This window comes from Papilio machaon, chromosome 8 (assembly GCF_912999745.1).
Source record: "Papilio machaon chromosome 8, ilPapMach1.1, whole genome shotgun sequence".
NCBI lineage: Eukaryota > Metazoa > Arthropoda > Insecta > Lepidoptera > Papilionidae > Papilio > Papilio machaon.
In genome coordinates this window covers 7,586,429-7,658,517 of record NC_059993.1, presented here as the reverse complement: position 1 = coordinate 7,658,517, position 72,089 = coordinate 7,586,429, and the positions used below count along the sequence as shown (strand labels likewise).

General features: G+C 32.7%; 3 protein-coding genes across 3 annotated transcripts in view; 1 reads left to right on the top strand and 2 right to left on the bottom strand.

The window, feature by feature from the left end:
* The window catches only part of LOC106720196 (sodium- and chloride-dependent glycine transporter 1), an 11,843-nt gene extending 4,632 nt beyond the window's left edge, over window positions 1–7,211 (bottom strand). The window contains exons 1-7 of the mRNA XM_045678927.1: window positions 7,037–7,211; window positions 5,433–5,598; window positions 4,566–4,844; window positions 3,560–3,776; window positions 2,277–2,391; window positions 1,745–1,924; window positions 602–791 (exon numbers count right to left, since the gene is read on the bottom strand). Of these exons, the coding sequence (XP_045534883.1) occupies window positions 602–791; window positions 1,745–1,924; window positions 2,277–2,391; window positions 3,560–3,776; window positions 4,566–4,844; window positions 5,433–5,598; window positions 7,037–7,066 (1,177 nt within the window). The 5' untranslated portion in view covers window positions 7,067–7,211. The remainder of the gene's footprint in view (window positions 1–601; window positions 792–1,744; window positions 1,925–2,276; window positions 2,392–3,559; window positions 3,777–4,565; window positions 4,845–5,432; window positions 5,599–7,036) is intronic.
* A 15,637-nt stretch (window positions 7,212–22,848) lies between these two features.
* On the bottom strand, window positions 22,849–51,190 carry LOC106720091 (acid sphingomyelinase-like phosphodiesterase 3a). The gene is made up of 10 exons (XM_014514673.2): window positions 51,061–51,190; window positions 35,035–35,163; window positions 27,564–27,632; window positions 26,969–27,143; window positions 26,007–26,209; window positions 25,387–25,544; window positions 24,090–24,264; window positions 23,727–23,839; window positions 23,328–23,515; window positions 22,849–23,074 (listed from the first exon to the last, which is right to left on the bottom strand). The coding sequence occupies exons 2-10, from the start codon at window positions 35,102–35,104 to the stop codon at window positions 22,849–22,851; spliced, it is 1,377 nt and encodes a 458-aa protein (XP_014370159.2). The 5' UTR covers window positions 35,105–35,163; window positions 51,061–51,190.
* A 3,796-nt stretch (window positions 51,191–54,986) lies between these two features.
* LOC106720296 (centrosomal protein 20) lies at window positions 54,987–55,704 on the top strand. Its single transcript, XM_014514889.2, has 2 exons — window positions 54,987–55,121; window positions 55,262–55,704. The coding sequence occupies exons 1-2, from the start codon at window positions 55,026–55,028 to the stop codon at window positions 55,598–55,600; spliced, it is 435 nt and encodes a 144-aa protein (XP_014370375.2). The 5' UTR covers window positions 54,987–55,025; the 3' UTR covers window positions 55,601–55,704.
* The last annotated feature ends 16,385 nt before the right edge of the window (window positions 55,705–72,089 follow it).

Sequence of the window (72,089 nt, the reverse complement as noted above, 5' to 3'; positions counted from 1 at the left end):
CGAAGGGGAAATATCCTCTTTATACATGTCCCTCCTCTGTCAATTAAACGTAGGCAAAGCATCTGCAGATGCTTATGGGCCCTTTACTAGTTTGTCACCTTTTTCTATGAAGAAAATGAAAAGGCGGACAATATGTATTAGTAAAATTATCACAACAATAGACTTCTACGGTAATAGATAGTGCCAATAGAATTAGAGATTAATATAGTAAAAAGAAACACGCTTTATACAGTTCAACAGATACTCGCAATATGTTTGCTTTGGCCCACGGTTGTATGCAATTTACTTGGATTAATTAACTTGATCAAATCAACGCCGTGTGGTTCAGTAACGTTTACTCGAATGAAACAAACATATCGAAAGCTTACGAAAGAAAAAAAAGTGCAAAAATAAATCACAAATATTATTATTTTTTGTTTTAATACACATTTTATCTATGTTTTTCAAACAGAACGAAAAGGATGGCAATTTGTTCATGCAGGTGTTAGGATATTGGAAAATCAACATAAAATGTAATTTTTATCAAATATGACAAAATGATATCATGACCCTTCGAAGTAATGAATACATATTAGAATTCAGCTATTAAAAAAAAACTTACCATCTATTTGGACTCCCATCAATTCAGCTTGAAATCCGAGTACAGAAAATATAGCGAAACCCGCGTACACAGAAGTCAAGAAATTTGCAAAACAGACGAACACTGTGTCAAAATGACAGTTATTGTAGAAGCCATTGTATGATGCCAAGGTAATTAGAGATCCACACGCCACGCCAAAAGAATAGAAGATCTGTACAGAGGAAAAAATTAAAAAGGTGAGCTTCCACTGTAGATAAATTTGTATAAAAATTCTATCATGTTATTCCACATATTTTCTTGGAAAAAGTGGAGACAACAATAAATTTTAGGACGATATCGTTGACGATTAATGTGGACTCTAATCGCTTTCTCAAATGATCCTGGGAAGACAGAAACGAGGTATGGTCCTGAGTCGCCGTAGTTATGCGAGGGTACGAGAAGAGTTTCCCCTGGGCCCTACAGAGAGTCCTGGCGCGTTCCTCACAGGTTTTATTGAGTCAAGTCACATAACCCTGTTTTTCCACCTAGGCAGGGTAACTTTAGAAGATTTTCCCGATACCAAAAAAAGGGTAGCCTAATTCCTCAGCATGAAAACTTATTTTAAATCTGTTTCCAAATTAAAGAGTTGTTCAAATAATTGCTCAATTTAAGAAAATATTTAACTATTCTAAAAGTGATTAAAACTGAAGAAGATAAATTGGTACAAAATGAATTCTATATAAGTTGTTTTACAAAACCATTATCATAATTAACTTCATTTACTCTTAATTCATCTTTTCAAAAGATTTATGCTTATCACGAAAGTTTTGAACTAATATTACTTGTAATTGAACGATCAACGAATTAGATTAAAGTGCAAACTTTAATTTGAAACCAAATGTTATTTATATCAAGAAAAAAAGACGCTAATAGTGAGTTTCAACTTCTAAAGACAAAATTTGACTAAAAGAGAGTGTCATTATTATATCTCACTAGCGTTATTAACAAGTATGGATGGATTGTGTGAAAGTGGATATGCGTAAGAAGGGGGTAAAATCAGATATGACGGCTGATAGAGATGTATGGAGGAGTAGTACATACTGTGCCGACCCTCCATAGGGATAAGGGCAGGTTGATGATGACTAGCGTTATTAACACAAGTCAGTAATTTCAGAACAAACGTACCTGTGAAGCAGCATCTCCCCATACTCTTGCGTCTAGAAGTGTGCTCCAATCCGGTGTCAAATAGAACACAATTCCATCTCTTGCTCCTTCCAATGTCACTCCTCTAATAAGGAGGGCTGTTAACATTACGTAAGGGAATAACGCCGTGAAGTAAACCACTTTACCCGCTGACTGTACACCCTAGATAAAAACAATACGAGTATATGTATCAGCATCTAATGAAATTCTCGGTACGATATTAACTTTACGGGAAACCAATTATTGCAACATGGAATTTCTAGAAATACCAAACAAATTTTGAGAATTGATTCAAAAATGTTTTGCTATAGTCTATGAGTTCATTCCCATTTCTTATCTATGCATGTCGTGGTCATATTTTAAGTTTAGCCATTGCATGAAATAGGAAATACGAGCTGTTCACATGATGATGTAGATAATATGTCACGAGGTACATACGAGTAAATAAATTAAAATTCAACTGTTGTTGATATTGAATATGAATATGTTTTATGTATGAAAATATACTACTTACTTTAATAACACAGAGAAATGCGACAAACCAAGCAAGGGCAAGACATCCGACAAGATGCCACTGAATCGTTCCCCAGTTTTCCCAAGTAGCGTCGCCGCGGCCCAACACACGCTGTCTGAAAACAAATATCTGTTCAGTAAAAGAAACTAATGATAATAGATAGGAATTTCTACTATGAATTTAAAAACAACAACTGATATCATATTCATAATATAAATACCAAAGTATAGATGGATGGTATCTCCGGAACAGTTCAACGAATCTTGATGAAATTTGTTAAATATGTAGAACACATAGGCTTATTACGTATTTTTATATAACTTCAAACTTTCGTGGTTTTTACTAATAAACTGTTGTAAACTTTTGCTAGTTGACTGACAGTCAACCCGTGAACATGGCGCATGCAACTGCGCCGAAATATCGGGAGCTCAAACAGCCTATTTGTTTTAAGAATCCCGTTTCTTACGAACAGTTTACGTATTTTTAATTTCGCGCAGACGGAGTCGCGGGCGTCAGCTATAATAATATAATCCTTTCATAGAACTCATTAAACTTCAAAAACATAGATTTGTAATTAAAAACTTTGCAATTGCCATGTGCAAAGTTTTTACGTCCTTACATTTTATATCACCCACATTCTAAAACTGTACTCTGTCCATGAGCCAAGTCGTGGTAAACACATTTTATTATAATTTCCACGCGTTAAATGGTCCGATGATAATAAATATGAACAATGTTAATTACGTTATTAAATAAAGTAAAAATTTTTACTATCTAAATTTTACGACTTCAGATACATTTATAAGTTGAGATTTACCTCTTTATCGGCCAAGTGTGGTGATAAAATTTAAACAATTAGATTAAATATTAATATTTGTAAGGGCGTTATATCTAATCTTATTTCTTACTAATATTTTAAGTACATTACGCTGAAAAAATCACGCTACAAGATCACATAGTATAGGCTAATTTCATGCCTTCCACGATAGAAGTATCCATAAGTCACCAGTCATACTCAATAATCTTAGTCGACAATGATAACGTTTTATGCCTGTAATAAACTGATCTCGAACCATTTTTGATTATCCAAAGTGTAATGAACATTTATTAATCCTTTTCCTTTAAATTCAACCGATTTAAAGAATTAAATTTATACTGCATTTCAAACGTAATTATTATAAAAAATTTCTGAATTATTTCAACGATATATTTTGGCAGTTAATCAGTCTTCACACAAAACTATCAAGTACAAATTCAATAAATAATAATACTAAAAAACTTACGTATAATATTCCTCAGCTGCGATAGTTCTTTTCACATTACTGTACCAAGGTATTGTTTCGGTGCCATTTAAACAATATCTACCATCGTAAGGCTCGAAACCTGTGCTCATACAAATCTCTCCAATGCTTATACAACGCCTTAAATAATAAGTAAGATCTGTTGAATCTCCTGTATTGTTAACCCTGCATTGAGCATCGTAAAAACCACTGTAACAAACTAACAAATAAACTTTTTAACAATCTTATTCTATTATATAAAATTCTCGTGTTACGGGGTTCGAACTTGAACTCCTCCGAAACGGCTTGACCGATTCTCATGAAACTTTGTGAGCATATTCAGTAGGTCTGAGAATCGGCCAACATCTGTTTTTCATACCCCCCCCCCCATTTTTTAACTGCGCCCGGACGGAGTCGCGGGCGACAGCTAGTAACTTATAAATTATTTGTGTGACTACCGCCTTTTTTGCGTGCATAAAATGTTGCATACAGAAAATTTAAATATGCAAGATGTTACGATTATCAGACCTCGTATTCCTTAAATGTCAGCTTCGGGTAATTTAATTATGTTACTGTGGATTTCGACTGTCACATTGTCACCCCTTTCATCATGTAGGAAAAACCAGAGACAGCAATATGTGTCAATATAAATGACATTAAAAATATTTATCAAGTTAATTCCTATTTTTAGCAATTCGTTTTAACATTTTTAGTTAATGTTTTGAATTTAATTTTACTACGTTGTACTATTACACAAATTCTTTCATTTGATACCCACGTTGAGGTGGTCGTAAGAGAGAGATTTACAAAGATACTGAATTTAAAAAACTGCATTGTTATAATGAGTTAAGGTGTGTCTAATTTTGTAAAAATCAGACAGCTGAAGGTTGTCCTAATTTAGGTTACAAGTTTTGTAAAAGATATTTTTTATAGGAGAAGGGAGCAAACGAGCAACGGACCGAAGAGTAAATATATAAGTAAAGTAATAGTAGAAATCGGATGAACTTACAATCTGTGTTGAATTCATTCTCACATGATCCCCAATCTAGATTGCCGGCTATTGATACAATCGTGTAGAACAGTGTCCAAGCTACAATGATCATATAGTAAATACTGATCAAACTGATCACCACCAATGTGCAGTAACCGAGCCCACTGAAGAAAGGCGCGATTGCCTCAAACGCTTTCAAAGGCCCCAAACTTGTATATTGTCCAATGTATAATTCCAAGAAAAACAATGGTAGACCAATCAGGATCATCATCAACAAGAACGGAATTAAGAATGCACCTAAAACCAACAATTACTTTATAAAAATTAACATTTTACAAAAAATATTAACTACCTATATGTATCTATAAATATACGTCTAGTATGTTGCGTTTACATTCAAATATGTAAGCCTAGCAAAGTTTTTTGTGACAATCGCCATTGTATCGCCAAAAGTCAATAATATCAAAATTAGTATGAGATTATTGGTGTATTTTACGCCCGATAGATGTCGTTAGCATTCCGATGCACAAATTTTAATAAAAATTTTGTCAATAACGATACTTTGGCGATTATTACAAATATTCGTGCTAGGCCCATTGTTTATAAACACAACGACATCAAACACATATATTATTCAACAAACGCATCGAACATTGACTCACTCTATCAAATAGTTTGACAAAAACGTAATATTTGTTTGATCATTGGGTATAAAAAAATATCAAGACTCCAGTCGGACATATATAGAAACAAAGCCGCAAACGATTGTCATTTTGTTTGTTTTGTTCCAAACATTTTGTCAATTGAACAAAAAGTAAAAGGGAAATTTAACATACTTCGGGATTAATTCTTTAACAATACAGTATGTGAGTACTTTTTGCTCACCTCCGCCATTTCTGTATGCAAGGTAAGGAAAACGCCAGACGTTGCCTAAACCGACTGCATATCCTAGGCACGCTAGGATGAATTCAAGCGGACGGCCCCACGCCGCTTTCTCTGGAGTACCCGTTGATGTGGTCACCTGAGCTGGTACTTTACCATTAGCTTCGCTCTAGAATAAAATAGAATTCGATATTTAAAATTTACTTCAAGGGATGCTATCTTGATCTGATCTTTTTTTTGTATATCATTAGGTGGCAAACGAGCAAACGGCCACCTGGATTCGACGCAATAGAGAGGCGACAGCTGCCCATAAACATCCGCAAATGCAGATGCGTTGCCTACCTTTAATCAACGGAGAAGGGGACGCACAGAAAGAGGATATTTCTCCTTCCTATGCGTCCCCTCTTCCGCCAAATCCACTTACCCTTCTCATCCTTTCTTAATAAGAAAAGGGTGGGAAGGGAAAGAGGACTAAAACTAGGCCTCCGGTACCACACTCATTAAACGCGGAATTGCTTGACGCCTGTCTTCTGTGCGGTCGTGGTATTGCACCGGTCGACCCGGCCAATTCGTGCACCCAACAAATATTGTTGTTGCGGGATCTACCACTGTAATCTGGATGATGTAGTTAATAGTTGACTCAAAACACTGCTTTATTTATAAGTAAAATTCACTGAGAGCAGATATAATGCAACATATATTTTCTTCGTATAATAAAATAATAAAATGCATCTACCACTTTCTTGTATTTCATTTGTTGTATTTATTATTTATTTTCCTACTACTGTCACCACTAACTCCGAGCACCTCAGGTGGGATGTATAATGAGCTGATGATGATGATTTATTATTTATTCGTAGGAAAACCGAAAGCCGATTTAACATTGTTAGGGAATAATTAGAAATTTGCATTGTATGATTTATTGTTAAATAGACATAAATAGTTTTAAAAATGCTAATTGAATCTTTGTTACAATCCTGTTGGGAAAAAGAAAATTAAAGAAGAAAAACTGTACGAATGCTCGAAACAAATAAAATAAAGTCTAGGCTTCGAATATGAATTTGTCCCATTCGGTGTCGAGACCCTTGGTCCGTGGAGTCCTAGCGCGCTAGAAGGCTTTTTAAGGAAACAGTAAAAAGGTTAATCGACATCACAGGAGACCGAAGAGCTGGCAGCTACCTCGGACAAAGAATTAGTTTAGCCATTCAAAGGGGGAACGCTGCCAGTATCTTCGGATCTTTGCCTAAAGGGACACCTTTTAATGACATATTTTAGTTTTTATATTATATTTAAATTAAGTGTAATTAGGTTTTGTATAATTGGATTCAATTTAAATCCTATTTAATTGTCTTTTTATTTAAATAAAGTCATGATTCATAATTTCAGTTGCATGAACATTAGACATATCTTATCCTTTAAACATTCATGACTTTGATAAAAACAACTACGCTGCTACTTGATACTATATTGCTTGATAACTTTAATTGGATACACTTTTACATTGTTACATATTTTGTAAAAAGTGTAAATTAAAAAAATATAAAAAAATAAAAAGGAGTATTTTTTAATTAATTTTATAATTTTTTAATTGTTTATTGTTAACTTACCTGATTCATAGTGTAATCTCCACCAGCCATTTCCGGTAGCTGTTGTCGGAATCGTCGTATTGTGACCAAAGTCTTTTCTTGTACAACATATGCAAAAGATATGCAAACAATGTTACAACCATGCGAACGTTCACAATATACCAGCCCCGATCAATGCACGACTCAAACTGCCTAAATATTGGTAAAAACTATTCATTAAATCTTATCTTAGAAAACCGATAACGTCAATGATAACAAAAAAAAAAATTAATATTGCATCTGAAAATTGAAAATTTACAACATTCTGCGTTTATCTTTAATTAAATTTTATTATATTTTGTTGCTAATTGTTTCGTATATCAGTGGCAATAGATAATTATAATCTGATGTTACTTGTATTAAAAAATACGTGTGCAAATTTGTCCTGACCGATATCAGATTGATAATCTTTAGCAGTACTTGTAGCTTTACGACTTTACTGTTCATCAATGAATTCCATTGTCAATACATCTTGCTATCATTTATCGATAAAACTCATCTTCGATAATCTAACAGATAAAGTTTGGCACATTTTCTAGAGCGTACAAACTTAAAATATGTAGTACAGTGTGGTTATTATATTACGGTTGTATAAAATATGTTCAACTGTGATTTAAATAATAATAATAATAATAATAATAACTGCTTTATTGTAACACTCATATACACAATTATGTGGAAGCCTTGGTTCCTGAACTAGGGCAAAGCCCTGTGTTTCAGGAGCCAATCCCTTCCCCCATTATCATCATCATTAAATTAATTTTACATTTAGTGATAAAAGAAAAGAAAACAATCATTTATGAAATTTAAAAAAAAAAAAAAACAAACATTAAAAAAAATATATATAACTAACTTATTTCCGATTTTTTTTTTTTTGCATACGTGTGTTTTAGATTGGTGCGTGTGTATGTGTGTGTGTGCGTGTGTGTTGTGTATGTTTGAGTGTGCGTGTGTGTGGGAATGTTGGTGTGTGAATGTATCCCTATGAATATGTCAGATGTGCGTATAACTATAGATAGATAGATAACAATAGATAAATTAGCAACTAGTTTTTTTATTTTTTATATGAGAATTGTAATATGTTTTTTTTCTATTTCATTTTAAGTTCTCACTCTTCAATACTTATAAGATTTTCACAATCTCTGTAGTCTAGGTTGTTTAGCCAATTATTTGCATGTTGTTTCATTTTATAGTAGTTTAAATTATACACATTGTGTTTTTGGTTGAGTAGGTTGTATAATCTAGGTGCTTGAAAATTGTATTGTTTTCTTGCCATTGAAGTTCTAACTACGGGCAACGGAGATATGTGTCTTCTTTTATTTCCTGTTAACGTTCTGTTTCCATTACGATGATAATTCTTAATACACTCAAATATGTAACATTTTCTAACACTCATAATTTTAGACTTTTTATAAAGCTCAGAGGTGGGATATCGGAATGAAAGTTTAAGTATTACTTTGAGTAAGGCCCGTTGCGCTCTTTCAGCTTCAAGTAAATAAGTTTTAGAGGCTCCACCCCAAGAGCAAATGCAATAGTTAATAATACAATGGCAAAGAGCTTTATATGTTGTAATCAAGAGCTCAGGGCTGGCTACCTCTCTCAATTTTTTAAAAACATATATTAGCCTCCTGATTCGTCCCGCTAATTTGTTTATGTGGAGACCCCAGTTTAATTTATCATCTAGAATAACTCCCAGGTATTTAATACTATTTGTTCTTTCTATGGCTGGGCAGGTGCAATATATTGTTTTGTTTGAATTTCTATTACATGGAGCTTGATGCATAGTAATGGTAAAATCTTGGGGAGGTTTTGTGTGAACCATTTTGTGGAAAGCTAGATATTTTGTCTTTGTCGTGTTTATCGTAAGTAAGCTATTTTCTAACCATTGCGAGATGCGTGTAAGGCCACTATTAGCAAAACTTTCGACTGTATCCCAGGATTTTCCATGAAATAGTATCACAGTGTCGTCGGCAAACATGAGAATTTCAGCGTTAGGGAGCTCCATATTACATAGCTCGTTGATATAAGCTAGAAATAGCGTCGGTCCGATCGTACTTCCCTGTGGAATTCCGTAGGAGCAGGAAGCTGCCTCACTTATGAAAGATCCAACACGAACTCGTTGTATTCTGTTGCTCATGAAGTCTTTAAACCAAGAGAGTGGTGTGCCTCTTATTCCAACATTCTGAAGCCGCGTTACGAGGACTGGCACTGACACAGTATCAAATGCTTTTTGAAGGTCTAAGAATACACCTATGCATTTTTCTCCTTTATCTAAATAATCAGCAATTTTGCTTGTTACCCTAAGTACTGCATTTGCTGTGGAACGATTTGCTCTAAATCCATATTGATTGGGAGAAAGTATTTTTTTTTTCTCAAGATAGTTAATGAGCCGGTTATTTACAACTTTCTCAGTTATTTTGGAAAGGGTACTTAGTAGGGGGATAGGTCGATAGTTGGATGGAGAGTGGGTATCCCCAGACTTATAGATGGGTACGATAATTGATTCCTTGAATGGGGAAGGAAACTGTCCCATTTCCATGCTGAGGTTGATGAGGTGAGAAATAGGTGCACTCATTATATTAGAAAATCTTTTTAGAAACGAAGAAGTTATTTTATCCCATCCCGGTGAGCTATTGGTTTTGAGGTTTTGGATAATAATTCGTACTTCGTCTGGGTCGGTTAAAAAGAAAGACATTGAATTTAGAGGGATTTCATTCTCTGATTCTTTGGCTAATTGTAAGTCTGTTTTATTTAGTTTATTAAGTGTTATATCTGCCAATGATTTCCCGACATTTGTAAAGAAATTATTAACACGATCTAGAGATTTTATTGGCGAATGTTCTATTGTGATTAGATCTTGCGTTGAAATTTTGCTTTTGGTCATGTTACATAAGTCTTTAATGATTTCCCACGTCTTTTTGCTATTTTTGAGATTTTCCTTAAGCTGTTGTTGGTAATATTCGTGTTTCAATTTTTTTATAATATTGTTGCATACATTCCTATAATTCTTATATAAGTTACGCTGTTCTTCATTATCAGGAAACTTTTTTAATTTTTGGTGCAATTTGTCTCTTTTTCTAATAGATTTTACTACTCCCGGGGTAATCCAGGGTTTAAGAGGCTTCTTTTTGTTTGCTAATTCGATAACTGTAGAATTATCGTTAATCAGTTTATGTATTATTGTGATTAAGTAAGTTGCAGCACTATTAACATCCTTCATTGTGTAGAATTGTTCCCACGAATGTTTTTTTAAATCGTCACGAATACCATCGTAATTTGTTTTTGTTTTCTCAAACGTATTTTTCTGTTTAATGTGTTTAACCTTCTCTATATATAACAATATAGGACAATGATCCGTAAACTCCTCAAAAACAGCTGATTTTATTATGTGATTGCTACCTTTGACCATAAAATGATCCAAGCAAGCATTTTTACGAGTAGGTTTGTCTATGCATTGCTTGTAGCCAAGTGTCGCCAGCATATTTAGATACTCAGAAGTGTAACCCCTTACGCTACTCGCTATTACATCTATATTCATATCTCCAGTAAGTATAACAGTTTCAGTTCTAGTTGCACATAGTATATTATACAAAGAATCAATATAGTTAGACGGATTCTGGAAGCTGGGTGGGCGATATGAGCATACGATGGTGGTTTCGTTGGCTAAGTTGAGGACTAAAAAGTTGCCCTCAGCTGCTATTGGTTCAATGGATGTTACGTTGATATCAGTTTTAACGTAAGCTAACACGCCGTCATTTTGATTGAGTAACCGCTTCGTGTTGAATACCGTGTAATTATCAATACTAGGGAATATACCATGTTCATCGAGCCAACATTCAGTAAGTACTATAACGTCTATGTCAACGTTAAGACGCGTTATAAAAACTAGGAATTCGTCGAGATTGCGGTTAACACTTCTGATATTAACTGTGAGAACGATTAAAGATGTTTGGCAGTTTGGCTTGTAACGCAGTACAGACGAACACGTGTGGGGCAGTAAAATTTTATGACACTCAATTTCAGCGGTTTTATCAAGATCACTAAGTATGGTTTTATCAATACAATTGAATTTTATAGATGAATGTTATAGGACATTTCTCAATAATCGTTAATGTTAAAATATGTGGTTCGTGGTAGTTGTAAATGTCTAAGTTGATAAGATGGTGATAAATAACGTTTGGAGTGGTTTTTATGTTCATTATTACGTTAATTGTGAAAAGGTTTTTGCAGGGATTTTTGTTGTTATGTGTGAAAGTGTGTAACCAGGTGTTATATTTTTTATTTGATGTAAAAGTTATGTGTAATGTGTTAAAAGGACAAACAATGCAATTCAAACTAACTTCACTAAAACATAAACAGTATTGATAATATAGTTTCTTTACGAACAAGATACAATACTGGGAGATATATTTCATTACTAGTCATATTTGGGATTTCATCTTCATAATATCGTCTTCGGAATCAATTCTTACTAGTGGTGAACCTTCTTCCTTACGAAGGTATACTTTTCCAAATGAGGTCCAACAAAACTTGTACTTCTCCTGGGTCGCATACTCTCGTGCCAAGTAGAAAAGGCGCCTATTTTTAGATGTCAGGTTTTCGGAAAAATATATTGGTAGCTTAGGGCCAGCGATCCTCAAGTGTTCCGTATTTAATTTGTTATTTTTGTTCTGTTGATTATATTTCTTTATGGAATTTAGTATATTTTCTTTCATTAAAACGCTATTGAACTCGGCAATAATTGCTGGTTTCGTTGTGTTATTTTTATTAATGCGAAAAATATCCTTTAAGTCCGAACATTTAAAAGACGTGTTGACTGTTTTGCAAACATCTTCCAAATAGTTCTTTAAATCTTGTTTATTTTCGCCATTTTTTGTTGGTATATTTCGTATTTCAATGGAGGCGGCGCGTTGTTGTTGCTCAATCTTATCTAATTTTTCCTCTAACGAACGTATATATTTTTTCTCCTCTTTCCGTGAATTTTCAATATGTGTTATTTTAGATATTATTTCGTCATATTTTTGCGCAGTGAAATCAACTGATTCTTGCAGCTTAATATTTTGTTCTTTAATTTCACTTACTGTAGATTTCAATTCAATTAACATTTTTGTGATATATTTTTTAAATTCATCAAAATCGGATTGGTCGGTTTGACATTCCCTCTTTCTTTTATTACGCTGCGTAACACAAGACACTGTTGTTTCGGAGTTTGAGGGTACATACAGATTCGGGTCCGATTGACTGTACGATTGCTGTGCGGGAACATCCAAGTTTGTTGTTGTTGACGTTTTCGGTGGAGTCCTCTTAAGCGGCATTTTAGTGGTAGTAATTGTATATTAAGTAGTTTGTGCTTTATTTAGAGCGTGTACTCACAGTTATCCAAAGTGTAAATGTGGATAGTGTATATAGTTGACTTAATCTTCGCCACTTGTGACACGGTCGGTTGACGTTTACCAGTAGTTCAGCACGTAAGTAAACTTATTGAAAATTGCACTATTCGCACTTTTATAATCTATTCTCCATATCTAGACACAATTAGTTTATTTTTCTTAATTCAAATAGTTTACTGGAATTAAAATTAAACTTTTTTAACTATTTATTTTAAAAGATATTATTTGAACACGTCTACTCTGTTTGACGGCTGCGCGGGGGGGGCGAACTAATTAAATCTTACTAATATTATAAATGCGAATGTTTGGATGGATAGATGAATGGATGTTTGTTTGAAGGTATCTCCGGAAAGGCTCAATGGATCTTGATGTAGATCACAGTCTGGAAGAACACATAGGGTCCTTACTACGTGTTTTTTTTTTTAATTCCGCGAGGACAGAGTCGCGGGCGACAGCTGGTAGATAAATAAGTTTAAAAAATATTTATTATTCAAATACAGTTTACAAATACTCGAAGCTCTGATTTCTAAGGTGCTTTCTGTTAAGCTGAGGGAAAATGAATAAATCTTACTAATATTATTTTATATTTATTATTTGTACATATATGTTTGCTTGTGTATTTGTCAGTAGTTACACAGTTATGTAGATGCTTTGTTTCTTGCTTTTCACAATGGTTGAAGATAAGATTTGAATACTGTCCCATCGGATATTAAATCCCATAATATATGTCATACTCATACAGCTGTCGTCCGCGCGTAATTAAAAAAACTTAATAAATAGCCTGTGTTCTTCCAGACTAAGTTCTATATCTGTGTCAAATATATTCAAGATTAGTTGAACCGTTCCGGAGATACCTTCCAAAAATTTTTTTACAGCTAATATTTATTTAAATTAAAAAGAAAGAGAAATTATTGATTAATGTTAACCAATATACGAGTACAAAAAAATCTCTGTACTTGGTACAGAATTTGGTAATCTTATCTACAATACGATTTAGTATATATTCCATCTTCAAAATATGAAATATCAGGAGATAAATTTAATAAAAATGTAAACAGATTACAAAAATTTAAAGCGTTTAAGAATTCTCGTTGCGTTCTAACATCTTGTAAGTGGGTTGTGATAAATAAATTCATTCAAGTCTTTTTTTTTCTCATTTACATTTTAGCAATATTTTATTTAAGTAATAGAATTAATCTAAAATATTGTGACGTGTTTTGATTAAAATCTGTATCGATTAAGACTAATTAATTAAATGTCAAGATTTCCTGAAGAGATAATCAGTATGTGATATGACTTAACGATTTGGCATTAGCTACAAACAGTTGTTTTCAAATTTCGATGGAATGAATGCCAGGTGTGCAATGAATTATTTATTATCATAAATATAGTTACAGATAATTGACGACTTTACAGGATACGTAGTTTTTGGAACTACAGATGTAAAGAAAAATTTAAAAAAAATATATTTTAAAAAAGTACTTAGACGAAGTTATTGACATTGAAAGAACGTCCACATGTAGTGAATTTGTCAAAATAAGAAACGCATTTTAAAATAGGAATTTCTCATTAAAATAATCTTTACTATTAGGAGAATCAAATTTACGAATTTGTATGTTAATAAAGCTGTTAATGGCTTCCTAAAAAAAATTAATTAATACACGCTACCTGTAAAAGCGAACAAAATTGTTTCATTCATAGCAAAGTCTACAGTTGCAATAATAAAATTTATCTTTATTTCGTTATTCATGTCGGTGCAAAGATTTTCTACTTGAAAGAAAAATGAGTCAGGTAAGTGTTGGCTCCAGTTTGAAACTCAATTTAGTAGTTCCGCAACAACTGAGGAAATTTCAAGAGATTTGTTTTAACTCTTAGTTCCGAACAAAGCAACTAAAAGACTTTTTGTAGCTACAATTTAACGATTTTTTTATAGCTTATTTGAGATGTATAAAGCGTTTGGATGATCGTTCATTAATTTTGCATATTTTAAATTTATTAATTAAAACCAGTATGTACAAAAACATAGCATACTAAGCTAGCAAAATTATGTTTAGAGATGAGATACTTGTATGTTCTTAAGTCATTTAATCATGAATTTATATGTCTTTAATTAATCTTAATTCATTTTTTATTCGCTGGTGAAAATAAAACGAAGTATTTATTTTAAATGGCGACTAATTAAAAGGCAAAATTTTAATCAAGCATTCTGTTGTCATTAACAATATTGATGACAAATAACGTGCCACTTTAAAGCTTTATCAACGTTACGGAAGTTTTAATTACTGCCCTGAATTATCTACAATATTGATGATATTTAATGTCTTACCGAAAATATAACAATATTGTCATGAGGTCGCTACAATCTCTATTGATATTGCAACACTTTTCATCTAAGTCATTTAATCTAACCAACTGACGTCAATTTAAAAATTAAATCCAGTATTTTAATCTTATTCTATGTTAACTAGCTGTTTTTTCCGCGACTGTAATTATTTTTTAGCATCTTACATCACATTATTAGAAAGTTAAAAGTTACAACGAGATTACAAGAAAATACTTTCACAACCCGATCACAAGCGATATGTCAGTCAATGCCATGGCAAATATAGACCGACATAAGCCAAACTAAATAATGTTTTATAATTGGGCTTACGTGTGATTACGCCCTTCACTAGGTTAATTCATATTAGACTAAATAAATAAAAAATTGGGAGTTCTTAAAAAGTAAATATTCCTTTAATTTAAAAAAAACTATTTTCAAACAACTGCGCCCATATTACATATGGTATTATGTGCCTATTTTATTTTCGCCATTTTGGCGCTGACGGTTGCGTGGTGGAAGTTCGAACTAATAGTGATATAATTCCACAAGGATCTTATTTCATTTGGAAAATATGTGAACTAACAATGTCACCTTATCAGCGTTATATTTTGACCAATACGATGATTTCGTCAGTTATCATACTAAAAACAACAAACGTTTACTTTATTCATAATACAATATTACAAGACACATATACACAAACGCAATTTGAGTTTTCAGTTCACGACATGCGATATTAGTAATGTTACTTATTAGGAACAGCTGTGGTATTAAAACGTATTTTGTAACCCTACACTATATAGAAACGGACTAGGCAAAGAGCCGTTGCCGTGACGTAATATGAAAAAAGAGTGCCGGAAACATACCTGCCATAACTTGGATTAAAACATATCGTTAATTCTTTTTTTTTTATAATATGAGCCATAACAATGTGTGTCAATATGAATTACACTACAGTCACAACAGGTTTGACAAGTCCTGTCTCTTCAAAATCAAAGTACTTAACTAATTCCATGTCACTAACACCTTGTTACATAAAACAAGAAACAGTTGGATATAACATGAGTAATTGTTCAGTATTAATTTAATGTTATATTTCCCACGTTAAATAATTGTTATTCCGTTGGTTTTTTTTTTCATAATTTGTATCGTTAAAAACAGGAAAATCTTTAAGGGAATTAAAACAAAAATTACATTCAAAGTAAGATTTTTCGTCGATTGATACTTCTTAGTAAATAATAATACTTACTAGTAAATATATACACTACTAATAAGTAGTCTGCATATAGAAGTTTTGTTGTGTTTGAATCACAAAAATCTTTTATCTAATATATAAAATTCTCGTGTCACAGTTTTCGTTCCCGTACTCCTCCGAAACGGCTTGACCGATTCTCATGAAATTTTGTGAGCATATTCAGTAGGTCTGAGAATCGGCCAACATCTATTTTTCATAACCCCCCCCCATTTAGTTTTTTTTTATCTGCGCGCGGACGGAGTCGCGGGCGACAGCTAGTATAAAATATAGATTACTTTCGTATCGTTAATCATATCGAATATTTTAAGGTAATTATGCCTTTTACATCATTGTCTACAACTGGAAATCTTATCATCAATCGGATCTAGTAAATTTCACTGACTAAATAGTCTGGAAAATTTATAGATAACATGCACTTAATGTATTTATACGGTATTTAATACCGAATTACTGTGCATTTTCATTGTCAAACTACTTGTATAAAAACATGTTTTCATCCCTTATAGGTTCTGACTTCAATATAACTTGTACTTGTACACATTGTAGTGTGTTTTGTCAAAAAGAATAAATAGCATAATAGTCCCTCTTTTATTAAGCGAATGGGTTCAAAACAAAACTTAAATACTGCATCCTTCTATAAAACGGATACATCAAATCAATGTAATTTCGTAGAGTGCTCTGAACAACGATCTATTGGAAATTTAGAAACACGGTAAACTAAAATAGAAAATTAACTTGACCATTTACTGCGATTTAATATTTACTTTTGCGTTAATTGAATTCGTTAACTGAAAAAAAAATGAAACCGTCTATACTTCCATCTACCTTTTTTGCCTTAAAGCAACATAGAAAAAAAAGTAAATTAAGAGTACTGAATTAATTCCTTACTGTTTAATGCATAATAAAATACATAATTTCACATCTCTATAAATGTACACCAACTATATGGATGAAATTTTTATTCGAACTGACGTTAGGGACTTAAAAAAGTGGACTACAAAGACGATGGACATTGAAAAAGCCGAGACTAAAAAATTCAGACTGTGCAATTTGTTCCGCGGACTAACTCGATCAAATACCAACAACATATATATCACCTCGTAGATACTAAAGTAGCCTCTACATGATATTCTTTGAGTCTACTTAGCTATTGTTTTCTTTTATTTTATTTACTTTTTTAATCTTGTAGTATAATTTAAATGATTTGATACTACAACTTATCATAATTGGTCTATAAATATTAAAAACAAGATAAAAAAGGTCCTATGTCCGTCTCCTAGTTCTAAGCTACCTCCCCATCAATTTTCAGCTAAATCGGTTCGACCGATCTTGAGTTATAAATAGTGTAACTAACACGACTTTCTTTTATATATATAGGTCATTAGAACACAAACAACTCTCCGTAAATATAAAGGCAACTTTTAAAATAGTGTCAAGAAAAAATTATATTTAAATTATACGACTAATTACAAGAACTCTTTGAATATACATGTACTGCAGATTTTACAGCGCCTGGTAAAGACATTTCATCGGCATGTAGCGCAATCAGCATTTCGCTCACGACGATTCCAAAGGAATCTCGAATATTAATGATACCAGTGAGATTTAAAAACGAGCCTTTTCGTAGACACTGACAAATACAAAATGTTCGTCTATTTTATAAGGAGCAAATGTAAATTAAATTTCAAGATGAAAATATACGCATATCTTTATTTGCCTCCACTTGTATCTTCTTGGCATTTAGTACAATTGCCAATATTAACACTTTATAATTCTTAAGAATATTATTTTACAATGCACCGGTAGATGGCATTGAAATCGAATTAGAGCACGGTATGACTTCGTTACAGTGATAGAGGATAAAAGCAATTTTCTTTACAAAACGTAATAATTTGCAATAAACATTATCATTTTGAGGCATCATTATTGTACTCTTGAATTACTGATCTGAATAAATGCAGTAAATTATAAATTACTATCATACTATAGATACATGTATTATTTGGATCTTCAGCTGCTTAGAAGAGTAGAGGTCGCTTTAGCTCCACTCTCTATATCATCTCTATATCTATTTTAAGTGGCAAATACATCTTCCCTATCGTGAAATAATTTAGGAACAATATTTTATAGCATTTCAGATATGTACAACAAACACATTGATCCGTTTTGCTTAAGTCGTTCTAACCGAAAAGGGATAAAAGGGGATACGTGCACATCTGGTTGAAGTGTTCGTAACCGTCGTTATGTGAAATTGGTCAGAATGGCATAATTACTTTGTAAACAACCTTGTACCCTTTTACTGTACGGATTTTAAATAAAGTATCGTAGCAAAGTTAACATAAGTAAAGAAATAATTTTTTCTTTTCGGTGACTAATGTAACGAGTATGATTATTTGCATATTCTAGATGACTTTATTTGTTATTCAGTATTTTATTGCGTGCATGACTAATAGCCATAGGTTTTTTTTTAAATATATTACTTCTTATCAGAGTAAACATCTATGTGCATAACATGTCTCTGGTACTAAAAGCTTGGGCACTTTATTATGGGTCTCTCGGAACAAAGTAACGGCTATGTCTTTACTTTCCACATTAAACATTGTGAACTACAATTAAACAGATATTATTGCGTAAGTACGTGTCTAACGACTTTCCTTTGTCTCCTTCAATTGCTTCGATGTAACAGAACTGCCCCAAATAACTATAAAAGTGTCGATTGTCTTACATCTATTGTTCTAATGTTTCTGTAGGTTTATTTCATATTAAGTACTCTTGTAAGCAAGGCTATTTTTTGTTGATATTTCTTTTTTGTTGCAAAGTCTTAGATTTATACTGTACTTCAATAGGATGCATCATCTTGCTTGTAGCTTCTAAATGAATGTATACGATGATCTTAAAAATAGATATTTTATAAAAATATCTTGGATATCCTTTGACGAGTTAAATTCATTTGGTTTCGTTGATGAAACAAAGGGCAAACGGTCAGTGCTGTTGACAATCTAATATTCAGTTGCCGCCGGATGTTGAACGAAATTGAGAAACTGCTGGCGCAGTGTAACTATCATACGGAATTTACAATAGTTTGTTACGCAACTGGCGAGGCTAAAGAATATGCTCTTTTACCATTCAATACTTACATTTGGAGAAGAATAAATTTAAATTGGAATTGTAGATACAGCAAAGCTCATGAATATGTTTTTTCTATACTTATATATTCTTGAAAGTTTAATTAATTATTTGAAAACAAATCGACGTTAATTTCTGCAGGATAACAATAACGACGGCTATAAACAGTTTTTTTTACATTAAGCAGATACTCGTATTAAACTTTCAAGTGAAACAAATTTTCGATAATTTTTTAAATGTTACATTATTACAGAATAATAAATCAAAACTGTCTAAAATAATGCAAGACATCTAAATCAAAATAACATCATCTCGCTGTCCTTATCGCACTTTATGTGGGGCCGGCGCTTCTTGTTTTTGTCCGTCAGATTGATCTATCCTCCTTAATCCACCTTCCACACAATCCATCCATCTATTCCTGGACCTACCCTACCGGTGTACCGCTCTAAAACAAAAATATTAAATTTACAATCAAAAATATTTGATACTAATATAAACTATTGTGTAAATGTTCTTATCGGACAGTTGGACATTATCGTAATATTTTATTACAATGTATGGCGATTCATTTCTCATAAACGTTATGAGGAATCTCTAAACCATTGGTTATTGGTCTTATCACTTTATATTAAGCAATCTAAAAATTTATTACATAAAGCTTTTCCTACAATCTTTGTCCAAATTGACATATTTCCGATCTTTTCAAGCATAATAATAGGGAATTGAATGGGCTATCTTTTTTCCTATTGCTCTTTACGTAGTATATAATATTATAGTAATTGAGATGAGATAAAGAAATAACATAGACGATGTTTTTGATCTTGGGGATGACAGTGAATCTTACTACAATTATAAATGCGAATGTTTCGATGGATGGATGGATAGATGGATGTTTGTTTGAAGGTATCACCGTAATGACTCAACGGATGTAGAACATAGTCTGGAAGAACACATAGGCTATTTATAATGTTTTTTTTTTCTTAATATCGCGCGGACCGAGTCGCGGGCGACAGCTAGTTTGTTTATAAAAACGATATAAAATTCGACGAAAAACAACAATTTAAAATAATACAAATTACAATTTAGTAAAGTAAATTACTGTAATTCTACGAGATGAAATAAATTTATCTCTGCATGTGAAGATGTGGAACATAGTCATAAAATTTTATTACGAAGTAGCTTTCCTTGCTGATAAACGATAAGGAAAATTACGCCTAAAAGGGAAGTAACTGTATTTTCTGTGCCGACGATAAACCTGATTATTTTCTCATTTATTTGATACATAAATAGTTTAATGTCTTGATTTTTAAATTTAGTTCTTTTGTATCTATTAATAATTCAACCTTATTCATTCTTCACTCAATATGTTTGCCATCCTGTCATTTTTTATACAATTCTCACATTAATTTTTTACTTTTTACTTCGGTAAAAATCACTTATTAGATTACTGTCAATAGCTATGGTTTGATTGTTTACTTAATATATATATCTATTGATATTACGACTCGTACAGTTTTTAAAAGTGAAATAGGGATATTAAAGAATAGTAATATAAGAATTTTAAACACATTTATTTATTTAAAAATCCATTGTTACCAGTTAAACAAATAAGTAAATTTACTTTTTAGAAAATTAAACATATCCTAACAAAGCTTAGGTTAAAATTTTTAATATTACGAAAATAATATAAAGTTTACAGTGTCTCGATTCCTGAGACACTTGTTTGATATTATCATCCCTATCTTTCTCTTGAAAAAAATAGAGACAACAATATATGACAAACAAGTGTCATGACAGTTTCACGGTTATAGACCGACTAAGTTATCTGAACCGGTGAGGATAAGTTAAACTAAATTATGACAGCATACTAACGCCACTCTGTCAATGTCAAAAAAGTGACACAAGATCTCTGTTGTCTTGTCATTTTTCCTTTTGGAACGAAGTTCCTTATCGAGCGTTGTGAAAGGGGGCTAGACGGAAAAAATTCTTACGAAAAGTTGTCACGACACTTTATGCTATTGTATGTTAACGACGAATGAGCGCTACTTCACCATGGCAACGACGTGACAATATATAACGAAAATTCATAGAAATAAAATGTACTTCTTGTGAAGACTTAAGTTTTTTATTCATAGAATAAACATTGGTTCCTTCACTAATTAATCGAAAGGAACTTCGTTCCATCCAGGTGTCACTTGACACCTCTCAAGTTTTTTTATACTATTTTCTATGTCTAAGTACTCGTAGATTTCACATATATTCTGACAGAACTAGCCACGACAGCAGCGCCTCTCTCACCGGCCCAGATAAGCTTCTAGTACTATACATTCTATACGCGACTTACGTAATGAACGTTTGTGACTTTACATTTTTAATAGAGCTCAGACCATCCATGAAATCAATCAGCCCAATGGAAAAAGAGGATTTTTCCCATTGGAATGATTGATTTTTTTAAATGAAGTTTAGTATTTATTGGTCTTACATAAAATTGCGCTTAGATATTGCCGCGAGTTGAGTTGTTTAATGGCTAAGGAACGCCCTTAGTGTAGCAACAACTTTAGAGATCTAATATGAAAATCTAACGAGCTGTTTAAATAACTATTAAATGATAGTAAGTCTTATTACCTAATTGTTCCTCAAAACGAGTAATATCGCTAAATGTATTTACAAATTTTAGTACATTTCCATTTAGTGTTAATGAAATCATTACACATTAAAATAAGTTGTCCTTTGTTACAAAATTTTAATCATCCTTAAAAATTATCTTTTTTTAAATTTAGTTTTCTGGAAAAAAGAAATTGGATTTACATTTCTTAATTTATGTTTAAAATTAAATTTGTAACTTTTGTTGTATCAATTTGAAACACCAATTTATTGAGATTTTATATCATAAAAATTTCACAGACAGAAAAAATCTTATTGATAAAAATTTAAGTCTAATTTTATATACACATATGCAAAGGATATTTTATTTTATTAGTATAAAAATTGTAACTAAAGATTTTTCGTCGTACAAGCTTTTTATGTTACAACTATGAAGATTTTTTTTACAATTACATTGTATCTTATATCTAACAGTTAAGAAAACAATTGAATCCTACTAAAATTATGTTATGATAAAAAAAATCTAGTTCTATAACATATTAACTTTAATAAAAATCAACCGAGAAGTAAAGGTATAAAGTATCAATTTGTTTGTAAACATAAAATTCATCTTTCATTTTAATACTACGCTTAACAATCTAAACATGTATCACATACTGGGCTCTGAGCGAACTTTTTAAGGTTTAAAACACATAAAAATTAAATAAATATGCTCCTCCTTAGTGCTTTTTTGAATTTCGAAAACATTAAGAAAGAAAAGGCATGAACGTGAAATATATGAAAAACAACCAATCTCATTTGTTCGCCATTTAAAAAAATATCGCTTGATGTGATTGTTTGAAATACAGCCAGTTAAATTAGTCAATATTTCTAAATACACCATAAATTAATATTACAATATCTATATTCCTTGTTCGTTCATACAACAAAAGCAATAGAAAAGTTAAATCCTAATCTCATTTGAACTCATTAAAATAGAAAATTTTGTTTATTTTTTTTTTAGTAAACATTAAATGGCAACACAAAAGCCTTACATTCTATTCATAACCATAATTACAAATTATATTTAAGAAAAATATCGAGTACTAAAAAATGGTTAGACAACTATTACTAGAATTACGATAAGTGTAAACAAGACGTGTAATGCTGGTAGGAGCAAGTCAGCCGACTGTGCGGACGCGGCGAGCGCGCTGGCCGCAGCCTCTACGCATTGTCGGTACGCGACGTGCTCCAAACATGTGATCGCACAAAAATGTTGATGCGCACACGCACCGTCACAGTTATCAGCACTTTCATGTTTCACATGGTACGCCCGTAGGTACCTGGATAGAACAGAACTATTATCTTCCATTAAAATTGAATATTCATTGAAACAGAACTATTATTTATCATTAAAAATTTCTTCATAAAATTACATTTTGCTAGTTAAACTTTGGTTCCATTTAAGATATTTTTTTTTTTTGCAAAAAATAATATTAAGGAGCGACGTTTCAAGAGTATAAAGTTCAAGTCAATCTTTCCTATACCATTTGTATTTAAAGTAAAGAAGTAGGAATATAGTGAAGGACGACTTACTTATTAAACATAACGGTTTCGTGTGGCGCGCCTATACGAAGTTTATCGGCGAGGTTATGCAATGAGTCCGCAGACACGTCGCGCAGTCCGTAATACTGGGTCAAGTTGTACTCCGCCGTCCACTCAGCGCCCGAGCCCGCTCGGTTAGCCGCCGCTAAATCCAAGTAATACTGCGTGTAGTCTAGGACCTGTTGACAGTTTTTTGTTCTTAAAGTGCTTACTGTTTCCTTATTATGTCGACGAAGATGTAACAGATGAAATGTTTATCGCGCTATCAAAGCTTTTATATAATAATGCAGTCTCAGTTTATATGTATATAGTGATTAAAAGATATTCTTTTATGTGTTTTGGTAATGCGAACATATGGAATTGACATTGACGGATTATTTTATTGCTTACCTTACCGGTGTCAGAATCAAATTTGTAAAGTCTGAGTCCCGGATTCGACGAACCTGTTGGGTCGTGATGTGGACTTACAGATGGCGCTAGTAACGCCCATGACACTGGTTGATCTAGAAAAATAAAATCTATTAGTTTCTCATAGTAAGCAAAAGTTAGTACTTTTTTGCCCATTTTGAAACTAAAGTTTTACGTATGTGTGTATGTGCAAGAAGCATTAAAAAAAAGAGTCCAAATATATTTTTAAATATCTAGTACTTTTAATGTAAGAACTTATTTTTTATAAGTCCACGAACCCTCCCCGGGTTCTAAAAAGGCACTACCAGAAGTTAATCTTAACCATTTTAGTAAGTAGATTTAAACCTTTATCATAGATAACACGGAACGTGTCCGCGTGTAAATGTCCAAAGAATTGTCCCGCAATTATTTTAGCGTGACGCCGTATCGTACGCAAGTACTTTGCGTTCGCGTCCACTGATAAAGAATTATACGCTGGACGTAGGTCCGTTCCTGGTGCTGCGTGACCAACTATGTATACCTGAAAGGAAATTTGTCTTTGTAGCATTAAAAATGTTCAGGAAATTATTTAATCAGGTACACGAATAGTATAAACAACCAATGCTACGTTATTGCCAGAAAGTTGGCATTTGTTCTACTTTATATAATTTTTGTGAAACAATTTCAAAGGCGATTAGATTAACGAGTTTTAGCTAGTAATTTATTAGCGCCGTAGTGACCGGACATCCTTCGTGTTGTTCCGGTAACGTAGTTATGATACTTAAGATACCACATACAACGACGCCATTTTGTGTTAATAAAGTATGTTTTTTTAACTATGAATCAACTCTTAAACTAATGTTGAATCTAATTAATCCGATTGTTTGCTTCAAGAAGGTAATTTTTATTAAAACATAATCCTCAATTATTTATTTTAACTTTATCAGTAAACTTTCCAAGTTATTGATGAGTTTATTTTTTAGGTTACAAACTTTATTTAATTTATTTTACGAAGATATAAGATGTTAAGTTTAATTATAAAATTTAATAAAACCACAAATAAAATCATCTGTGTTCGTTACAAATAGTTTTATTTGCATACAATATTCAGAGTGCTGCATTTTATCAAGCTAGTCGCGACTGAATTGTTTTGACTGTCTGTGTGTTTGCTAACTCTGAATATATATTTATGTCGCTCCATTCTCTTACTATGTAGACACATAGCTCCCGAGAGATTTTTGATAAAAACTTGTCAAGAGAGCGCATATATAAAAGTTTTCTCGTATTCATATTTACAATTTACTTTGGAATATATTTTACTGTCACTGGTTTTTTTTTTGTGAAAATATGAATTTTATTCATATATGTGAAGGTAAGTTTTATAACAGAGTACGAATATTTATATATCAACGACGAAATTAAAATAAAGTCAACATAAAAATTTAAATCTTTTTCTAAAATCACAAAACGATAATATTGGCTGTAATTTTTGCACACAGAAATCACCTCTTTAAGCTTTTACTTTTCTTTATATGCGGTTTTTGATATAGTCTACTTTCCTACAAAAAGGATGGCAAACAAAAAATTTGTGTGAAGAAGAACCACAGCTGATTCATTCACTCGTAATCCGCAATAAAATTTATAGAAGGAAAAATATGCTTACCATTTCTTTATTCGATTGAGCTTTATCTAAAACAGCGTCCAACCATTCCCACTGAGCCTTTGCGGGTGCACTGTTCACTTCGCGGATTCCAAATAAATTTGTATTCAGAGCCACAATTCTAAGTTTACTATGCGACTGTTCTATTGTATAATAACCACCTAAAATTTAATATTAAACATAATTTAGCATTACAATAAGATAAATAAGTTACGAGTTAAACAAACATTGAAATAAAATTATTTACATTAATATTGTGTAAACTTTATTTAAAACTGAGATTTAGTTGTGAGTTTATTTTAAATTACTATTTGAATATTTATTTTTACCTAATAAAATATTTACCTTTGTTAGTTTTAAGTCTTTAGAGATAGTAATTAGTTGACTTTCATTATAAACAATTTATAAGTAGGAGGTTTCAATAAGTATTATAGAGTATTAGAAACTGATACTAAGTTATACCAAAGCCTGGTTTACTTTCTAAAGACTTCCAAAGGCAAAGCCGTAACTTACCTTTGAATTAGTATCTTATAGTCTTATTAAGTTTTTTTTTTAATTCCACGAGGACGGAATCGCGGGCAACAGCTAGTAATGTTTATAAAGGTTGACTTTTTATCACTTACCAATTTTAAAAGTTTGTAACGCCTCCAAAGGTAACCAATGCATCCATAAATTAGTAAGAGTCTCAGATGGCGATGGATCCAAGTGTCCGAGGACTGGGAACACGAAGTGAGAGCTAAACGTCCTGCCGAGCAACTCCGTCATGTTTCTGATCGCCCGGTACCTCTCCTCTTCATTGCCGGTGTATCTAGCTGCTATTATATCCCTAAAATAGATTACGCCAGATTAGATTATATTAGATTAGATCAGAACATTATTGAGCAAGAATTATATTTTTATTTTGGTATAGGATAGGCACAAGGCAAGATAATAAGATAGCAACAACTTAAAAGTACCTTATGCGACGTTTTTATATTGATAGGAGAGCGCCAATGAACTTTTGTTCTTCTATTTCTTTTACTTATTCTCACCGTATTAGATTTAGATTTTTGTTTTATAGTGAGTCAAACAAGATGCATTATAACTCATAGAGCACTTTTAACAGCATTTATAAATGACCTCTACATCTTATTTTAATAATGTAATATTCAAAATTGTACAAGAAAAAAATCATCCTACTGTATAATTCGAGGCGGGAACGTTTCACAAAGGCGTTATTGAGGACGTTTGACATTTTCGAGTGAAAGCGTTTGACACATACGAGACGAGGGTACAAGACAGCCTCGAAACTTTGCCTCGGAAATTGTTACATTCTTACAAATTCTCAGGTTTCATGTTATGTATTGCCATGATAAAATAAAAAGGTTAAGGAAAAATGTAAACGGTGTTGTAACGAAAAGCATTATAGTATTTTTATTTTCAGTTCTATTATCAAACTGTTAAAAATGTTATTTTTTATGAAATTAAGTAAAAGATTGGCTAAGGATTGCTTTGTATTTCGATCCGCCATTCCTTAATAACGAATTCGATATATCACAAATATCTTTCGTAGTATTCTAACAGATTATCTAAAGTACATACGTACCCAGTCCAGAGTACGAACTCAACGTTCTCTGAGTGTCGTGTCCTCATGTACTTTGCGGCGGATTCTATGAGTTCTAATGAACTGTCGCACGAGTAGTCGCCGTAACGACCAAGAGCGCGGTGGTGCCCCGAACTGCCGCGTTCGTCTGCACGCCGGCAATCTGTACGATGTGTGGCTGATACTTTTAGTTAACATTAAGATGCAATTACATTAGTAATTACTATACCTATAACAATCTTAAGAGGAATACGAGTACTAAATTAGATTTCAAAATTAGCTAAGGCAACAGTTTCAATGCTACAATAATTGTCATGTGTTAAAATTAGGCTAAATTGGGTGGAATTGAACGTGTTAAGACTACGATATGGAATGGTCCTACAAAAAAACATATGATATGAGAACTTGTCAGTAGAAACGCTAGAATAATATTTTGATATTTTTTTAAATGGTACATCTTGAATATACTTCCAGTTTAATATTTCTAATACACTTCACTAAGCTTGTGGCTGACTTTTGTGTCACTCTGTATAGTCAACCAGACCAGTAAGGCAGTAAGTTGAATAATTAATTTAATGTAATTTTCTTGTTTACTTACATCTTCGTGTATCTCCTTGTGGTGTGTACAGGGGATCGTAATGAAAATCTGTTATATGCCAAAAATAACCTGAAACAAAAACCATATATTAAGAAAAATTACTATAGTATAGTATAATATAGTAATAAAATATTTTTTTTCGTATTGAACTACTTTTCTAATATTTAATTTTTAAATCATTCTGGTCTGTAATATTGAGCAAAAAAAATCATAATGGTCTGTAAAATCAGTCATATTTCATGCACGTGTTGTATTTGCATTGCTGATATGGAAAAATCAATTTTAATAATTTTACTCTGTCTGTCTGTTTGTATGTCTGTTCGCAAGGCTTCGTTCCGGGTAATGTCGGGAATGACTGGATTGATTTTGACGGTACTTTGACTGGAAGGTAGCCGATGAACGCGGGCATATAATAGGCTACTAATTTTTATAATTAACTAGCTGTCGCCCGCGAATCCGTCCGCGCGCAGTTAAAAAATGGGGGGGGGGTTATGAAAAATAGATGTTGGCCGATTCTCAGACCTAATGAATATGCTTACAAAATTTCATGAGAATCGGTCAAGCCGTTTCGGAGGAGTACGGGAACGAAAACTGTGACACGAGAATTTTATATATTATATTAGATTATCCGCTGACAAAGTCGCCTATGACCAATAGTATTGTAATTTAGGATTTTTTGAGAACACCTATTCAATTTTCTTTTCTATTTATTATTCTTTCAGTTGCCGTCATGTTGGTATTTTTAATATAAAGAAGCTTTTCCTTGTTTTAAAAGATTAAATTAGGATGCTAAGGAGCAAACAAGCAGAATCCGGTTGCTTTAAATAAAAAAGTAAATGTAATTTTCTTTAACTCAGATTTAATTCTAGGTTGTCGGTCGGCACAAGTAAAAACATTTAATGCTTTCTAAACACGAAACGACAATTTATTTTCTTTTTATGTTATAGCGAAAAGATGTCAAAACTCATATTCACGTTCTGAATTTCAATGAGAATTCAAAATACTTGGGAAGATTATTATTCAGTACGAATCGGTATGTACATATGTGAAGTGTACTCACAGTTTAAATAAATATTTGAAAGAATATACAACATATGCAAACATACTTAACGATAGTTACTGTGAGTTTCGACTACCGAAAACATTTTCAATAAAAACTCACAAATGTCATGTACCAAAATAATTTTTTCGACAGTGGCTATGCACCGTTAAATATTTATGAACAAAAAAAAAATAGTGACGAAACTATTTCCTGTTATTAAAGCAGGAAAATATTTATTTAGTCACAAAAAGTTGAAGTCAATTGAAAGGAAATATTAACTCTGAGCCAAAAGCTCAACTGAATGTCACGCCCGTCCCATCTCTAATAAAAACAGACTATATTTTCCTGCGGCGAAGAACTGATGAAAAATAAATTCCCAAAAGAAAATACTGTCACACAACACTGTTCCGTACCAAAAGCGTCACTATAATTTGTTAGACTTTATCCGCACGGCCGAACCCGACGCTGGCAAAAAAAATAATGATAAATGAAACACCTAATTTCAACGATGAACAATTGCGTTAAAGTAGATAATATAATCATAAGATTCAACTACTAAAATGCTGCATTGAAAAAACTGAGCTAATACGATGTTTCAGTACATGTGTTCCACTAGTGGAAACGTCCGATACGCGAGGTAGAGCTCAATGTTTAGTTAATTAAGAAACGGCTTAACTCACGTTTGATCGTCCGGTGACGGCACCGACTAGTTTCGGACCCATCGTGGGTCCATCTTCAGGGCGAGTGTTTAATCCGAAGACTTCGCGGTCGCGTCGCGTCTCGCACTGTCGTCGAAGTGCGAAGTCTTCGGATTAAACACTCGCCCTGAAGATGGACCCCCGATGGGTCCGAAACTAGTCGGTGCCGTCACCGGACGATCAAACGTGAGTTAAGCCGTTTCTTAATTAATTAATTATGATGTCTCACGAAAGTTTAAACAACTCAATGTTTAGATTTAGAATTCGCTTAACTGACTGACTGAGGACATAGTATTAGTTAATTTAATTTGACTCGAATGAAGTGATTTGCAATTAATGAAGTTAGTGTGTTACCGTTGATGCATCGCATGTGTGGCATCTCCATAACTTAAATGTAGACTAAGATAAACATTATTAAGTTTAGTGTTAGTTAAAATTTCGGTATACTTAAGATATAAGGAACCCTACACACTTTCCGTAAGAAGATGTGAAACCTTAACTAATTAAGATCGCGCGATAGACGCGATTCGTTTAAACATTTCATATTTCTTATTAAGCTTTGCATATAATTTGATACATGTAAGAATATAAAACCGTATCTGTAATACGTATACACGAATGTTGTGTAATTTTGTTTATCACGGTTGACACGTGACAAGGTAGCTCGCGTATTTCATTACAGACATTGTATTATGAATATTCGGGTAATCTGGCGTCGCACCTACTGGTGCCTGAGACAGGTTATTAATGACGTCAAATGCCACGCTCATCGGTACAAGGTCCTTGTTGAAACATTTAAATTTTACCTTTACAAAATTTTTCGTACTTAGGTAGGTAATCGCACTACGTTCGGGCAAAATATCTAATTGATTCACTGAATGACTAGCTTTTACTTTAGTGAAAAGAATTAACTAAAGAAAAAATATTAAGACTTGAAATTTTGTTAAAATCATGTATTAACACACAAGGTTAAGCTCCTTTGGAGTTGAAAAGACATCTTAGAAAATTTATTCTATAATTTTTGTTAGAAGGTATCTCCAGAGCTCCATGGATTTAGATGAAAATTTGTATCTATGTAGAACAAAGTCTTGAAGAACAAGAGATACTTGTCACCTTTTTTTATAGTACGCAAATGATGTTGCGGGCGAAAGATAGTGGAAAATAAAGGTATGCTAAAAGCTTGATAAAGTAAAAAATGTCTAGGGAAATGTTGAGAAATTAGATAAAATCTGTCCGTCTTAAGCCACAGGCCCCAGCTCGCTCGCGCAGCAAACTTTGTGAACTCGAGCGAGTTGAACTCGACGAATAAATTAGAGGAGCGATTTGTATTGCAAGAGGATAAAGTTGTCTTAATTTATAAGGCAAGCTTTAAGAACGAGGCTTAGTCGAGAATGCAAGAAATAGTAATGTCTTTTCCACGTTTAATTTTAATGCTACTTCTTCAAATTGCCCACTTACTGATATCATCAAATAAAATATTTTGTATATCGAATTAAACCATCCACCATAAAAATATCCACTGTGACTTAGGAAACATGTTCTGAACAGTCAATACTTTCTTCACGCATTATTCGTTACCAATATCTACAGCCTCAAATAAAAAAAACTCGGCCGGTTAATGGAATCGGTAAAGAAAATACATAACAAAGACTTCAAATAACTGAAAAGAAAACAAAAAGGAATCATTAATATGTTCGATTCGATCGGAGTTTGTCAGCAGTTTGTGACGCGCAACACCTAGTCGCGTGCACTACCACGGCGTTGTTCTCACGCACCCACTAACCACATAATAACGCCCTTTGATTGATGAATACATCCCACCCGCGATACCCTGTCTGACAGCCTAACGCTTCCCTGTATTGTTTGATGCGATTTACTCTTAGCTTGAATGACGTTACTATTTGTGCTGACCCAAATACCTTTAGTGGAACGAGGAACTTAATGTACACCTCGCACCGACTACCAGTGTTTGGTTCTAAATCGATTACTTTTTACAAACAACGACGATTTTTACTGTTTTAGGTTTACACAAATGTCGATGGGACATCCTCGATCAAGACCGAATACTCAAAACTAAGAAATTCTTAATTTAAACGTCGGATTATATTAGTCGTATAAATAAAACAAATGACAAGTCGCTGGAAAATCGTTATTTACAGGATCACCTAATTTATTTATTACAGTACCAATAGTTTTTTTTTTTAGTTAAAAGTGGCAAACAAGCAAGCGGTCACTTGTATTCTCTAAAAAAGCAAAGGAACCGTTTCCCATAGACATCTGCATCTCCTGATGCGTTGCCTACCTGTAATAGACAGAAGAGGGGATGCATAGACACGCAATAGAACAGAGGACGTTTGCGGTACTGTGGTAAGGGTATATTTTCCCTTCCTTATAAGAACAGGATGGGAAGGGGAACTATTATAAAATGTTATATGAAATAGATAAGTTACTTATGTGTACTATATTCAAGTTTATAAATAAGTGAGCACTTGGCACAATGCCTATATTGCTACGCTCGAAGATTAACCTGACGTTGTGAAAGTCGGAACATCAATCACCCCTCACCCCTCATCGCCCACCCTTCAACAAAGCAACGGGGTGCCTCGTGATTAGCGACTCTAAATTATCTTTCGCTACCCTAACTTATATATACGCCGCTGGCTCTGCTGACGTGTGTATGCACTGTACATATATGTTCACAAATGTTCGGAATAGAAACATAGACAGTAAGTTAAACAACGAAAGTTTGCTTAATTACGTTAAACTGCGTATGTAATCTAATCTTAAGATGTATACGTGTGCTTAAAATTTTTCTTTCTTTTATTTACTTCGATCTTTGTTATTTGAACAACATTTCTCATTGCATACACTTTTAACACATAGATAAATATAATATAGTAATTTAAATAAATAAAATAATTATTTACGAAAATAATTCAAACAATTGTGTTTTTCTGTTTAGGATTTTAATAAACTAATATAATGTCATCAATTTTATTAACTGTTGCGTGGAATATTCAATTTCGTGTATAAGTAGACGTAATAAAACACCAAATGCCAGAGCGCCAACGTACCATGAAATGAAATCATTTTTTACTCCCACATTGAACACAAACGGTTGCCTTCTTTGTGAGCGTAACTATATTTAGAAAAGAAAAAATATCTTTAATACTTGTTTGTAAGAAAGCTTATGCTTTTGTTATAAACCATATTATTTCCTTTATTTTTGTTTGCTAGTTATATAAAAGAATTGCTTTATTGTGGCACATGCTATACTCATCTTACTAATATTATAAATGCGAATGTTTGGATGGATGTTGAAGGTGTCTTCAAAACGTCAGCATGGAACTCGATGAAATGAGACACCTAGTATAATATATGTATATGTAAACTCGTAGAGTATACGTAGATACATAGAAAATGTACTGACTAATTATGTTTGACAAATCCTTAAACACCAAATAATATTGTCTTACAAACTTGTTTTAAATCGGTCTAGCCGCTGCTAGAAATAAATTCGCTGATGCTTGCCTTATAACTTCATCTAGTACAGTTATGACTGCGACTTCGCCCGCGCGGAATAAAAAAATAAAAAAGCTTAGTAATATTACAAATGCTACTTGCATTTGTAATATTAGTAGGATATAGTATTTTCTGGAACCTTTCTTGGAATATTTTTTTTTGTGTTCTTTAACTCTATTTATTTTAAGTTTAATATTTAATTGAAGTCAACTTAAAATTAAATTAGTTAAAAAGCTTAAAGTACTAGGCTTTACTGGATATTGGAGTATATTTTATTAAGTTAAACTTAATTTTCATTCGTCCGTCGCTCACGGGCCATTGAGATTGATAGCGAGGAGTGCCCTACAGACTTGACCGAGTTTATTTTTCAAAGACGATAAAAATAATTACTTCCAATTTGAATTTAAAAATTTGATAAAAAATCTATATTTTAATATTGAAGAAAGTTATCTTTTTTTAATATTTTAATTAAAACTTTTTTTATATGAAACAACATTATGTCATTCATACGAGTAATTTTCTTACGTACAGTCAGTGCCCTTCGCGGTGACAACTTCGAGAAAAATTGCCTTGTTTCTTGTGACGACACAAACTCCGCCCATTTTTATAACATAACGTATTAGGTAGCAGTGAGTGGTAAAGAATTCATAATAGTGAAAAGCAATTAATTATATAAAAGTGACCGATCCTTTTCCGTTCTGATTCATATAAAAGCTGCTTCCTATTTTTTGTTGTTTTTCGCGTCATAGTCTCAGTTCTTACAGAAGGTACAAAACGACTATCACTTCTTAAGGTAGAATACCGCCAGATTCTCTGATAGTACGTAAACGTATTACTTCCGGATATAAGGTTTAAGTTCAAAGGTGGTAAAGTTGCTTTGGTAAACAAATCGCTCATGTTTACCTACGTCGAACTCTTGAGTTAACTAACTTTAAAATGAGGCATTCGCATGCTATCAAATGTGTGGAAAGTCAAAGTTTTTTGATTTTAAACACATTGCTTCTTAAATTTGTCTTTAGACATTTGGAAGCTAAAAGCGTCTTCACGACCTTGTATATTTTCTTTTTCCAATGTGAAATATATCTTTTCTATCTAAATTGTTGCATTCCTTTTTTTTGGAGAATGTTACACTTTTTTTATATAATGTAAGGATTTCTTAACATAAAAATCCGGCACGCACACTTGTCAGACGAAATGCAGAATTGTTTCCACTTCACGCCTATTTTCTGTATTGTAGTGGTATTTCACCGGTCGATTCGGCCCATTCGTGCACCCAACAAATATTTTTGTTGCGGGATCTACCACTGTTTTAAAGTTAAAATTGTTGAATTAAAATGATTTAATTTTTCCTTACGGCCTTATTGAGGAACTTATTAAGTGATTGAATCCTTCTGAGTTAATAGTTTCGGCTGTAGAAAAAGTCAGTCAGTATGTATATACGAAGGTGTTGTAATTTTCTTGCACATTACGTATGTAAACATAGTAGAAAATGTTAAAAATAGAAGCACGTATCATAAATGTTCCATGTTCTTTTCGGTGAAGTACAAAAAAGACATTAATAGTTGGTTCAAAGGTTCAAGCAATCGCAAGGGAAATCTAGATTAAATGTCATTTAACTGGAGCTTCGTGGCTCGTACAAAAAAACACGAAACTGTGGGTCACGTTTTGAGATAGGAGATAAAGAAAAATATCTTTTTACCGGACTGTACTGTATCTTTGAGCTTTGGAAAATACGAGTTTTATGACCATCAAAGGAACATTTTATTTACATTTCTTGCAACGTGTTTAATTTTTGTGCATATTTTTAAATACAGTTGCGAAAAAAATAGGTTGTAAAATAAAAATTCGTTGATAAGTAATTTTAAAGATACAGTCAAAACCGTTTATAGCAACATCGTTTAGAACAACATACCGGTTAAATTGACCAAAATCAAAGGTCCTGGCTGAATGTTATTACATATCTTTCCTATTAATACCTGTCACCGGTTGTTACAACTATCGGTTTTTACGACTCAATATGAGTAGTCCCTTCGATGTCGTTATAACAGATTTTGACTGTAGTCGTATTAGATCTTCAGCAGCCCCTTGTTATCGACTTATCACTACTAAATCACCACTAAGTTTTTCCCTTAATGATCGACTAAAATTCATTAATATGGGTTTATTATATTTTATATCAAGTAAATATGTATTATAATAATCCACTTACCTATCTTAGCGTGAGTACACGAGAAGGAAAAGACACAAGTTAGTGTCAGTAATAAATATGGGATCTTCATTTTACTCCTCGGGCTTAGGTCACGTTCATTGTTAGAATTCTTTCGCCTCCCAAGAGTACCTGTGAAAAAGATAGTTAATTAGAAACTTTATCAAGGGTTTTCAAGCACTCATTAAAGAAACTACGAATTTTATACTTTACTTTAAATAGGTTTAAGAAAAATGAGGAAAATTTACATGGTAAAGAAGAAAGCCAATCTTTGAAAACCTATATACTGTTTACTTCCACTCATAAGTGTGAAATAAGAAAGATCACGTTTAACTACGTAAAATACACGCTTTCAATATTATTAATGTATAGGAGCGAAGCAGTGCCATCGCCGAGATAAGCACAGGAAACCATCTTTCAAACCATAATCAGTAACAATCAAGATGACTATATACAGTCGAACTTGGTTCATGGGGAACTGGAAAAACGAGGATCTCTATAGCGATCGTCATCGTCCGGTTATGCCAGAAGACCTCTATAAGCAAGAAACTGAGGTAAAAGAGGTACTTCTATAAGCAAGAAAAATATCGCGATCCCTTGGACTCTCCCTTATCTAGGTTCGCTGTATATATCAATGGTATTTAATAATTAATTTAACAAATTAAAGAAATATCATTTTATTTCGCCAATATATCCTACATAACAAATATCAACACAAACTTAACACATCTCAAGTTACGAACTGTAAATTTCCACTGCCACTTGTACAAAAAGTGGAAAAGTGTTCAAACTATTAAAAAATTAAAAGCATTGACAAATGCTAGTAGAACTATAAAGAGTAATGGTCACTATTGTTTCTATTCGTAGATAGTATTTTACGCTTGCTACGAAGCGTAGCACTCTACGAAGTCTACTCTACGAAGCATAGCATAATAATGAAAGGGTATCGGAGCGTACCACATTGTGATTTCCTAGTTGGATTTGCGAGCATTACACATCATTCCGTTGTTATTCGGAAAACATTGCTGATTTTATTTTCTAAGATATTCCATGTTCATTAAAATGTGAATCGTCTTATACTATATCAATTAATCTATCTCTATCTATATATATAAAAGAAAGTCGTGTTAGTTACAATATTTATAACTCAAGAACGGCTGAATCGATTTGATTGAAAATTGGTGGACAGGTAGCTTAGACCTAGTTCTAAGCAAAAACGATATAGGATAATTTTTACCCCTTTTTCTATTTTTTATTCCGCGCGGACGGAGTCGCGGGTAAAAGCTAGTTTAAGTATAAAATGTTACCTTTACTATAATAACGCGAAATTTATTTCACCGAGTTTAAGGCATTATAATTAGTTTCATAATGGACAAACAGAGGTTTAAGGTTTAAAGATACTTATCCCCATTCACATGGTTGGCACACCAGGTTTTACAAACCTTAACGTTTTCTAACCTAACACTACTTGTGAGAGAAAGTAAAATAAATATTTATTTTTTAAAATAAATTAAAAAATTAACATGTAAAAAAATGATCACTTTAAATAGCTAAAAACTATAAATGAACCAATCAAATTTTTGTTCGTTCTCAAACCCTCTTCTGTAAATACAAAAGCATTCGCCAAAATATGTAAACATCGTATCCAAAAGAAAAACAAAAAGATTTGCTTAGGATCGAACGTTCAATTTATACACGAAGTTAGGAAAACCAATTTCCTTTGCAAATGTTTTAAGAATACAAATCGAGTGATCGAATTTCATTTTGATTTATGTATATACTAGCTATCGCCCGCGACTCTGTCCGCGTAGCATTAAAAAAACTTAATAACTTGTATATGTATTCTTTCAGACTGTTCTACATCTGTGCTAGATTTTATCAAGATCTGTTGAGTCTCTCCGGAGATTCCCTCAAACAAACATCCATCCATCCATCTAAACATTTCCATTTATAATATTAGTAAGATAATACTTAAAATATGAACATCGGTATATGCATTCATTGAATCTGGATCCGTAACAAATTTATTCTGAACTAATAGTTTCTAGTCACCTGAGGATAGTGTAGCTTCCCAAAAGTAAAAGAATTTTTCACATTGGTGTTGTAGTTTCGGAGCCTATTCAATTCAAACAAACAATGAAATCTTTCCTTATTATAATATTGTATTGGTTAATTATTCTTGTCTTTGGTGTTGGTATTCCATACAGCAACAACTGTAAACACAAAAACATATCAGTGTCTCTTTTATTTATTTGAAGAATAAAAGAGATGACACTATTATTAAAACTTACGCTTAAGTAATTGTTAATTTTATTTTTCCAATTTAATATCATGACGTCACAATATGGCACCGATTCGTGCACATTCTTTTTTTGAAAAACAATTCACTTATATAAAGAAAATGTTACTGACATAAAATAAGAATAGAAAGGAAACAAGTGGAATTGCGACTCTGTTACGGTTTTATGGAAAATACTTAAGTTTAAAATTTCTGCTAGCTAGTTATCATTTTTCTAACTTAATATATATAATAACATCAAAGACTTACTTAGATTGTGCACTTGACAATTTCAGTCGACTTCAGAGTGCGAAGCTAGATAACTTGCTGATTTATTTAAGTTGAAATCTTTATTACCAAGTTATATCTGAGAGCGAGGTCGTTACGATAGTACGGGAGGACGGAAATTGCATTTTATAATGTGTAGCTAACTTAACAGCCACTGCAAGCCGTTACTGAATATGGAACGTAATTTATCACCGTGTATGGATAATATCACTTAACTTTATTGACTAAGAATGTACATAAATTTCGATTTATGTACTGTTTTGTTTACTATACAAGAAAATTTTCATAACACGCTCGTAGTATTTCATAAAATATTCTTTCAGCTATTTATGTATGTAACTTTGTTTAAATATTTCTGTACAATAATTAAACAAAGTAACATACATACATAAATCAAACACAAACGCTCATTCACCTTAATGTGAACATAACATACACCTAACACATACACACACGTACACACACATACACACACATCACACTTTAACTCTTAATAGCAAACCTCTGTAGAAAAATATAAACATTGTTAATTGTTATCATAACTACTTAAAATCATAACCACTTTGTAAAATTTGTAAAATTTGATTGTAGTATGTTTGATTTGAATTGTATATTTTGTGGTCTGTGGGGCGGGCGCCTGGTGATCCATCACACAGGGTATCACCCTAGTTTGGACACCAGTCCCTTACCCATAGAGAAAACAATAAAGTTATTTTATTATTATTATTATTATTCTGAATAGGTACTAATAACGATTTACACTCATTGTAATATTTGAATAGTGTTAATATTGATTAAGGCTAATTTAATCAAGGCCTCGTAACTTAAGAGCTAAGTAACCTACCCTATGGCTTAAGCTAAAATTTACATATGTATGTACTTCTTTTCAGGTAACATTTATATGAAATTACATAATGATTGTAAGGTGAAAAAAATACTGCAAATTATATAAACAAGTATATAATGTAGACAATTGTACAAATACACTTAAATTCAAGGAAACGAGCCGTAAAATAATAGAGCCTACTAATGATCTAATCGCGTGTTACTCTACTCTTATTGATATAAGGAAGCCAATATTTGTTTTTGGTAATTAATAATTTTCTATTAAGTGCCTTTTTATTTGATTACTTTTAGGTGAAATATGCGTGTTATGCTTACTAATGAATTTAAAGCCTAAGTATTTCGTTTTTTGAAAATTTTAGACACTCCAAAACTCTGTGCTGTGTTGTCATTTTCACAAAAGAATGAACCTGCTAAAATAAAGGTTCATTACTTAGATTTATTGATCTAACTAGTTGTCGCCGGGGACTCCGTCCTCACGTAATTAAAAAAACTTATTAACTAGCCTATGTGTTCTTCCAGACTATGTTCTACATCTGTGCCAAATTTCATCAATACCCGTTGAGCCGTTCCGGAGATACCATCAAACAAACATCCACCCATCAATCTAATCATTCGCATTTATAATATTAGTAGGATATATATGGTAGGAGTAAGATTAGTTTTGTCGGAAAGAAAAAGATGTTGCCACATTTTCAATAAAACAAAAACCTTGTCAAAAATCAATTAAAATAAATTGAATATACATCTTGTGTAAAATCTCCTTTCTTTGCCCAAAAAAGAAACATGTAACCCATTATTAAATTTGAACTAAAGTGTTTTAATGACAAATGTCATATGGAAATTTTATATGAAAGCGTACATTAGTCGTCGCCACTGCACTGCAGTATATTTTCAATTTTGTTTTGTTGTTGTTTGTTACTAACAAGCTATGCCACAAAGTTCTCCCATTTTAATTACTTTTATACTGTTTCATTGGCGCAAATCTTTTTATGAAGCTTGGCACAAGTTCTGGTCATTTTCTGCCAGCGACTGAGCATTGTGTTGCAAATATCAAAGTTTTTATTATTAATAGTTCTTATAGAGTGCTAAATACCGTACTGAGTAGATTTTGTTAACGACCTTGTTGCCTAAATAAACGATTTTTATCGTACTATTATTATAAATGCGATTGTCTGAATGTATGGATGTTTGTTTGAAGGCATCTCAAGAACGGCTGCATTGATCTCACTGAAATTTGGCATACATACAGAAAATAGTCTGGAATAACACATATGCTACTATTTAAGTTTTTTTTTAATTCTGGACGGACGGAGTCGCGGATGATAGCTAGTTATTAATATTCTTGACGTAGTAACAAAAACGTAACCGTGAAATTTAACATATTATTTTCTCTGTTTTTACAGAAAGAGTGAAAAGAATGACAATACTTTTAATGCAAAATTGTTTTCAGTGGAAACCTACTCTAAAGTTTCTTTGTATCAAGATTTTAAGAAAAAGCACTCAACTCTCACGTAAAGTAACATTTAAGAATATTTCTTTGCTTTTTGGTATCATACTTGGATAAGAAGCAGCAGTTTTACAACATTTCCTCCGACTACAGTCAAGATATAAAAATATTATGATCCCACTCTAAATTTTATGATTGTCTGCATACTGGAAAACATGAAAGTAAAAAAATACTACAGCGAATTATAAAACAAATGAAAACTCAATGACAATCCAATTCACGCAAATAAAATTCAACAGATATGAGAATACGTCTTAGTACTAAAGAAACAACAGCGTGCTGAACAGCAAAGAGCCAATACAATAGACTCTATGTTTAGCACAGACAGGTGAAAACTAATGAGCCGGACCTTCCTTAAAAAAAAAAACCAATACTATTATTAGATACCTAGTCGTTTTAGAAGACCGATCGATACGCTACATGCGTATTAACCAGTATAATCAAATAGAAAGGTCCTATATCAATGTTAACAACCAAGTGTTTATAATTGATTTCGTAATGTCTGTAAGGCATTTGTATAGCGTCCATTCACCGTAACAGATATGTCGTTTTAATATATAATGTATTTATTAATTTATTATTTGCTCCATTTACCGTTTGAAACTGTTTTGTTAGTAATGTTCCGTCTATAGATATATGTGTACACGATCAAAATCTCTACAACTGGTAGAGTTTCGTTTGTTTAGGTTATGTGCAATTATCTTTAAAATGTTTATGGGAATGTACTAATACAATGTAATGCTCTCTTTATAACTAGTCGTCACTACGCACTAGCTCATACGTCCCCACAGAGGAGCTAAGAATCTACTCAATTATGGGGTGACTAGGACTAATATTACATTCGATTCTCTCTATATTGAAAAGATTTGACATTAACAAATCTTACTAAATTCGAATGTTTAGATGAATTGATGGTTGGATGTTTGTTAGAAGGTATCTCCAAAACGGTTGAACGGATATAGATGAAATTTGGCATAGATGTAGAACATAGTCTGGATAAACACATAGGCTAAAAATTAAGTTTTTTTTTTTAATCCGCGGGGATGAATTCGCAGGCGAAATCTAGTTTAGAAAAAAATGATCAGTGGACCTTGCACTAATATTTGTAACAACCGCTTTCGTATCGTTACCATCAATTATGTCAAAATTAGTATGAAATTTTTAGTGTACTTTACGCCCGATAGGGATGTGTATAAATTTTGATTAAAAAAAAATGTCGATAAAGATACAATGGCGATTGACACAAATATTCGTGCTCGGTCTACAGAGAATACGTTTTCTATACAATTCATCGTAGCCAAGCTCCGGTATGGTTAAATAATGTAGGCCGGATTAAGACATCTCGCAGTGACGGGAAGACATATAGTCGATACCTAAATTGACCAGAAGATCGGCAGACAATACTGTTATATATTGCGGTCAAAGGTTCACTTGCTTTAAGGAAATTTTTCTTTAAATCTCTAGTTTCTGAAAGACTTTATTTTTGTGTGTTGACATGAAATATTAAGTTGTTTATTTTATATCATGATATAGTGGAATGAATAAGACAAATGGGTACTTTTTTTTTCTTTTAGTTATCATCGTTTAATTTCAATTATAAAATATTTACAGACCAAATTATATTAGAAAAATAGCAAAGCTTAAGTTAATTCCATTTAGACATACGAATCTTTTGTTTCATTAATTTCTTCTCAATAAAAAGGCATTTATTTTCTTTTAGAGGCTTGGCACCAATTTCGTAACTTCCCCCCGCCCCACCTCTACGGCTGCGATATTGCAAGTAACGTTCTTTTGTGATTCCAAACGACCCATAATTACAGTAGAACAGTTTTAAGTAATCTGACAAAGAAACATAATATACGACGACCTCGGAATTCTCCTTCATTGCAAAAAAAATCTTATGTTTATAATCTTACTAGACTTAAAACATATAGCTCTTCGAAATAAGTGACCATAATATCCTAACAAAAAAAATTAAGCACAATTAGAGCTACTTACAAACTAACTAGCTGTCGCCTGCGAGTCCGTCCGCGCGAAATAAAAAAAACTTTATTATAACTTCAAACTTTCGTGGTTTTTACTAATATACTGTTCGTAAGAAACGGGATTCTTATCACGATAAGGCTGTTGGAGCTCCCGATATTTCGGCACAGTGCCGTGGTAAGAGTCCCGTTTCGTACGAACAGTATAAAACTTTATTAGTAGCCTATGTGTTCTTCCACATTATGCTCTACATGTATGCCAAATTTCATCAAAATCCCTTGAGTTGTTCCGAAGATACCTTCGAACATATATCTATCCAAACATTCGCATTTATAATATTAGTAAGATTTAAAAAGATATGAATTTTGTTAACAGATTATACGTTAATATTTGTTTAATAACTGTAAAGTACACCTGGTATATATTTAAATTATATTTTAGGTGCTTAACTTGTTTCAATTTACTAATTGCCACTTAATTAGAATTTAAATTTTTTGCTTTGTATTTTTTAAGCTTACTTCCGTGAACACTTGTAAAAGGTTAATCTTGATAAGATCAGTCGACCCCTTAAATTAATTATCTAATATTTCTTTTTATTATTTGTGGTTTATATTACAGTATTTACAAGAAATGACGTAAAATAATAGATAAATTATAATTTAAGAGTACAAAAGCATTTTTGTTATTGGTATTTAAAAAAATGTACCAGGGTATCAGAAAATAAATGTGGATGAAGCAAAGATATGTAGGAAACATGAAAAATGTTTTGTAACATCCATACTATTTAGTTACATGTACATGTACAGTCAGTAGCATAAATGTATACATTTATAAAGATACCTTATGCCCTCGGTTTCAAAAATATGTGAATGAATGAATAAATTCTATTGGCTGTATATGTATTCAACTATGCATAGCATGCCAAATTTAAAAAAAATATATTGCTATATTTGTACTATCTGAAGATGTCTAATTATTAAGAACAAATTAAAAACAACTGGGTTATAAAATCATATACTTATTAGATTGGCGATATAAATCGCGAGGTCAGACGGAAGGTAGTCGGTAAGGCCCAGTCGAGATAAATGGCTCTGTATTACAGCAACATGAAACTTTTACAACGCTTAATGAGATAAAGCTTAAATAATGACTTGCCGTTTAATAAACTGCGCATTAATTTTACCGGAATATTCATAAAAGTATCACACTTAATATAAAAAAGAAAAATAACGAAAAAATCCTATCTTTATATGAAAAGAAACTCTTGTTTGACCTCCTAAAAATATTGTTACTGACGGCTTAACACATATCTTTGAATTTCTTCTCAGATATATGCATGTTGCATCACGATGTTTTCCTTCAAAGTAAAAACATCGGATAAACGTCTATATGTAAATCGAAAAACACATTGGTACATAGTTGGATTCGAACCCAAGACCTGATTGCAAGTCAAGTGCTTAACCCGTGCCATTGACGCTCTCTTAACTAATGAGCCACCGAAATTTTCATATTATTTATTATTTAACGGAGAAATCAATGTGTTTTCTGTCCGAGATCGCGTGACAAATTAAGACATTGTAAAACTAAATAATTAAAAGACTTTAGAGCTAAAATAATTCCAGTGATGATGATTTATGAAAAACCCTAGATATAATCTAGGACGCGAACAATTTATTATTCTTGGTCTTTAAAAAAAACTCCTCTGTCAGTCTTACGGCATTCGCATCGCCTTGAGTTAGGGTTTATCTCTAAATCAAGGCCGCGCCTAGGACAATTTGTTTGCAAAGTTACTCACAGTTGGAGTATTTTTCAAGTTTTTCCTTTACCTGTACTATACAAGCTTTTGGTTACATCGTTTGTGAATAAAATATTATTCTGCTTGTAGTATATGGAAAAATGGCACCTACGCTACCTTTATTGACAACCTTGTACGTTCCTAAGATTTTTATTTGCCAGGAAACTTTACAAATTTTCATTTGTAACGTTTAAGTTAACATTAATTTTTGTTATACGATAGAAATCTATATATATAAAAGAAAGTCGTGTTAGTTACACTATTTATAATTCAAGAACGGCTGAATCGATTTGACTGAAAATTGGTGGGCAGGTAGCTTAGAACCAGGAAACGGACATAGGATAATTTTTACCCCGTTTTCTATTTTTTTATTCTGCGCGCACGGAGTCGCGGGTAAAAGCTAGTATATGTATATTCTTAGCTTATCTTTTTTCAAAGATAAAAACATACTTGTAAAAGGCGGTATTGCATCTATATAGATGTCATGACAGTGGTAATAATGTGAAATGTTACAAACGTTTTGTCTATCAAAATACAGCTTACGTTTTAGTAAAATAGTTCAAACACTGTCTACAAAATTATTTCCTTGTGAAAAAGGATATTTTGCATTTAATTCACATTTTAATCACTACAAAGCTTTCTAACGCTTTCAAATCCGCAACGATAACAAGGCTATAGTATACTTGATGGCGCTTAAAATGCTTTGTGGCGTTTCTTTTGTTTCCCTAACTCGTTTAACCTTTTTCCTGTTATATCGAAGCTTTGTTTTCCACAAGGCTTGGCACCGATCTGACCACTTCCCGCTACCGAAAGGGAGCGGTTAATAGCAACACACGTTTTTAACATCAGCCTTAATAAATAGTGAAATTAAAGTAAAGATTTTGTACAATCAATGATTTGTTAATTCTTTAAAAATTATTCTAACAGTAGATTTTCACTGATTAAGTACTAGTATACAAACATGTTTGTTTGTTTTTAGGAGTGGAAACCCAGGGTAAATACAGAGCGAATACGAGTTGTAACAAAAAGACGATTAATGACGAAGCGAGAAATATATTGATACTTGATGTTATTTTCGCATGCCCACTAAATAAAATAGAATAATCGTAGAAATTAAAAAAAAAATGAGAAGCAGAATATTAGGGTTATTAAACTAAACGTATCATCTACTAAAAATCCTTTAGGTTAAGAAAAACTTAACCTAAGTTTTTAAACTTTGAAGAGCTTTCTATTAGCCAAATATTTTCTAACCTCGGTTCAGTATTTTCCGTGTTTATTTGTAACAAATGAATAAAATGATTTTCATTTATAATAGCTGTGGCTACTAGCTGTAGCCCGCGACTCTGTTCGTGCAGAATTAAAAACAAAAAGTCTATGAGTTCTTCTAGATTATGATCTACATGTGTTCCAAATTTCATCGAGATCCATTGAGCTGTTCTGGAGATAACTTCAAACATCCATCCATCCATCCATCTAAACATTCGCATTTATAATATTAGTAAGATGGAATAATTTATACTACAATACGGTTATTAAATGACAGTCTACGATAAAATGGCCACCTTTTGCTCATTTCGAAAGCAAAAGATATAACGTATAAAAGTTACAGATAAATAAATATTTATTACTATTGAATTTTCCCATTTCAAAATAAGCATTCAATATAGAATTTTTATCAAACGCAAACATTATTCATAGCAGCAAACAAATAGATTTACTTAACACGAAAGGCCCGATTTATATGCGGACGTAGAAAAATCCAATTTCCTGTATAAAAATCTCCATAGTAGACGAGAGCTAAATCGAATAAGCCATGTATTGGCCAATTGTTTTATGTAGAATTACACGCGGTGAAATATGTTTAAGTTATCAGCGAAATATAAAGACTTTATCAATGTTATAATATTTTGAAATGTTTTAATACGTGTTCAAATGACGAAAAAATAAAACAAATAGTTTCAATTTATACTTTTTTTCCTTTTGAGTCTAAGCACTTAAATTTTAGATGGATCACTTAGCCCAGTGTGTAGTAGAAAAATAAATAAAAAGATGTTAATTTTTTTTTAGCTTTTTAAGTCCTTATTAATCACCATAAATAAATCAATCGCATATGAAAGTAAAATAAATATCAAGACGTAAAAATATTAATGCCAATAAATAAAGTATTATAAAATAAAAATAAAAAATAAAGTACAATTAATTTTTACAATATACGTTTATGCCGAATATAATAATATTTATTACCAGCACAAAAGCTTAATATAAATTTATTTAAATATCTTCAAAGATGTCTTTCATAGACAATTCGCAATATAAACACTCAAAACGGTCACAAACATTTATTTAAATCTTAAAGCAAATGGGGAAATTAACTCGTTGCAAAGTGCACATAGAGGACGGTACACAGTTTAACAAGTGAAGCTAATCCATACATTTTACACAGCTCTAAAGTGGAGCAGACGAAAATACGTTCACAGCAAGCAAATATATTTTCCTAGCGCTAAAGGATCAATTTATATGCAAACGTATGTATGTTAAAGAACGTAATTTCCTGCCTACAATTTGTATATTTTTATTCATAGAAATACTAAGAATATGAAATACAATATATATAGTAAAATATTGTTGTCACCAATAATATGCTTTATGACTATTTTGTTAAATTCTAAGGAGTCTAAGTTGGAACATGGTGTTCAAATGTAATATTTTATTTTCGTACTAGTTTTTTTCATTAATTTGTCCCATAGTATAAATTAAGATTGAATGAGAAATAAAAAGCCCAGGAATGTCGTTTCTTATTATACTATCATTGTAAAAATCACTTCCAAAAAAAGAAGTTCAAGATTCGACTTCACATGGCGTTGAGCCAAAAAAAGAATTTAATAAATTATATAATTGAATGAAATAGTCGTAAATAAAGAATAAAGATGCCTTACAAAAGAATACAGACATTCCAAAAGGTTCAATCTATATTGAGACGTATTTTCAATGTAATATAAGTCAATCGTCAAAGAAAATTAAACGTGATATTTTCTACATTCCCTCGATTAGATTTCTTCGAAAGCCGCTTTATAATAGTTAGTAGAATTTTCTAGCAATAATAGCTTTTGTTAAGTTAGATATCGAAGGGGAGAATGAAAAATTGCAATTTTACAGCGATGCGAATTGAACGAAAGCTGATGAGGAGATTGCGTGCGACCTCAACACCGGAATTGAAATCTCAAACGAACACATTTCTTCATTATATCCAGCACTTCATTTAATCGTTAAGAATTTTATGAATAATAATTCAAAAGGAAAACTTTCAAGATTTATTAGTAGTAAGGAAAAAGTTAAGGAAACGATTACTACTTAGTCTGAATGCAGATAAAATTTAATATTTTTAAACAAGACTTACACCCTCAGAGTAATTAAGTGTAGATTTAGTATTTTATGATTAAACCCTATCTGTCTTTCTCCTTATGCTTTTAGTTGGACAAAAGGAGATTCAATAAATAATATACATTATCGCGTTTATTCAACGAGCAAAATATTCAATGTGGCCTGCTTTTATAAATACAAACGATATTAACATATTTTTTTCAAAGTCTGCAGTATATGGCATGTTATAAATGTAAGGTTAATTCACGTTACGTGCTCGCAGCTTGTTATAAATGAATTTATTTATTTAAATAATATATTAAATGGGAAATAGATTAGAAACATCTTAGCTAAGTGGAAATATAGCGATGTTTTTTTATTTAAATTTCGTTTACTTATTACTCAAATATCAGTGGGAGATTTTAACTTATAGTAATGGCGTCAACTAGTGGTAGATCCAGATAATTCGTGCAACAACATCTGTTACACGAATCGACCGGTGAAATACCAATAACCACGACCACACAGAAGACAGGCGTGAAGTGGAAGCAATTCCGCGTTTCGTCTGATGAGTGTGGTGCCGTAGACTTAATTTTAGTGCTATTTCGGTGAACTCAGGTGGCCGCTCGCGTTTTTACACCTTACGATATAAAAAAAATGCTACCATTTATCGCTAGTAGCATTTTGACAACATTTAGACCATTACTGTGACAAAAAATGCTTACTCAAGCTTCTGCTTTATAATTAATTAAAAAATATCGAAGCAACTGTATAAAACAATTTGTCGTTATCAGTTTTTTTAAGAAAAATATCTACTTATTCCACTAAGAGTTATATAGTCTCCTACTTATTTTTTTACTAAATAAGTGAACTGTTGGTGAAGCCTTTAATCAGCAAATCAAGAAAAAATCAAGAAAACTAAATAACTACACTTGATGTAATTTCTGCCTGTTTCCATCACGGTGTAAATGGGTTTCTATTAAAAGTTTCCCTAATAGATATCGAAGTACACCAACTCTAAATAACTACAAATAACTATTATAACTTCGTAAACGTTGACTGTAACAGTCGAAGTTTCGTAAATAAAAACCTCACTTGCCTCACTTTCTGTAGTTTTAGTTGTAATTAGTTGTCCTAAACAGAGGTAGTTTTTGTTACATTTCTTTAAGAGGGATAATCGGCTCACATTTATTATGCGCACGTGAAGCATTAAATGAACACTAGAGTTGTGTTATGGTAAAAAAATCACATGTTTTATTACTTAGTTACCTTTTGATATATGATTGGTAAAGATCTGTGGTCTCTTCCCACTCCCTCTGGGTTACGGGTGTGAGTTATGTTTTAGTTACCATTTTGTAACGTGACCAACGGTAATCTAGGCGTTACAGAATATTCTCCTCAAGATTTTGTTTTGCCATCACAAATTAAATGCACCGAAGAAATTAAGCCATCCCTGTTTTTTCCTGATTCAAGTCAATTTCTATATTTTTTTTAATAGTACAAGGTGGCAAACAAGCAAGCGGCCTTAATTCACCAAACTCGATTACTGCCTTTAGACAACCTCAATTACACATGCGTTAACTTTAATCGTCAGAGGAGGGGCACAGAAAGGATATTTCTAATTCCAAGTTAGTATAACATACCAAATATCTCTGGTAAATTTCTGTACTCGACAATATCTTACCTATATAATTGTGTTTCCAAAGCAATATAGTGTTTATGTAAAGATTAAAACTTGATTCGATTTAAGCTTTTAAGAATTAAAAGCTTTATAAAACGACCGATCGATGTAACAACGTCGTTTTAAATAGACCAAAGTTACAACGAATCGCATCCAATATTCATTAGACACGTTTAATGAAACTTCTCGAAGTCTCACTATTTCTTTGTTAAATCTACAGATATCGAAAACCACTAAACGGATTTCAGTGCTAACTAGCTACTTGAGTACGGAACATAAAATTTTATGCTGAGTCTTTAGCGGCGTTTTCGACATAAATGTGCAGCAAGTCGAAAATGACATCGCATTACTGACTCCATTGATTTCCTTCGACGCGATAGATCTTAATGCTATGGAAATATGATTATTACACAAACTCACAGAAGATATGCACAATATATAAGATAACTATTAAGGTAGAGCAAACTAGAAAACGCACATAAAATTATAACAGCTGTTTGAAGCCTTAACAACGACAATATACATGACATATACTACATGCCCCTCCAATATTATTTTTGTTTAACTTGCTAGTGATTATATGCCAGGACTGAATTTATAATAATTATAAAGAGCAAAGAGACAGGCTAAAGAAACAGTTCCCCTAATATGTGCCCATTGCTCTCATCAAAGCTATATCTACGATAGCAATTTTCTTCATAGGAAAAGAGCATTTTTTATGTCATACGATGGAAAACGAATAAGTGGCCACTTGAATTCGCCGAAATAAGTGACCGATGCCCATGGACATCTGCAATTGCAGATTCGTTGCCTATCTTTATAGTCAACGGAGAAGGGAATGCACAGAAAGAAAACATTTCCCCTTCTTATGCGTCCTCTCATCCGCTAAATCCGCTTACCATTCTCATCATTTCCTTATAAGAAAAGAGTGGGAAGGTTACGTAGACTAAAATTAAGCCTCCGGTATTAAAATTAAGCAAAGAATACAAAGATAGGTAAAGAAAAGATAAGAAAGGAGAATATATTGCGTAGTAAACTCTGCAGTAATAATAAATGTAAGAGATTATTATTTGTAATGTATATCGTTACAAAAACAAGTCAACAAAGATATAATCATTAAAAATAATAGTTGACAGTAAAACGTTGCAACCGCAAGCGAGACCTAGAGCTTAAACGTTCACTAATGCAAAAACTTTAATCTCTCTTACTGAACAAGCATACATGTTATTCTTATGCATATGTTACTTTATACTTCCAGAGGCCAAAGACTTTATTTATTAAAAACAACCTGCCTCATCTTTTAGGAATAAAAAAACTGACTATCACAGACTTCACAATGATACCTCAGACATCATAGACAGATTAGATAACCTTGTAACATAATTTTATATTTATGTATACAAAAACATATACATTGCTTTGAAATTACCCTTCTATCAATCGAGCAAAAAGTTATTGAACGGTCGCTACTTGGTTTCTCTAATACGGTAGGTAGCTACTTGGTTTAATTGTTAGTCTTTTTTTCCAGACAGATTATCCGATTGACAAGAGAGGAATTTTTTTTTGCGAGTTGTATGGAAATTCGTTTATGACGGCTTAGAGCCTAAACGACTGGACCTATTTTTGCGAGTTATGTGTCATTAGAGTCGTCTTCTATCCAGAAATGTCGTAGACATAAAATACACAAGTGGATGTAAGGGAGTAAAACTCATAAGTGAATTTCTAAATAAGTTCGAATCTCATTTGCCATAATTTATTTTGTAAATTGCTAATTATTTTTTTCGATATTTTCTACTTTGTTCTAAAATAAGAAAGTATTTTATGTAAAATTAGAGTTTAGTTCAAAGCATAATTTTTTAAATCATTGTTTTAAAATTCATACAATAAATGGCGCTATCTCATTCATTGTGTCCGGTCATTTTAATTTGATTGTAATTGTTTTAATTAGGGTTAGGTTATGTATCGAATAAAATATGAAAATTTGTGACATAATTGCCGTATTATATATATTGATGAATCGTAGTAATTAACATTTATTTTGAAAGTAATATGTAACTGCAGTACTTAATTTGAAACCGACTAATTTTTTGAGAGTAACTACTTTTTACAATAATTATAATTGTTTCTTACTCATAAATTTAAAGATATCTTTCAGTACCAAAACTGACAAACAATAACAAAATAAATTATTTAATTACTCTACAATAAGTTAGTAAAAAAATATTAAAGTCGTTGAAAGACATAAAAAAATATCTTGAAAAATATATATATATAAAGCTGTTGCTACCAACCTGTCGGCAAATACACGTAGAGAAGAAAATGTTCATGTCCATAAGAAGTGTAACTAAAAGTTTATGCCACTCATGCCACTTTCACACAACAAACACGAAATATACCGTAGACGTTTGTGACGTCCGACCTCCGCCGTAGTCAGTGGTAAACTGAGCTACGAGCCCCAACGTTCCAAGTTTGAACTTATCCCTCGGGTTGCGTCGGGGATACTCGGGTCGATGCATTGTGGTTTTTCTGTTTCACACGTTTTTCTAGTTAAAGTAAAATTTTACATCTGAAATGTGAAATTAACTCAAGTTAATCCTCAACTATAAAGCTCCGAAAAGCACCGTTGAAAGAAACATATGGTCGATACAATTTTCTGAAATTAGACGCACAATGCAGTTTATTTTTCTTAAAATAACATAAATGTAAGGCGACAGCAGACAGTATTTCAGAAATCTGCCAGAGATCCATACACTCCTGATAAATCACTTTGGGTCGCGGTCGATTCGCGTTGATACTGAAAATAGATATTTATGAAGATGTTACAACGAAATGTATGAATTATATATTGTTACTATCATTGGATAAACTTTAACTGAAACTTTAACGTCGTTTTCATTGCATTTTAGATTTTTTATATGATTCTCGCTGAGAAGTCTTAATAATTAACGTCATAGATCCAGTATTTCATGGTGTCATTAATTTAAATTTTCTATGAAAACACAAAGGCATTGGGAAGCAAACTGTGCTCTTGTCTGCTATATCTCAATAAAGCTCTCGACTCAGCAGGAGTTTGTAATAAACGTTCTTCCTTTATAAAGATTTATATGTTCAATAAGCTTTGACATGTACAGTCGAATGGATAATTATTAATATGATTTTAGATACATTTTATACTGTTTAATAATTTGAAATTAATTGTAAAAAAAAAAAATATTATAAAGACAATTAATGAAAGATTAATTTTTGAAAGGCATACATTGTATAAAATTTAACAAATTCTGAAGTTATAAAAGTTACAATGAAACACACTTATATACATATCCATCAAATACATTAACTTATAAATTTATAATAAATATATATAAGTGATGAAATAAAAACATTTTCACATCATTAACCATCTTAAAGTAAATGTCATCTTAAGTCGTATTTTCACTGATATTTTTTGCGTCCTACGCAGACTTATCCTTATGATAAATTACGTAGTATTATTCATTAAAAGCTAGTGGAACAATCTTTCATATTCGAGTGATTTCAAAAGGCTTAACTGTTTGTGAAAAAGTTGAAACCTTGAGAACTTTTTGCCAGGTCCCGAAGCGTTTCTGCTCAACTGATTCTTTTATAATTCAAAAACATCTGCATCTATTCGTGTATCACTAATTGGAAGTCTGTTTTACTTTGACCTCTGGATATATCTTTGTCACTTTGATAAGTTATTTATTTTTGTCAATATGCTCATCACTAATTTTCAATTATAACATTACCACATGAAGCGAATGAAGCGCAGCAATGAAGCGAAACCTTCGTCCTCTTTTTTAAGGAAATTACGCGAACGATTGAACAGGGTTTAACACAGTATTGTTGAATTCGACCACTTGAGAAACGCTTATATCGACAAAAGTACTAAGTAAAGTCAGATACGATTAAATAATTGAACAAAATCGTAATATTTGATAAAAAGGTCTTTTAAAAACCTACTAAAACGTAATGATATATGTAAAATCAGGTTAGATTTTTATCATATCTTTTAACATTTCTTTCTTTTCAGTTAACATGTTCTTTACTGTTTCTGTGTTACATTTTTCATATGGTTTACAAATTAATAACATGATAAATTAGACAACATAAACCCGATTGTAGTAGTTACTGTTATCTGGTTGAGTGGACTTTACAAGACATTTAATATACCTTATATAATATTATACAGACGGACACTAAAGTAGTCAAAGAGAAATTGATTATCCAAGAGGAAATATCCATTTGATATGTCTAGTTAAATTTAAAGTCCTATTGTAAATTGTAAAAAGCGAACTCATTACTTTAATTATTATTATTAACTAGCTTTTAGCCGCGACTCCGTCCGCGCGGAATAAAAAATAAAAGCGGGGTAAAAATTATCCTATGTCCTTTTCCTGGTTCTAAGCTACCTGCCCACCAATTTTCAGTCAAATCGATTCAGCCGTTCTTGAGTTATAAATAGTGTAACTAACACGACTTTCTTTTATGTGTATAGATATATAGATGAAATTATATTTTATAAATACGAAACTTTTTATGTTTGTTAGTAGGTACCTTCAGAACGGCTCAATGGATCTCTATGAAATTTAGCATAGATGTAGAACATCATCATCATCAGCTCACTATACGTCCCCACCGAGGGGCTCGGAGCCTACCCCAATTTTAGGGGTGACTAGGCCATAGTCAACCACGCTGGCCAAGTGCGGGTTGGTTGACTTCACACATATCATTGAATTTCTTCTCAGATATGTGCAGGTTGCATCACGATGTTTTCCTTCACCGTAAGAACGTCGGATAAATGTACATATGTAAATCGAAAATCGAAAAACACATTGGTACATGGCGGGATTCGAACCCAGGACCTGCAGATTGCAAGTCAAGTGCTTAACCCCTGAGCCACCGACGCTCTCTTGTATGTAGAACATACTGTAATATAATACTAATGACTTTTTTTTTTAAATTCGTCAATGGCAAAATCTACTGATATATATGAACTTTATAAATATCGAAGACATAAGATAAAACTCTTCTATAATCGTTTTAAAATAAAGTATATATTTTGCAGCTTCGTAAAATAATTACGCATCGTATTCGACACGCACATAAAACAGTAACGATCCTCAGATTACGCATTTTACACGTGTTACTTGCTTGGTTATAAACTTGAGATACTAAAGTAAATCTTACTAATATTATAAATGCGAATGTTTGGATGGATACTCGTATTTGTTTGAAAGTATCTTGGGAACGGCTCAACGGATCTCGATGAAATTTCGCACAGATGTAGAACATAGTCTGAAAGAATACAAAAGTTACTAAGTTTTTTTAATTCCGCGCAATTATAATCGCAGGAGGCGACTAGTTATTTAACTGAATGTGTCTACGTAACCTGTAGGAAACAATTAAGAAAAATATTCCAAAGAGAATATTAACAGTGATTTATTATTTGGCGTGTTTTATTTGGACTTTACATTTAAGGAATTTTTTCATACGAGGAAAATCTATACCAATATTATAAAGAGGAGAGATTTGTTTGTTTGTATTGAATAGGCTTCATAACTACGGAACCGATTTGTAAAATTCTTTCACCGTTGCGAAGCTTCACCATCCTCGGGTGACGTTGGCTATCTTTACTGTCATTTTTTTTAATTCCGTGCAGATGAGGTCGCGGGTAACAGCTAGTCATTTAAAATGTACTAGCATAAAGTAAAAACTTATATTATAATTTAATTCGAGGGTTTAGGGTTGACCTTCAATGGCTCTTTCTATTAAACTTTCATTATAATGATGGATAGGCCAGTCCACCTGGCTTTGTTCACAAACGATATCATCGCAAGGTCATTTTTTACAGCTTGTGTGTCATTACAAGGCTGTCTAGAAAATTTGATCTATTGAAACCTAATATAAGTTAACTAGAGTATTGAAAGAAATAATTTTTAAAATTTCACCTGATTCAAAGATTTTTTTTTTGCATTGCGCCTTTTTCCTGAAATGAATTAAAAATTAGCTTAAGCAGAATAAATGATTGCTTCATACATACGTGTACAAATAAAAATCTTAAAAAGTTTACATTTAAAATGACTCCGGTGAAAACATTTTTTTTTTTACCTTGACATCTCAACGACACTTCAAATGTTATTATGTCACGAAGGCTTTTTACAAAATATTAATTTACGAAAGAATTTCGTAACATAAAATTTACATTTTAATTGTGAGTAACAGTAAAGATTTATTTTAAATGAGTGAAAATAAGACTATTACTGATAAAGATGTATTGGACGCTATAAAAAATGTTTTACGAAAAAGTGGCGATTTGAGTAAAATACAAGCTGAGGTAAAGAATTTATAAAGAGTATTTAAATATTATTTTACATACAACTTTTTTTCTTAGCAACTTTATTCTGCTATTGACTTCTTAACCTTAGTCGTAGCGTTGAAGAATAAATTACTAAAGAATTTGATAAAATATTTCAGATGCGAGCCAAAGTTACCGAAATACTTCAAGACAGGCAATTCACTAACAATCCAGGTTGTCGTAACTTGTGTCCGCCTCCACCTACAGCCGAAGTACTACTCATCAACGATTTGATAAAAGAGTATTTAGAATGGAACGGTTACCTCTATACATCCACTGTACTTACTTCAGAGGCTGCACTGCCTAAGGAAAAGCGAACCAGAGCCGAGTTATGTGCTGAAGTGGGTGTCAAAGATGACGATAAATCGTCAGCTTTACCTCTCCTAACGAATATCGTAGCGGCTTACACGGAGCGAATAAAACGAAAGATAAGCAAGATTAAAAAAGATTCATCATAATTTACATTAGTGCAGTCGAACCCGGATAAGGGAGAAACCTTTATAAACGAAAGTCATGGTCCGGTTTCACGGACTCTATAAGAGAAACTCGGGTTGGAGAAAATATCGCGGTCTCTTGATCTCAGGTTCGACTGTAAAAACATGTGTATAAAAGATGCTTTTTTTTTACTGAATTATAGTATTTTTATAATAATTTAAAGTGAGTTATGGATGTAAGTAATGTCTTTTATTGTCTCTGTATTGATATCACTGAATAGAAAAACGAGTGAGAGAAGGAATTTTATCTCACAAATTTGTAAGTTACATAAGCGCATTTTTTATTTCTTTTCCATAGTTACTTCAGTCTATATACTAAGAAACTATCCTGATCCTCACAATGTATGTGTGGTTTAGACGTCGATAGAAACAAATTCATCCGGGTATCCGGCATCGACTGCAATTTGTCCGGCACCGCACGTGGTCGCAGCTGCCCGCGACATTTGTTATGGACTCCAGCAACAGCTCCACGTATGTAAAGCAGGCTTATATATTGAACTGAAATAAGAAGTCCTTAACATATAGTTTTTGTAGAGCTAAAAGTTTAGATGTTTAACCATTCTGAAATATTATATCTCGAGATGTAATATTGGTTAATAATTATAAAGTTTTACATCCACACAACTCTTTTACATTTAATTCTTTTGAATCAAGCCTCTGAAGTCATGAGTTCAGTCATTTCATTTCATCATCTTCATCTCCTTGACCTTGCCCCACTTACGTAGGGTCAATGCACCGGGTTCCGTCCTCCAAATTAGTCTGTTTACGCAATCCATCTACGAGTATTTCTTCCTAGGCCTACCTCTATCAGTGTCTCCCTCCACACTTATACTTAACATTCTCTTTGCCACATGCGATTCTTCCCTCCTCATAACATGCCCATACCACGCTAATTTTTTACTTAACAATTTCTCTACTACCGGTGCTACTTTCAGACCTCCTCTAATATACTAATTTCGTATCCTATCCACTCTTATTCCACCAGACATCTTGACATTTTCATTTCCGCTACATGTACTCTCTTTTCATCTCATTTAACAGCCCAACCTTCACATCCATACATCATGACAGGTCTTACGATGGTTTTGTAATTTTTCCCCTTTATTTTGAGTGAAATTTGTGAGTAGCATATTAGTCGTTTCATTTATTATACTAAAATATGGGGATTATGGGCCTAGCACGAATATTTGGGGCAATCACCTTCGTATCGTCATCGTCAATAATGTCAAAATTAATATGACATCCTGGGTTGTACTTTGCGCTCGATAATGCACAAATTTTAATACAAATTTTGTTTACGACGATACGATGTCTACCACAGGAATACAAAAAATTAGGATGACAGGCCTCCGCAATTGTTTTGAATTCTTCTAAAACAGAGTGTACAATTTTAATCACGAATTGATTATTATTTTCCATTAATCATTTATTTTCCTCTCACATATAACTTGCTTGTCCTCATATAACTTTGTCGTCAATTCATACGCATTACTCCTGTTAAAATATAGCTTTCAACCCTCCACATTAGATTACGTCCCATGTTCATTACGTGCTGTGACGCCGCAATTAATCTGTCACCTGTCACTTACAGCCGCTACTTTCAAACTCCCTCGCCTACGGAACCGTTCTTGTAACCTTGTAACTTAAATCTATAGATAACAACAAAGACATTTGAAACATCTCTCCTAATTATGTGAGAGTAAAAGTCCGATAACATTCTTCAGAAACCTCGATGTTAATATCGAAGCAATTACATTACAAATTAGCAGTTACCCACGATTTCGACCGGACAGAGTTAAAAAATAGCCTATATTCGGTATAGATAAACGTTAAAAGTGTTAATGCTTTGGTAAAGTAGTTATAATCAAAGACCTATTTGATACATTTTAACTAACATTAGACAATTGACCAAATTGTGATGCACAAGATAAACCCTTCACAGAATTATTTACCTAGTTATACGATATTCTAGAATTTTGTAGGTAGCCTGTGTTATAGAGTTCGATATAACGATAATGGAAACCGTTTTATCTTATGAAATCTAACCACTGGAGTGCGCTGAAGCCTTTTGTGTTCCTTAAGAGATTATTACAAGTAGCCTAATACTGATAGATTATTTTACTATCTTCTAATAACCTACGCTGAATAGACAATTACTGTGATATTAAAATTAAGAGTTTCATAAGTCTAAACACTTGGTTATACACCATGCGTGCGAGAGATTTCTTGTCGATGAATGGAATAGCGTTCGCATGCGAGAATCGTTTTCGTTGGACGTTAGCGCCCGCATGCGTCGGGCAATAGTCCTTACTTTTCCTTACCGCGCATTTTACTCGTAAACTGAGTCCTCGTATGGTGCTTGCTTTATATCGACCGATCATTTTCATTAGCCCGTATGCGGAGACGCCGCAGGCTCTATAATGACCAAGTTATCGACTAATGAAACTGCGCCCTTAGAAATATTGTTGTCTCTAATCGTGTCGATGTTTTTTTTTGGATTGAGGAACGTACAAGCGTATTCGTCGATGCGATAAATTGGGCAATTTGCGGTCCTCACTCCACTAGGCATTGTGTTCGCTAGTCTCTGGTTACTTTAATTAATTATCCAAACGTACCGCAGAGTACTGCTTACTATAGCATTAACATGTTAACTGTATATTCCGTGGCCTGTTCATTTCGTTCTATGTCGTATGTTCACTTAGCGAATTAGGATTCCTACTTTATTTACATTTATTCGCAAAACTCCCTCGAAAATATTCGGACAATCTATTTGGCAATAGGGTTTCTATTTACCTTGATGGACTAATAGATTGGATAGATTACGTTTGTTATTTTTACCTATAGTTATGTTTGATGAAAAGGTGTTTCAAATTATTTAAATACACATAAGTTTTTACACCTTAACTATTCCTATTTTTTTTCTTTCACCGATATATCGAAGCGACCACTGTCTATAGACATCCGCAATTGCAAATGCGTTGCCTGCTTTCAATAAACGGAGAAGAGGAAGGAAAGAGGAAATCCCCATTCCTGTACGCCTCCGCCAAATCCTCAACCCTTCCTATACTTTCCCTAAAAGAAAAGGGTGGGAAAGGGAAAATAATTAAAATTAGGCGTCCGGCACGTGTACACTCATCAGACGAATCGCGGAATTGCTTCCAATTCACGCCTGTCTTTTGTGTGGTCGTGGTATTGCACCGGTCGGCCGGGGCCATTCGTGCACCCAAAAAACATTGTTGTTGTGGGATCTACCATTGTCAAATTCTGGGCAATCTTCTTATTGTGGGCCTCAATAAAGCAAAAGTTACGACGGCAAATAACATCGAGAGATTTTTCAACAGGATTTACCTCGGGTTTTGGTGATTGTACACATTACTAAGCAAATAGTTTGCGTAAAAGGGGAACCTGAAAAGTGTGACACGAGCAAAGTAGGTTGGAGATTTAAAATGCGAGAGCAATTAACACAGTCGGCAGATATGAATCGAGACTTGAATGAGTGCATGTGAAGGACTTGGATGTTTTCCAAAGAAAATTCATAATCTTAACTCTGCATTAAGCACCCCTTTTGCACTCGAGGACTTGGTATATACTCAGAGTCTTGTCATAGTTATTTAAAAGGCCCCTTAGTGTAGATTACCAAAAGTAAACCTACATTAAGTCTTCATTAGTGTTAGTCTTTAGTGTAGAAATAAAAAATACTGCTTTACTATTGTAGGAGAAACACACGTAATATAAATATTATCTAATTCCAAACCTTACAATCAATGTTACAAAATAATGCAAATAATTTAGAGTCCAAAAGAGTGTCTTTAAGTTTTACAAAAATAGTAACTTATAAAACGATGCAAAAAACAAATTTTGGATAGTCAAAAATGGTTTGATAATCCTACCAAACTATTCAATTTAGAGTATTTCCAAAGTTCACAAAGAAGTACTGAGACGTTGATATCAATGCAGCAGAACTTTTCGAAAATTCAATAACAAACTTATGAAATTCAGTCAACTTGTATTTGAGTTTTGCTTCCGTCCTTTGTTATAAAGTTTTATCACACGGAAACCTATCAAAGCTGACTTGAAAGTGGCGCTTCCTAACAATCATAAATACAAAAATAATAATTATAACATATTTTTTATCTCTTGCTTAATACCACTCTCGATCATTATATCATAAAGGGAAGCATCTTACTGCAGATTTAAATGAGATAAAGAAATGGGTCCTGTAAAAGTGGTGAGAACAGCATATGGCCCCAAAAATGGTGACTCGTAAGTTCACTTTTGACCACTGGACCAAATATGTTTGTCGGACTATAACTTGGATCGAAGTTTATTTCTTTATTTCATGAAATGCAAGAAGTTATTCACCTTAACAGCCACTGAGCTTGAATTCTTAAAAACCAAATTCCGTTTATAAAATCATGCGGCGTTCCTTTTTACTTTAATAAAGAAATTCCTTCGTCGAATAACAAAAATACAGTAAAGTTATTACAAATTCATGCCGTAAATTGCGTATCAAGTTTAAATAAGATTTAGATTAACAATTAGAAAACATTTTGGACTTTTAGATTTGAATTAAAATGATCAAAGAGTTCCACATTTTATAAACAAACTCATTTTACAAATGACAAACTCAAGTAACTGGCGATCGTTCACGACAGAAGAAAAAAAATTGATCCCATTGATTTCTCGTATATTGCTAGAACGCTCAGCTTAATGGGAAACACCCGCAATTGCGCAATTCTTTTACGCAATACATACTTTCTCTTAAAAAATATTGATAACTTTTCGAAATAACACATTCGAGTCACGGATTTCCGAGTAATGAAACTACAAAAGCCATTACAAAGGACTAAAGCAAAACTTAAATAGAAGTTGGACTGAATTTTACAAGTTCGTTATTGAATTTGCTAAAGTTTCGCTGCATGGATATTGACGTCTGGAGAGAGACTCAAACTATGAAGATATCACTTCGGTACACTGTTATTACAAACTTTCGTTTAAGTTTGCTTCAAAAAGTCATCGTGCCAAAAATTGTATTTTATAAGGTCAAAATAATGCAATTATGGACTTACTTTTTTTTATTTGTGACTACTCAGTCAAGAGGCATTTACAGCTTCACCGTGCTTGAGGTGGTCGGGCGCAGATGGCACTTAAGAGTAACTAGGCTCGAGATCTCCCTCACGAGCCTCACCTCGGGCTGTTTCTTCGTTATTATTACTGGATTGGAATGGACTCGTTTACATTTCGACGTAATGTGAAAATACAATAGCAACTGGTTTCTGTAAGTCCTTATTGATATAAAATCGTGTTGCAACATGATTACACAAGGTTACGTTCGCATTGTCATTTTAGTAGTTGTTATACATTTTGAAATAAGGTGGGAAACAAGCAAGCGGTCATCAGCGCCTAAATAGCGAAGCGATCGCTGCCTGATCCTCCATCAAATCCACTTCTCCTTACCATTCTTTCGTTATAAGAAAAGGGTAGGAAAGTAACGTGGACTAAACCAATCGAACACCAATATAAAATGTTAAAAAAAAAGTATATATCTTGTAAAGTTTGTAACTAACTTCTACGGATATACAACGGGTATACATAATACCTATAGAAGACATTGTTGCTTAGGTATCGTGACACTTCTCACCACTTGCATGCCGGCTTCTTTAGTAAATAACAAAATCTATTCGCTGTCAATATATATGAAGTTAATAATATTTCTTAAATGTACAAACACCTATAAGTCCGTCTTTGATTAATGGTAGTCCTAAATTACAAAGCTATTGTCTAACTTGCACCACCAATAAACACTGTCTAAGCCAATAGTTAGGAATTTAACTTTGGTAGGATGCTCTTCCTTCGCGCCACAAATTGTGAAACTTTCTCTGTCGTATTCATTTTGTTAGCTTAATATTATTGACTGCTGTTTTTTTACATATATATATATATATATATATATGTATATTCTTCGTAAGACAGTTACGTTAATTTGACAGTGGTAGATCCTGCAACAACAATTTTTGTTGGGTGCACGAATGGGCCGGGTCGACCGGTGAAATACCACGACCACACAGAAGACAGGGGTAAAGTGGGAGCAATTCCGCGTTTCGTCTGATGAGTGTGTTGCCGGAGGCCTAATTTGAGTCCACATTCCCTTCCCACCCTTTTCTTTAAAGGAAAGGATGGGAAGGTGGAGTGGATTTAACGGAGGAGGGGACGCATAGGAAGAGGATATATCGCGTCTTTCTGTGCATCCCTTCCTCTGTCGATTAAATGTAGGCAACGCATCTGCAATTGCGGATGTCTATGGGCAGCGGTCGCTTCGTTGTTTAGGCGGACTCAGGTGACCGCTTGCTCGTTTGCCACCTTACGATATTAAAACAAAATTGAGGTACAACTATTTTAAGGCGCCAAATAGTTTTTAAATCTTATTTTCATAATGCAAAATACAAATAAGCTTTTTTTTAATAACGTTCAACTTAAGTTAAAAATGCTAAGTAATATTTACCGCTAAGGTATACTTTTAAATAAACATAAAGTTAAGTAATTTAGTTAGACATCAGTATTCTCTTGAGTTTCACAAAGTTGAAACTACTTCAGCGCTGAAGCTGTTTGCAAGTTCAGATTTTAATGGAATATAAATTGAACGGAGTTCATAGATTGATGGCACTTGGACTTGCTATTAAAGAAAATTATAATATCCAATAGCGATTAAATAAAATACGATACAAACTACTTACGTCTTATCTTGTTTTAAAGAGTAACAACTATTTGAACAGTGGTAGAAGCCAGCAATGACAACATCTGTTGCACTAATGTTGGCACAAATGTTGGCTCGCCCGGTTAAATACAACATGGAAATTTGTGACATGGAAATTTTATATATAAGAAGTTCCATGAAACGTATTATACGTTTAGCAGTTTTAAGGTATGCAGTACGTGATTAACGTAGTTGAAAAATCGATTTTATTTAAAGGATCACTTCAATTAGTAACTCGATTTTTGTCAATCGTAAGTAATGTCTGCGTACCAACGTGGAAATCGATAACCATTACATCAAATTACCATCAATTTGAAAACTGTCCATGTTGACGGTTACGTATTGGCAACGTTTAAAAAAAGAAAAAAAAGTGAACAGATGTTTTTAATTAAAGATATTTATTTAAAGCAATACAGTATCCATGTAATTTATTTATACAGAATGTTTCGAAAACAACAACCAAAAAAATAAAGATTTTAAATTTTAACAAACATGAAAGTATTGTTTGAATTTCTTATCTGTCTAAACGCCTAAATATATCGTCTAAATATTGCTTACTAACTACTGCTTGTTTTTTGTTAATACAGTTAACAAATTATGCCTAAGTATTTAAGCAAAAATAAATTGTAAAATTGAGAAATCTTACTTCCCATTCTTTCTTTCTTTCTTTCCAATAATTTCTTACGATTTCAAAATTCTAACGAGTTTCTTAACGTCTCACTGATTAGCATATTATTATAATGTCTGTCCGTTTTTGTTTCATCCTTTATTTGTTTCCGTTGTTTTCATTTCAGATTACTTAATGTTCTTCTCACAATTTATACTTTATACATAAATTACCAAGTTCATTAAAATTTATATCACGAACACTAAAGTTCCCAGATCTAATAAAACTTTTTTCTTTCTTCCGGATTGCATTTTCACCTAAATTAGATTCGGAGGTAACTACGAGCTAGTTACCTGAAAACACGTAGATAGGTAATTCGGGTTCAATATTATGATAAAAAAACCCCTACTTTACTGGCTTATAACAAATTATTATGGTGAAGCAAAATAAAAACATGACTCTTACTATTATAACATACAATACTTCTAGTCACTGTCAACTTCTAGTCAAACAAAATTTAAACCTACTTAAACTACTCAATCAATGTCAATGGCACGTGAGGGTAATTAGCACAGGTTATTAGAACAATCGCCTATACTTAGACCAAAGCTGTAGTGTCATAACTTAAAAATTGTAAATGTAAACGTTCAAGTCTAATTTAAGAGTATTTCAAATGCATTGATGGGAATGGACAAAGGATGGAACGTGTAGAAAGGCGAAATATTCTATTTCTGTCGATTTACCTTCAATCGTAATGAAAGGTAAAGGTATCTTCATCTGCGGATTTCTATGGGTAGCGTTGATTTCGCTATTTCGGAGAATTCAGTTTTTTTTTTTCATATTTCATGCATAATTTACAAATGGTGATTAGATTCACTGCAAAACTACATGAACTAAAAGTTTATGCTTTTAGTAATCAAGGTTTTATATAGTGTTCTTTCTGTTGAAGAATTCAAAGTTTACTAGTTTTTCACTTATTGTTGGCTTCTGAGTCTAAAATGTATGTCAAAACATATCGTCATTCATATGACTGACAAAACAGAGATAAAATGTTTTAAAAGAGGATTTCGGTCTCAGAAACCTACGATTAGATGACAATAACTTTTATTCTAGTTCTTTTTTTTATATCATAAGGTGGCAAACGAGCAAACGGCCACCTGGATTCGCCGCAATAATTCGGATTCGGCGACCGATGCCCATAGACATCCGCAAATGCGTTGCCTACCTTTAATCAACGGAGAAGGGGACGCACAGAAAGAGGATATTTCTCCTTCGCATGCGTCCTGCCAAATCCACTTTCCCTTCCCATCTTTTCCTACTAAGAAAAGGGTGGGAAGGGAAAGAGGATTAAAATTAGGCCTCCGACTCTAGTTCTTTAATTAAAAAAATAAAACTACATTTAAATAAAACTTACAGAAATGTTTAATGTTCTTTTAAGTGTAAATTAAAAAAGAGTAAAACCTAACCACTCGGTATCTCGTAAATTGAAACAAAATGGTACTCTCAGCTTCGAGTCGGATATATAAAGCCATTTTTCGTTGCGTTTTCCACTTTCCGATCACAAACTATGAAAACTCGACGTTAACCGTCCGACTGCAATCTGAATAGCTCTCCAAAACCTTTGTGTTCTTTATGTGTTTTGAACATCTGTATTGTTGTTATTGTAATTAAAAATATTTCCACTTCAAATTTGACTTCTCGTATGCAGTAATTTTACGTATCGTTTTCTTTGCAAGGCCTAGCTTAAGAGTTGTTTTCTATCTGTAAACGTATTTAAAGATGTTCTCATGTATAACTAATACTATGTAGAGTTCTAAAATTCCTAAAATAAATAAAACAAAAATAGGATTTTTTTCCGTTATGCGGTGAATACGTTAAAAGAATAATGATAAATTGTTAATGTTTAAAATGTTAGTTGTTTCTTTAAAAATAAATAAAAAATTATAATATGTCAAAAATACTCATTAATTTTTTTTGGTCTTTATAACTTTTTAAACTTTTTTATTTTCCAAAAAACCTTTACATTTGATATCAACTTAAAATTGTAACAAGGAAAATGTACACAATTTGTTCCAATGTTTCCGGAAATCTTATGGGAATTTATCTTATTACTGTGGCATTACGTCTAAACGGCCACACGTTAAATAACAGGCTGCGTTCGACATCGAAAATAATTAAGTCGATTTTCGTTGCTTTGATAAAAGTATAAAAAAATCTTGTTAATTTTCTATAGTATCAATAATTGTTGATATTTTAAAAGATTGGCCTGTTTGTATTGGTTTTAAATTTTAAAGTGTTCTGATCATTAAGTTTTATTTGCAGTTTTTAAAATTGAGACCTTTGTTTCTTTTGTTACGATAAAAAGCTGTGTAAAAATCTTTTGTTTGAAAAAAATCCTGACTGATAGCAACAATCAATTAAAAAAATTTTTCGATAGAAAGGTTTTGAATGAAACCCTCGTATTATTTTGTACAAGTGATTACTCGCATACATTGAAATCCACGAATCTCATCTAGTATCGCTTTGTATGTAAATCGAGGGTGATTTACAGTAATGGATATCGGTTTTCATTTTTATAACTCATTTCGGTGTCGAACAAAATTTGTTTCAATTTGTACCTTCAAAGCGAAAACGGTTTTTATGTTTTCTTCCTAATTTGAATCAATTCTGTTTTTAGGGTTCCGTATCTCGAAAGCAAAAAAACCGGAATCCTTATAGGATAGTGATCCTATAAGGATTCCGGTTTTTTTCCTCCATTTTATTGCTGCTAAGTGTAGCACGGATCCGTCCCACTGTCTATCTGTCAAGACCCTTTTACTCAAGAACGCATTGAGGTGTCAAGCTGGAATTTACATCAAATACTCTAGTCTACTGTCTCTTGAAGCTGTGAAAAAATTAAACTTCTAAGCAAACGCAATAACAAAAGGTACAGCCATTTATGACACTCGCAAGGGAATCAAAATCTATAGAGTAATTACCGTGAACTCTTTTGAAATTTGATTCGTAGCAACGTCTTATAACACGAAGGAAAAATTGCAAAAACCGTCACAAGTTTGTACGGAACACTCGATGCGCGAGTCGGACTCGCACTTGGCAATTTTTTTTTTTGTTAAAAATATAGCTTTTTTGTCATTTCCGCTTCAGTTGTTTCGAATTTATTTGCTGCTGAGTAGATCAATTGATAAACCACTTTTGTTTATTTATTGTTAATCTTGTCTTGCAATTAGTACAACTTTTGTTCATTAGATTGTAACTCCCTTGTAACTCCAAATGAATTAATTTGACTTGAAAAAAAATTCCTAACCTCTAAATTCATACTTTACAACTGAAATCCACTTAAGCGAATTATGTTGGAATGAAATCCAATAACGTTAAATCTAAATCGTATTGTCGGAAAAGAAGTAACTGTGAATTTAAATTACCTAAATGCTATTGGGAAAGTTCTTTATTTAACAAGCGTACGTCTTTATCCTTTTATTTAACGCTCCATTGAACAGAGGTCGTCGTATTGATTTGTTTTCATTGAATTAAAGAAGTTTTACAGCAAAATATGGCAAGAAGCAAGCGCCACTTGAATTCGCTATAATAGCGAAGCTAATCTACAGATGCGTTTTCTACTTTTGATCGAAAGAAGAAGAAACGCACAGTAAAAGGTTTAACACGCATCACTATCCTATGCCAAACCTACCTCCCTTTTTTATCAAAGCTGTCAGCAGTATTTGTCACTATTAAAAACGAAAACAGTTTTGTTACATTTAGAAGGTTCTTTGCTGTCTTCAAAATACTATCAAAGTTTTATCATAATATATAGTGATTTAAGATAGATATTTTTATAACTCATAATGCCTATCTAACAATAATCAGTATTTGCAAAGTTCCTAATTTAATTGATTTCTATTCTAAAACTACTTAAACATGTTAAGTTTTTATCGTAGTTAGAAAACCTGTACTCTACGTGGCTTTAGATTAAAAGAAAACTTTGTTTAACTTCAACTTACTCGGCACAAGTTCTGTAATGGAATTCCCTCAAGTTACTTTTAGAAAGCACTATAGAGATTACATAACTAACTCAATAGTTTACTGTTAAATAACGTTTTGATGACTTTGTTATTTTAAAGAACAGTGCTAATGTAAAATATGAATCATTGTGCAAAAGATTTTTAAAGCGGCTAGAGACGTTCAGTCAGACTACGAACAGTCGAACAGGTAAGATCCGATGAATTGGAAAGTATGTAGCGGGCTTTAGATTAATAGTAACGATTTCTAAATTTCAAGATATGGTATAAAAAGAAAATGAAAAATAATATCTCGAAGCGCCATGGTTATTATGAACATCAGATTAAGTGGTCGAGGATTCGAATCACATCACTCGTTAGCTTGCACAAGCCAAGAGCGTCGTCGGAATGGTTACAAGAAATATGAGTCAATAAACAAAATTCTACTAATAAAATTAAAAAAAAAACTATTATTAAACTTTACCATTGGTATACCTTTTGTTTTTGTTATTTATCTTTTATTGATTTTACATACACAACTTAATATTTAGTGTACAAGTATGTACATATGTTGCATGTCAAATAGTCGCTTAAATATTGGTCGGAGCATACTCGTATGTAGAGTATCGCTTGCATTTCTATTTACTGATACCAAATTGAAAATATTTCAATATTTGTTTTAATAATAAAGTATTTTTAAAACAACATGTAGTAAATGAAAGAGCACTCGGAGCTCGAATATAAATGGAATATATTTCACTTACTCAATATCTCTCTTTAATTTAATTGACAGAAGGCTTTTAGTTATTCGGTTTGCACTAATGTGTTTATTACTGATTTGATTCTCATCTGTGGTAAATTATTAAGGGCTTGAATGATTCTTATTTTTGTAATCATTTCTTAAGTAAAGTAAATAATTTTTTTTATTGATTGTTCGATGGTTAATGCTGTCAGTCATTATGTACTTTGTCTTTATAAGTTAAATTATATGTCACCTGAAATCTATAGCAACATTGTTTAAAACTTATGTAGGAACACATGTATTTTTGTTGATGAACCAAATAAATAACCAATTGGTTCAATGTTTATATATGTAATTATTAAGTTCGACCAATCATTTACTTACTGTCTAATAGCTGAACTCAATGGATATCATGTTTTCTTAACAAAGATATTTTTATTTAAAAAAATCTACTGTGTAGAGGCGATATATCCATCAATCGATCCATTTTATTACTCTATCTCATACAGAGCAATTCAGCTCTGTCATCATCAACCTGCCCTTATCCCTATGAAGGGTCGGCACAGTATGTACTACTCCTCCATACATCTCTATTAGCCGTCATATCTGAATTTACCCCATTCTTACGCATATCCTCTTTCACAAAATCCATCCATAAATTCAATCTCATTACTTTTTTGTTTATGTGATCATACACAAGCTCTGTACACGATAGAAAACAAATTTATCTCTCCTCCGATACATACGGTAGAAATAAATGCTGGAATTTAATACCCGTCAAAGACACAAGACTGGCATTGCCCAATACTTGTGTACGATGTGGGTCATGCTTTAGCCGTTAACAAATATTTCACAGGTATGCATTATTGAAATTTGTTACCGCCTCAAAAATGTTTGACCGACGGAATCTTCATCTAATCTTATTTTAGATATCTATTTTAACTAGCTGTCGCCCGCGACTCCGTCCGCGCGCAGTTAATAAGCTTATATGACACGTTCGTAGATTTACCATAGCAGCGCCATCTATTGATTACTTACTCAACCTAGTCGAAAGGTATCGACATCTGTTAGAATCATTTGGAGTTAACAGATAATTGTGACTGTCAAATAATAACAGACAAATAATTAGCAATAAATTAAAATTGCGACTATAATTTGAGATTTAAACTATCCTATCTCTCAAGTTGGATCAAACTGCACATGGTGTGCGAATTTTATTATAATCGGTTAAGTGGTTTAGGAGTCCATTGAGGACAAACATTGTGACGCGAGATTTATATATATTAAGATTAACGTCATCTAATTTTTGATATATGGGCATTTCACGTGACCTAAATAGTGTAAGATCCGGTGCCGGGTCGACCGGTACAATACCACGACCACACAGAAGACAGGCGTGAAGTGGAAGCAGTTCCGCGTTTCGTCTGATGAGTGTGGTGCCGGAGGCCTTATTTTAGTCCTCTTTCCCTGTACTAAAATGACTAAAATGTTGTATTGTGGCTGATAGTTTTCATTTCCAATATAAGAACATATCACTGTCAGTTACTTCAGAGGGAAAAAAGTGACGATAATTATCTCCTTGAATTAATATAAAGGTGGAAATACCTAATCAAACGTCATTATATATAATATTAAATGACCTGTTTTCAACACACAGTATCCAACCAATATACTGGCTAATAAATACAATAATCAAATATTTATTTATTTGATCAAAGAGGTCGGCAAACAGTTTGTGTAATTAACATGAGACCCGCACGCGTGGGCAAAACTCCGCGTCCAATCAGACGTGAAGCTGTGTTTATTCAATTTATACTGGTCAGTATTGGACGCGTTGTGAACTGTTTGTAACTATGGGTTTGATTGAAATTTACATTTCAATGATAGTGTAATTACCAATTACTGGTGCTACTTGATTTTACCATTGGTTTCTGAGACCAACATCTCTATATAAAACATATTGTCATCACTTTAATAATCTTTGACAAAATAGAGATAAAAAAAAAAACTTGAGAGGTGTGTTGGGACACCCGGATGGAACGAAGATCCTTTCAATTAATTAGTGAAGGAACCAATGTTTATTCTATGAATAAAAAACTTAAGTCTTCACAAGAAGTACATTTTATTTCTATGAATTTGCGTTATATATTGTCACGTCGCTGCCATGGTGAAGTAGCGCTCATTCGTAGTTAACATACTTACTATAGCAAAAAGTGTCGTGACAACTTTTCGTAAGAATTTTTTCCGTCTAGCCCCCTTTCACAACGCGCGATAAGGAACATCGTTCCAAAAATATGTTTTAAACAGGGGATTTTTGTCTCAGAAACCAGTGATTACTCAAATTAGAAATCTGTTTCTATAAGTAAACAATTAATAAAATTGCAGATTCTGTATGTAAAATTAAAAATAAAACATATTTCGACATACGATGTATTTACATTGCTTATAACTAAAAAAACATTTTTTTTAATTTTTATCTGTCCGTCTGTGGTAAGCTCTGAATCTAGCAAAACGGCTGGCCTGATTTTGACAGGACTTTGACGGTAAAGCTACAGTTATAGTTACATGCTAGCATATTATAGGCTACTTTTGTTCAACGCTAGCATATTATAGGCTACTTTTGTTCAACGCTAGCATATTATAGGCTACTTTTGTTCAACGCTGACGAAGTCGCGGGCGATCGTTAGTTGAAAATAATACTTTAACGTTATATAACATTTGTAGAGTTTAAATGTACCAGCTATCTACAATAGAAAATATAAAATAGAAAGGAGTGCACTGAACAAAAACGACTAGACTTATCGCTACAGTGAAGGGGTAAAAGTTGGAGTGTGCAATAAATTTGGCAATTAACGGTCCCCGCCTACCTGCCTAATGTGTTTAGAACGGGCGTCAAAGTACTTCAATTAATTACCAACACTCCCACACTATTGCCCCATTAGCGAGCAATTCGTTCCAGTATTTGTGGTCATTATAATTTCTAGTTAATAAAATTTACATGTTTAAACATCTTTTAGCTTGTTTCGACAAATCCCAAAGGCACCAGAACTTATAAACAGGAATATTTAAAAACGAATTCTTTACATTTAGTTTTAATACTTTATATTTTGAAACTATAGCATCTTACAAAGTTTATTATAACAAAAAATAGAAGCACTAGAAGCTCAATATGAACGAAATGAAATTTCGAACGGTGGCAAAGAAAGTATGAAAGCGTACGTAGCGAAAATCTTAACGGAAGTTGAAATCTCCAATTTGTCGACGTTTGCAATTGCAGTAACTTATACTAGAACTAAGATTAATATAACCTTAAACCATTTCCTGTGCTCCGCTTTGGCAATGCGCCCACAGCCAGCGAATCCAATGTTAAAATATAAATTTTTGTTACTTTATACCATGTAAAATAAAACATATTATTATGAAAATGTAGTCCATTTCGGCGGAGCGTTGGTGGCTCAGGGGTTATGCACTTGACTTGCAATCTGCAGGTCCTGGGTTCGAATCCCGCCATGTACCAATGTGTTTTTCGATTTTCGATTTACATATGTACATTTATCCGACGTTCTTACGGTGAAGGAAAACATCGTGATGCAACCTGCACATATCTGAGAAGAAATTCAATGATATGTGTGAAGTCAACCAACCCGCACTTGGCCAGCGTGGTTGACTATGGCCTAGTCACCCCTAACTTGGGGTAGGCTCCGAGCCCCTCGGTGGGGACGTATAGTGAGCTGATGATGGTGATGGTGAGTCCATTTCATCATAGTCATCATCCCACTATTGTCGCGACTGAAGGGCTCTAAACCTACTCTAAGTTAGTGATGACTAGGCCATAGTCAACCACACTGGGCCAGTGTGGGTTGGCTGCATTACGATGTTTTCCTTCTCCGGAGATAGATGTACATATTTTAATCGAAAATTAAAAAAACATATTGGTTCATGGCGGGTTTTAACCCAGGACCAGCATATTACAAGTCAAGTGCTTAACCCCTGAGAAATCGACGCTCTGGTGTTAAGGATATCCATGGGAATTGTTTATCAACTCAGTCCCGTCGCTAGTATGTCACCTTCTCTTAAAAAAATACACTTTACCAAACAGCTAATTAAAACACCCTGCGTAATTAACAACAGAAGCCGCGCGTGCCTTGCTCCGTGCTCAATCGAACGCGAAATGATGTTTACCAAATTCGCTCCAATTGAAAACTTGTCACTGCATGTTGTACGAAAACTGTTTGGTATTGGAACTTGAACTGAATTCTGGTATCGAAAATGTTTTATTGATGTCAAATAAGCCGTCTCTGCCTTTGCGATAAAAGATTCTTTCTTACAGCTTGTTTTCACTGTCAAAATCCTTG

Bases quoted from the DNA above. Each gene is read 5' to 3' on its own strand.
- LOC106720091 (XM_014514673.2), bottom strand. From the start codon at position 35,104: ATGAAGATCCCATATTTATTACTGACACTAACTTGTGTCTTTTCCTTC. The intron at 25,545-26,006 runs GTAAGTGATAAA...ATTAAATTTTAG, and splicing joins GTTACAAACTTTTAAAATTG to GTGGTTATTATACAATAGAA. The intron at 23,516-23,726 runs GTAAGCAATAAA...AACTGTCAACAG, and splicing joins TTGATTCTGACACCGGTAAG to GTCCTAGACTACACGCAGTA.
- LOC106720296 (XM_014514889.2), top strand. From the start codon at position 55,026: ATGAGTGAAAATAAGACTATTACTGATAAAGATGTATTGGACGCTATA. The intron at 55,122-55,261 runs GTAAAGAATTTA...AAAATATTTCAG, and splicing joins TGAGTAAAATACAAGCTGAG to ATGCGAGCCAAAGTTACCGA.